The sequence below is a fragment of the Dermacentor albipictus genome, unplaced genomic scaffold (genome assembly GCF_038994185.2).
Source record: "Dermacentor albipictus isolate Rhodes 1998 colony unplaced genomic scaffold, USDA_Dalb.pri_finalv2 scaffold_34, whole genome shotgun sequence".
Classification (NCBI taxonomy): Eukaryota; Metazoa; Arthropoda; class Arachnida; order Ixodida; family Ixodidae; genus Dermacentor; species Dermacentor albipictus.
Genome location: NW_027225588.1, coordinates 120899 through 192987, shown reverse-complemented (window position 1 = coordinate 192987; position 72089 = coordinate 120899).

Genomic DNA, 72089 nt, shown 5'->3' with positions numbered 1-72089 from the left:
CCTAAAGTTAACCAGAAGAACACCAACGCTGAGGGGCAAGTGCCGCTAAGAGAAACCTAAAGGAAAGTTTAGCGTCACCTGCCATTCTTTTTTATTTTTTGCCCAGATTTTCTATACTTGTTCAACATACTTCTATGTCTCATAGCGCCCCCCCCCCCCTACCCGCCCAAAAAATAGGAGGGAGGTGCAGAAAGTTTAGTTGAAGTTTTCTTCGGTAGAATATATACGAGAGAAAGGACTGATCAAACGACACTTCTGACGTGTCGGGGGGGGGGGGGGATGGGGGTGCAGCAGGCGGGCTGAGCTGGCGCGTGCGCCTGGCCCGCCGTTGTTCCACCTGCGCGTCTCAAACACACTTGAAAGAGGGGGGAGGGGGCGAGCTAGCCGTGCACTTCGCTTTCCGCCCCCACCCCCGTTTCCTTTCGCAACCACGCCCCGCGTACCACACCTATCATTCCTTGGTTCATGGTTCATGGTTCTTGTTGGCGTAGAGGAAGGTTGAACTAAAACGAAAAGCTGAACCGCAGGGCCTCCGTTATAGGCCTGGTTACGCTCGAGCCACCCATCGCCGCAAGACGCACCGCAAGACGCACTCCAAGCCGCGCAGCATGCAAGCGGCCCGCCATTAAGGCCGATCCACACGACGGACCAAATTCTTCTTTTAGTACCGCGGTCCGCGCATCACATGATAGGACGTCACCAGTTCATGCCTACTGCCGTCGGCCCACGCAAGACCGCAGCCCTCGCAGTCCAACAAATCGCCGAGGCTTTTCCCGCTTCAGTTATGGCGGCGGACCGCATGCAAAGCGCAGCGATTTTTGGCGTAGCTAACGAATGTGGTCCGGCTACAGAGTGTCTTCAGCCAAATTCAATCTAGTTTACGGCTCAGCAAAAGCCAGTCAAGCTAGTCGTTTCATGTCCGCCGTTCCGCCTACACGTGCGTGCAGCAGATTTATTTTTTAAACGCCGTGTCCTCTTGGAGTGACGAGGAGGTTTATATTTTGTATCCCTCGTTGAGCAGTGTCCGGCTTTGTAGGACTGGAGCCGGAATGATAACAATGATAACACTGTGGCCGAGAGTGTAGCTGGTTGGTCCGCTCTGCCGTCTGCTATGGCGGTCCGCCGTGTGGATGTGCTCTGCGCCGGACCGTACCGCGGCGGGCGGTGACGTCGCATCGCATCACCGATCGGCCCGCCGACTTGGTCCGTCGTGTGGATCGGCCTTTAACGGCCGTGCTCACATCCTGGTGAACAGTCGTGAACTTTTGCCTGTGCGGTCACCTTCTGCAGCAAGCGCACAGACATGGACCTGGTTCGAAGCGAAGCTGAGCGCGCGGCTGAGGCCTCTAGGCTGCGGTAACAGTTTCTTGTGGTTTTTGTGATCATTTGAAGTGCTATCCAGCACCTGCAAATATATTTGCTGCACGCAGCAAGCCGTTGTACCTTTCCTGACCGCTTCAGTACGTGCCAAGGGAAACAGACGGCTGCGTGTTGTATTAACGCGAGGGTCTCAAGGAATGAAGCCGCCGATTTCGTGTGTTCTGGGCCGTTTTTCGCGTGTACATTGCAGACATACACATCATTCACACACATTCACATACAAATGCATTCTAAGCATGACGCATGTTCGGTACGCGCCAAAATGAAAAGATTGCGATCGCCCATCTCAGCGTATGGTGTTCGTAGTTGTGTCCGCGCGCTTCATCTCTGCGAAGATCGTACGTGCATGTATGTTCAGTGCTTTTAAGAAGTGATTATACGATCCGTAGCGATAAGCTTTATTGTCGTGTCATCGCAGTCATTCGTAATGTGTTGTTTGTGTCTTGAAAAAGGCAAGTCCACTTGTCGAAACGGGGGCACCTGCTCTCACGTTGTCCTCGTGTTGCTTATAGTCTTGAATTTCCATCTCCTGCCTTCCCCGTGTTTTCTCTTGCTTCATAAGAGTTCTTTTGAGGGCTGCGATGCTCCTTGGTGACCAAGAACGCTAACAGAACATTCGAGTCCTAGGGTTCAATGGAGAATTTTAGTTTAGGGTACGCAAGCGGCTTGCGTATGCAACAACTAGGAGTAGCGCCCTAGTTGTTGCGCTGTACCGTCGCCCCTAGTTGTTGCATACGCAAGCCGCTTGCGTACCCCAAACTAAACCTTTCTAATGATGTAGCCAGGGGAAGTAGGGCTACCGGGCTTCCTGCCCCCCCCCCCCCCCGCTCCCTCAAAAATCTTTCAGCCGGCGTCCCGCTCTCTTTTATGCCTGGCACGTCGCCTACGAACAAAGGCGCATATCCTTCAAACGCCCGCCCTAGACAAATACAGGATGGCGCACGCCTTCAGGCAGACCATGGACTTACTCAAGGTAATAGTTGTCTTGTTGTTCACCAAGTATGCGAAACTCTACAGGGAATAATGGAACCTTAGCCCCCTCCCCCAAAATTCAACCTTAGCGAAAAAAAAAAGAATATCCTGGCTACGCGCCTGCTATGGTTGCTACTTTCACGAAGTGTAAGTTTATCGTGATGTGTGCTTGCAATGCGTCGCAGTGGTGCAAGCCGTATAAATGGTTATTTTATACAATGTAACTATGCTCTGAATTGAACCGCGCGTATGCGCTGCCGGACAAGTTTTGGTTTCGACCCTTTCTTTCTCACTCAACTATCTTTTTCTTTTATAAGTTATTTTTGTACTGCGAAGATATTTCTAATCGACGAGGGGAATATAGGGAACAGCTCAAAAGTTACTGCGTACATAAGCACTGTCGTGAAATGGGGACACGCGTACAGCACTATTCTCGTGAACGCGAATGTCGGGCACTTCTCATTTTTGTCATGTGGAAATTGGTGCGAAGAGCAGAAATCCTCAGGTGTATTTCCGGATTAGGCGAAGAATACAGTTTCATATATGGGGATGTGAGCACCTTGCATACTCCAGGACTTAAAATGCTTGTTTCTTGCAGGTGTCCGCGAGTACACATTCTGTTCGTATGAACAGAGTGCCACATATTCTATTTTTTCCTGTCAGTTGCATGTGCTCTGAAGAGTGCAGAAACCTCGCTTGTCGCTTGTACTCTTGTGCATCTCAATATAGGAAATGTATCAAGCCAGCCTTCCTTGCTTTGTACACGTGTTGTTTGTTTCCAGAATTGTATCTGCACATTTTACACTTTACGAAGAGTGGAGCCTAGGCAACAGCTTAGAAGTTATGTGACTGCTCCACGTATGGCAGCTATTCATCTTGTGTTAGGTGTCATGCGCTTTAAGGTAAACTATGCAAATGCGCCGCATGCAATTTTTTTTTCCGCATGTGACGACACAGCAAAGCACTTTCTCTGCCACTGCCCAAGCTTTCATGCTTAACAATGTGCTCTGCGATTTATACTCCATATCAGAAATTCCTTCCAGCCCTGGAGAAGCTGCAGGGCTCCTTAGCCAATAGGAAGGCTGAATGCCTCTCAAGATGTGCTCCGCACCGCATGACCTGCTCAGCGTCTGCTTGCCATCATTTCGATAAATCCACCACCGTTGGTGCAGCGACACAACAAAGGTTTTTGTCTTGTAAGTATAGGTGGCATCTCCATGAATGCCACTGCGGGGCTACGCTCCATGGACACGCTTTCTGAGCATTTCAGTGCAGCCTCCTTAGCCAGCTTTAGTGACAGCGATGCATGCCCCGATAAACGGTCACACGCGCCGCACCGCCGCTCGGCGTCTATTTGGCGCTTACTCACCAGCGTCATCAAGTATATACCATATACTGGAGCGGGGTAGTAAATTAACGATGCAGTAAAAAATTAGGCCTTCATTGCTTACGCATCGTCAACACACCACCAGCGCTACTGCTGTGGCACCATCTGTTAAATGTAAATCAAACCGCTTTTGCTGCCTCAGTAGTCCTAGCAGCATCAAAACAAACAGCTGAGCCTAATAATATCGACAAAAAATATGTAATGCTTTGTCCTCAGCGTGAGATGAAACTAAGCGATGATGGAGTTTACCATTTATTTGTTGCTGTCAGGGCGGAGAGCCACTAACAAGCGCAAATTGGGATAGAAGCGGGTGGCCTGGGCTTCATGGGGCGTTGCCATTTTGCTGCAGAATCACGGTTAAGGCGGCTACTAAAGTTACCGGTGCTAGCCGCTACAGTAATTCGCAGTATAAGATGTGCATGCGCAAAGGACCTAACACCTTGCGTATCGTCGTAATGTATCGTGCGTCAAGCAAAAATAGAAGTCCCTAATCTCGCCACTAATCGGAGAGTTCAGACCGGAACTATTATCTACTGTACAAAGATATTGTATGTGTACACCTAGTATATTTGGCAGTGCTGCAAGTCACTTGTCAGATAGAGTATAGTCTCAGCAGCTTGTATGACAGACCGCTCTCGGAGGCCACAAGAGTCATATTGTGCTTCTGGAAGGTAGCTTCATTGTACAAACCCTTGTGGCTGTTGGCAAAGATTCGTCTTCAATTTCGTTCATCCTGACTATCCCCTCATTACTTTTCTAATCGTTCTTTTATCTCATCTATCCTTCCCCTTCCCAATGTGCAGGGTAGCCAACTGGCCACAGGTTTAACCCCCCTGCTTTTCCCTCTTCGTCTCTATCTCTTGATAATACTTGGTTGCATATACTTGCCTCGGTAGAGTATTTCTTCTCTGCATGCACTTCTATCATTTAAATATCAATCTTGTAAATGCAAAAGATGCGCTTCGCAGTGAAATCAACCTTAAGATGTTCCTGGCGGTTATGAAATGTTTACATGCCTTAAATGAATGTATGCAGTATCCAGTGCCGGAATAAGAAATCTTGAGGCCAGTAAAGTTTCCTTCCCCTGTTGTCCTCCCTACTCCGTTGGAACGTGAAGTTTATCGGGCGATGATCGGCACTTGTTGATCGAATGCCGACAGGAAGCGATAGAGATCGGATGTACAAAAACTATTTGTAGGTAAACATTTCTATGTACACGGCAGACAAAACAAATGTATTACAACTTGAACAATTGCGAAACAAAGTCTCACTCTTCTACTGTCTCAATGATTGTTAGAGCCCAGACTCGTTTTAACGAACATGGTATGGAGCCTCACTCATCTATCAGCAATTCTGATTTCAGCCTAGACTGAGGGACAGCATATCTTCCCGATTATTATAGCTCAAACAGACAAAGAAGAAGGGCGGTAGGGCCGTTGGCCCGTCCCACAGATTCAGTTGCCAATGAGAGACAAAAGTTTGTTAAGCCACAACCCAAAGGGATGCGCTTACTCTTAAAAGTAAACATATTGGAAAACGAAACTGTTTCCTCATTCGTAAAACTCCGTTCACCTCTCATTTCTGTGCAGTCAGTGACAACCTCTACAAAAACACCAGGCCCGCACAATTTATTGCTAAGCCATCTCAAACCCTGATGGCTTCTCTTGGCCGTTTCAAACCTCGGTGGCGCCTCTACAACGCAACTATCTCTGCAGTTCGGGCTTCAACATCGCGTACCGCAGCTGCACTCAAAGTTTGTCCTCGTGGGAGATTTATCACCGTCCATGGCATCCGAACGTACTGTCTGCAAGGCAAAGTTCTCCGAATGCGTGTTTACAAGACGACGTTCTCCGAATGTCCTCCTCACATGCGCACTGCATCTCTACAACGCACACCGTAAGTGGACATTCGACACCACGCGGTCCTTCTGACCCCTCATAAAACACAAATGGTTGCCCCTCGGGCTTGGAAGGAAGTGGACCCCCTCTCTATACACAAACCATGTGGGCGACTCGCGACACATAGGAATTGCACAAAACAATCAATGCGGCCTTACACGTCCCTCCTACAGAGTATAATGGGCTCACAATGCGCGCAGCTATACTACAATAGCTAAAGGCCGCTGTATCCTAGTGCCTAGGCTCTGCAAATTCGATCAAAGAAAATAAACATATGCTGCCCAACTTTGGCGCTTGCGGAGCCTGATATGAATATTGACGACTAAGAAAAACAATTTTCTCATAGCAATAAACAAAGGGGCAAGAACTCAATACATTCATGGTGGCAAGCATGCAAAAGAAAATCTCATGTATGTACAAGAAACACTTTCCAAGGCATCGCACGATACAACAGCAGAAAATTGAAGTATGCAGGTTATCTATATAGTATGTCCACAGTCTTACAATATTCACACACAGGAACGATAACAAGAACAAAAAGGTTCACCAAGGCCGAACTGTCCCGCGCACACGTCCTTCGGATGAACTGGAACTTTCACGCCTGTCCCAGCTAGCATGGCTGTTTCTGTCGATGCTTTCTTTTCTATTCTTTTACTGGGTTGGCACCCATGAATGATACGAAAGCCTTGACAATTTATGAGCATCGATATTACATGCTCCTTTCCGATGACGCATTCTTATGTTGTAGCGCTGCAGTGAAAGCGCCCATCTTGCTAACCTAGCATGCTGTGTGGTGCTGGTTGTCAAATATGACAATGTGTTATGGCCAGAGACAACATTCACCACCGCTCCGAAAAGCCAGTTGTCAAATTTCTTGAGTGCCAAAATGATAGCAAAGGCTTCCCTCTCATAGTCGACCAGCGAACCAGTTTGGGTTAAAGCAATGGCTAGGCTATGGGCTTTTCTTTTCCGTCCGCTGACATTTGAGCCAAACAGCACCGGCCACCGTCACCGACGCATCAGTGAATAGCCAGTATGGCTGATGAGGCTCAGGGGTGTTCATGGCGGCAGCTTGACAGAGAGCTAATTTTAGACTTTCGAAAGCGCCGACTGTGTAATTGAATTAGGAACCACTCACCTTCTCAAAGCTGTAAACAGGCTCGCCACGTCGGCGTAGTTGGAAGCATAGTCCCGATAATACCCGCAAAACCCCATAAGACTTCGAAACTCTCTCTTTCTTTGTGTGAGGTGGCACAAGACCTTCGATGGCATCTATCTTCTCAACGTCTGGTGCATGAGTTCCAGAGCCAATTACATGTCCCAAATAGCGGATATGTGTTTGCGCTACTTGGCATTTTTCTGAGCTGGCTTTCAGCCCAGCAACACCTAGCAGCATAAGCACGATGTTTACATGTTGCAGGTGCTCTTTCCAGGTGTTTGAAAAGATTGCACTGTGATCTAGGTATGCTGACACATAGGCTTCGTACGCAGCCAGCTATGAATTAACCATCCATTGAAAGATAGCCGAAGAGTTTTTCAGCCCAAATGGCATCACCTTCCTTGCGTAGTGCCCATCATGTGTCACGAATGCGGTGAGATGTTCGCTCTGGGTTTCCATCGGCATCTGGCAGTAGCCTCTCCTCAGATCGACGACTGTTATAAAATTCGGCCAACTCTGTAGATCAGCTCACGTGGATTGGTCATTGGAAAGGCATCTACCCTAGTGACGGCATTAAGCGTTCTATAATGTACGCACATGAGCATTGACCCGTCTTTCTTACCAACACACACAACCGGATGTGCAAATTCAATCTCCACCGGGTATATTAGGCCCAACTCAAGGATCTCTTTAACTTCCTACTAACTTTTTTTTCTTTATTAGTTCCGGAACTCTGTAAGGAAATGTCCTCTTTGGTTTACATCCTTCCTCCAGCTCGATGCGATGCCGCCATACTTGTGCCTTCCCAGGCTTTCTGTCAAAGACGCAGCGATGTTTCTCAGAAAATACCGCCTCGATTTCCGTGCGCGCATCAGGTCCCATATGAGCTAGCTTGTCTTTAGGAATTGCGTGTTCGTTCGCCGTGGAGGATACAGCTTGCGGTGCGTATTCCACCTCCCCGAATTATCCGTCCTCCTCGAACAAACCCCCCCCCGCCCCCCCATGACTCACTCTAGCGTAGTACGGCTTGAGTCGTTTAGCGTGTACTATCGGTGTTTCTGTCATTTATTTACAAGCGATACGAATGCTTTCTCTCTCTTTCTCAATGACTGTGAAAGGACCCAACCACCTGGCTGCCATCTTTATTGCCCAATCTGTGCCAAAGAGGTGTGCTTGGTCTTCGATCTTAAGTTATTTAGTCCGAGCACTCCCATTGTACACTTCAGCATATTTGCTCTGGCACGCGGTGCTTGTCAACTCAGCCACACTCACGCCTAGTTCTAGTTGCGCCCGCAGCTGTTGCAAATACTTGGCAGATTTCTCTCTCAGAGTCGAGGGCACCGTGATCTCACCCGGCCAAGTTTGCTGCAATTTTGATAGGGGCAAATTTGGGTTTTTACCGTACAATAGCTTAAACTGCGCCACCCAGATGTCATGCGGCACTTTGCGATACGTCCGCAGAACAAATGGGATGAGCTTGTCCCACTTCCTTCGGGCCCGTTTCATTACATGATACAACATATTTTTGAGGACTTTGTTCCATCGCTCAATCACACCATTGTTCTCAGGGTGTTCGGCAGTGGAGAACCTGGGTGAGCAACCCACCTTTTCCAACATTAACTGTGTCATTAGGGATATAAAGTTCGTACCTTGGTCAGAACAGATCATTTCCGGCGCTCCAGTACGACTGAAAATATCCACTAAAGCCTCTCATGTGGCCCTCGCTGTCAGAGATCGGAGTGGCACCACCCCAGGCCATCTCGTGCAAAAATCGGCTAAACACAAAGCATATTTCTGGCCCCTCGCAGATGGCACCTCATTAGGCCCAATGACATCCACATTGAGCAGCTGAAATGGATGCTCCGGTCGCGTAAGCAGCGTGATGGGGACTTTGTCGCTCTGACGACTACTTGGACGCTTTTGACACTGGTGGTACGTCTGACAATGTCCAGCAATTTCCTTCAGCATTCCTGGCCAGAAGAAACTCTACTTTATCCGGAGCTTTGTCTTCCTCGGCCCTAAATGTCCACCCCACAATGACTCATGCGCAAGCTGCAATACCACGTTGCGTTTTTCTTCTGGTAGGACCAGTTCTCTGGCCTTGACTCGCGCTAAGGAATCCCAATAGTACAAAAGTCCGTCTGACACGAACATGCCAGCTTCCCAGTTTCTGGCATCATTCCAGGCCTTTTTCGGGCTTTCATCGGCAAGCTGAGCAGCTCGAAATTTTTCCCGCTGACTGATCACCCCAGTGGCATCTTGTATCAAGCTTTTCTCTTCCAATATAGGGTTTGCATCTGACGTTTCTTCGCAATTTACACTGCAGTCTGGCTCAGTGTTATACACTATTTCGACATACCGGATCCCAGCTGCGCTGGCTACACGTGGATTATTTTCTCGTCCAAACTCCTCTTTCTTCTGCACTTGTAGTAGTTCTCAATCCTCCTTCGACAGCAGACAGTCCACTACCTTTGCAAGCTCGTCTGTATCCCGGCCACGGCGGCCGCATTTCGATGGGGCCGAAATGCGAAAACACCCGTGTACTTGGAGTTCGGTGCACGTTAAAGAACCCCAGGTGGTCAGAATTTCCGGAGTCCTCCACTACGGCGTGCCTCATAATCAGAAAGTGGTTTTGGCACGTAAAACCCCATATTTAATTTTTTTTAAGCTCGTCTCTGACCGCACACACCTGATCGACCTTCGTCGATTGCCTCACAGCCCTCGGGTGACGAACGCCTACGGGCAGCGTAGCTATAACTTAGCTCGAATGGTGTTTCTGAATGCCGACTCGAGTCTCAGGCCCAAACAATGAAACGTTCCTTTCCTTCGAGCGCTTCCTAACCTTACGTGAGGCCTCCTTACAGCGCAGGACCGATGGAGGAAGCAAGCGTACTCTGAAAGTTCCCTTCACCCGTCCTCACCTAAGGAGCGGTTGCCGCATGCCTGGGTTCGAGATTATCTTTTAAAAGCTTTACGCGAACACCATTATTCAATAAAAAAATGTTGTATTGACGCACAATCTTTAAATTGAAGACCTAATATAGAGAAGCGTGGACGTTTTCTTCTAGTTTTGTACACTAAACTTTAAAAAAGTTGCGCATTACAGTGCAAAACTTGATGTGCTCCAGCAACGCTGGCACGCCGGCGTCGTGCAACGCCAAACAACGCCTAGCAACGCTTTCATGCCGCACGCGTGACTGAAACGAACATGCCTGGCAAGACGTACCGTGCTCGCGCTTCTCCGCAAATGGGCCACAGCGCGCATGCGCAAGCAAACGTCACGTAGTTAAGCAGTGAGGTGAAGCGCTCGTTGAGGGCCAGGAGCGGCGTAAGGACGTATGAAGGTAGCTTTGGAGCTACCTTATGCTGAGGAAGCACCAAGGAAGCCTTCGCCGAGGGCCCCTCAGTAAGGAAGCTTTCAGAGTGGCATAGCCTCACCGCAATGAAGGCTTCCTTACTGCGGTAAGGAAGATTTCATTGTTTGACCTTTACTGTTGGTAATGGCTCCTGCAAAACAACTGGCAACATACATTTACTGACTATCGTTATCTCACTACCTGTGTCCAACACAGCTTCAGTTGCTATATCCCCGCACATGATCCGGATAAGGTCCAGCTCTGACCTCCCTGAGCTAGGATTTTGAGCTAAGACTTCTACTCTAGCGCTTAGCATCATTTCTTGCTCTAGCGGAGGTTCTTCACTTACAACAGCAACATTATGTGCCCTTTGTTTTGGCACAGTCAGCGCCTTCCCCTGCTTTTCTTTATTTAAAGTTTTTGGGCAATCTCTGGCTAGGTGACCTGTGTAACACATATGTGGCCGTTTAAGTTTGTATTCTGCGGGCTGGCTAGTTTTGCGTTCTGCGTCACTGAGGCAGTTGCGGCTGGCTTAGTTGCTCGTCTTCTCCCTTCAGCTTGCTTGAAAGTTTCAAGCCCTTTCGCCGCCTCCACCGGCTTAAGCCCATCTTCGCCCTCCTGCAAGAGAACATATTCAAGGGCTTCCGAGCTTAGACTGGCTTTCAATCGGTCAGCGACCATAAGCTCCGTCATAGCTTCTTTTGTGCTTGCATTTCTAGATTGAAGGTAATAGGCAAGATAAGATCTAGCGCAAGACACGAACTGAGCCCAAGTTTCATCTTTTCGTTTAGATGCCTTTTCATACCTCCCAAAGTATTCGGCTGGCATGAGCTTGAGATCATCTAATACCGCTTTCTGTACAGTCTCGTAATCTGAACATTCCTCGTCATTGAGGCTACGCAACAGATAACGGACCAGCTCGGTCAGCGCAAGCATAATCAAATGTACATGGTAGTGTTCTGGTACTTGGAAAGATGAAAACAACTTTTCAACCTCATCAAACCACACCGAAATGTCAGCGTCACAAGGCAACCGGTATGCCTTGAGCACTTTAGCACATTATGCTGTACCATCCGTACTGGCGCGGCGGCGATCGCTTCCTTCCGACACCGAAGGTGGCCTGTTCGACTGCTCGAACTCCACTCTCCGTAGAGCAGTGCGCTCGCACTCTAGCTGCAGGCGCACCTTTTCCAGCTCCAGCTCCAGGCGCCTCACCGCCGTGGCCTCTAGATCTGTCATGCTCGGAGCCTGCGAAGCGCCTTGCGTCTCATTATCCAATAGAATATCCGACGTCTCAGACTCGGTCTCTCCGGAGCATTGTAGTTCCTGCTGTCTCTAACCCTCTCTTTGCTGAGATACAATGTCTATGTCTACATTAGCCTCCCTCGCGTTTACCATTCTGCGCGTGAACATAATTAACCTCACTGAACATCAGCTATGCCAGCTTAGACAAAACGCAAGGAATCCCGCTGACCCGTTGCTGCTGGGAGCACCACCTGACGTCCTGGTCCAGATGGATTTCACCGCTTGCGGAATTGGCTGGTGGCCCTGTGAGGCCTTGCGCCTGGTTCAGTGGAGGCCTACTCTTTGCTCGTCGTGGGGCTTGCCGATCATGTCGTGTTGCGCCAATAAAGTTTCATTAGTCTGTTGTCCTCCCTTCTCCGTTGGGACGGGAAGTTTCTCGGACGATGATCGGCAGTTGTTGATCGAATGCCGACAGGAAGTGATGGAGATCAGATGTTCAAGAAATATTCATGGGTAAACTTTTCTAAATACGCGGCAGACAAAACAAATGTATTACAACTTGAACAATTGCGAAACAGTCTCACTCTTCTGCTGTATCAATAACTGTTAGAGCCCAGACTCGTTTTAACGAACATGGGTACGGAGCCTCACTGAACTATCAGCAATTCAGATTTGAGCCCAGTCAGAGGGACAGCACATTGTCCCGATTATTATAGCTCAAACAGACAAAGACGAAGGGCGGTAGGGCCGTTGGCCCATCCCACAGATTCAGTTGCCAATGAGAGACAAAAGTTTGTTAAGCCACAACTCAAAAAGATGCGCTTACTCTTAAAAGTAAACATATTGGAAAACGAAACTGTTTCCTCGTTCGTAAAGCTCCGTTCACCTCTCATTTCTACGCAGTCAGTGACATCCTCTACAAAAACACCACGCCCGCACAATTTATTGCTAAGCCATCTCAAACCCTGATGGCGTCTCTTGGCCGTCTCAAACCTCGCTGGCGCCTCTACAACGCAACTATCTCTGAAGCCTGGACTTCAACATCGCGTACCGCAGCTGCACTCAAAGTTTGTCCTCGTGGGAGATTTATCACCGTCCATGGCATCCAAACTTATTGTCTACAAGACGAAGCTCTCCGAATGCGTGTTTACAAGACGACGTTCTCCGAATGTGCTCCTCACATGCGCACTGCATCTCTACAGCGCACACTCTAAGTGGTCATTCGACACCACGCGGTCCTTCTGACCCCTCATAAAACACAAACGGTTGCCTCTTGGACGTTTAAGGAAGTTGGCAACTCGCGACACATAAAAAGTGCATAAAACAATCAATACGGCCTTACAAGGCCCACGGCTCAATTTTCTTCGGGCAGCAGTGATGCCATGATGCCGACAACGATCACAGAGATCAGTTAGGTGCCAAATATTTGAGCTGTTACAGGTGCTGCTGTAACAGCTTAAATATTTTACACCTAACTGATCACTGTGATCACTGTCGGCATCATAGCATCACTACTGCCCGAAGGAAATTTAGCCGCGGACCTTGTAAGGCCGCATCAACAAAGTCCCAATAAAGAAAGGCGTCAGACAGGGAGATACGATCTCTCCAATGCTATTCACAGCGTGTTTACATGAGGTATTCAGAGACCTGGAGTGGGAAGAATTGGGGATAAAAGTTGATGGAGAATACCTTAGCAACTTGCAATTCGCTAATGATTTTGCCTTGCTTAGTAACTCAGGAGACCAATTGCAATGCATGCTCACTTACCTGGAGAAGCAAAGCAGAAGGATGGGTCTGAAAACTAATCTGCAGAAAACTAAAGTAAAGTTTAACAGTCTCTGAAGAGAACAGCAGTTTACGATAGGTAGCGAGGCACTGGAAGTGGTAAGGGAATACATCTACTTAGGGGAGGTAGTGACCACGGATCCGGATCATGAGACTGAAATAACCAGAAGAATAAGAATGGGCTGGGGTGCGTTTGGCAGGCATTCTCAAATTACTAACAGCAGGTTGCCACTATCCCTCAAGCGAAAAGTGTATAACAGCTGTGTCTTACCAGTACTCCTGTATGGGGCAGAAACCTGGAGGCTTACGACAAGGGTTCCGCTTAAATTGAGGACGACGCAACGAGCTATGGAAAGAAGAATGATGGGTGTAACATTAAGGGATAAGAAAAGAGCAGATTGGGTGAGGGAACAAACGCGGGCTAATGACATCTTAGTTGAAATCAAGAAAAGGAAATGGGCATGGGTAGGACATGTAATGAGGAGGGAATATAACCGATGATCATTAAGGGTTACGGACTGGATTCCAAGGGAAGGGGAGCGTAGCAGGGGGCGGCAGAAAGTTAGGTGGGTGGATGACATTAAGAAGTTTGGAGGGAAAAGATGGCCACAGTTAGTACATGTCCGGGGTAGTTGGAGAAGTACGGGAGAGGCCTTTGCCCTGCAGTGGGCGTAATTAGGCTGATGATGATGAAGTGCTGCTAACGGTTTTCAAGTTTATTCTTTTATGAAAGGTTTCTTGCATATGAATATACGTATACCGGTCATTTTGCATCTCGGTTTAACATTTGCAATACACCTCCTTTGTGAAAACGTGCGTCTTCGGTTATATTGTTATGTAATTCTTAATGTCTGTTAGGCACATTGCTTTCATTTAGCCGTGATGTTAGTCACAAACCTATTAACCGCGCTATAGACCTCGTGCTCTCCCGAACAGAGGTTGAAGTCATAGTTACCGACTCCCAACAGGCGTGCCGCAACTTTGCTAGCGGCATAATTCATACCACTACGCTCCAGATCATCAATCCAAACCCGCCAACGAGATCAGGCATGATCATATGGACGCCAGATCACAACGGCATTCCTGGCAACGAGATCGCCAACCACGTGGGCCGAGATTTGACCCACCGAGCCAACGCCGAAGAATCTGAACCTGAGTGCATGTACCCTCTAGTCTCGTACCAAGACATCATACAACCCTAAAACCCGCAGAACATATGCACCCCCAGACAATTCACTACCTAGAGAGCAGGAGCGATTCCTCCGAGTTCTACAGGTTAATACATTCCCCCAACCAACCAGAAATCACCTCATAGCCCCTAAACAATCCTCTCCGCAATGCCGCTTCTGTTCAGAGCCCGGGTCCCTCAGGCACACAGTAGGGGGTTGCAGAGCAGCACCGTTAAATCCTCCGAACCCTTACCACACCAACGAGGTTTGGGAGAGAGCGTTGGCCAGCTCTGACCTCGACGATCGGCAACGGCTGATTGCGAGGGCCCAGGACACGGCTGGAGCTCAAGGAATTCTGGAATGAGGACGCCTCTCCAAAGCTGCATTCACCCAATAAAAATTATTATTCTCTCTCTCTTTCTCTCTCTCACTGCCATGAGTCGGGAAAAAGAGAACTGCTTGTTGTAGAGCAAAATTTTAGTTATACGTGGACATTTTAAATTGTTTGGCATATGTGGTTTAAAATCTAGATGCATACGAGGAAGAACATGTACGATGTGTGTCACACTCGTCTAGAGTGTTCAAATGGCCCCCATGTTCCGCAAACACAAAACTTCGCACGCTGGCACAGTGCACAGCTGGCAACTCGACCACGAGAAGCACGATTCAGATGGCACGACCCTACCTCGAACCATAAAACGGAATTTGAGTTATCGCAGACTTGCGAATATAAGGCGGATGTATTAGTCGTTGTCATGATTCAAATAAAAAAAAGCAAAGAAAGGCGTGGCAGGTGTTATGCAAAAGAGGAGGTGTTGAACCTTCGTCTGTTATGTGGGAGTAGGCAAGGTAGAAAGGTACTTTGCATGCTGGTCGAGCATGGGAAGAAAGCCTCTGTACACGAAGAGCAGGTCACCTTCTCGTACTACACATTCTTTGCTTCCATTACGGCTATTATTACATGGTTTTAAAGAATTCTTTTGCTAGAACACTACCTGGAAGGCACTTTACAGATTTTATAGCATAAATAAAGTTTTTAACAGGTCCCTGGCGAAGTGTTGAGGGCCCTGTGGACCCCATGAAGTGGTTGTATTAGATGAGTTGTTTCACTTTAAACCTAACATTGATAAGCTTTGCGAAAATCTGATCCAGGCTTGTTATTTTATTAAATCGTTTTCATACAGAAACCCTTTGAAAAATAGATTTCAGCTTGTTCCGCAGCCATATGTCGTACTGTGTCACATCATGGGGCCATTCATACATCTAGCCAGTTACATAACTTCAAAAGACGGCGGTCCGCTCTATGACTTCCTTACATAACAATACTAGTACAACGCCACCCTTTCGACAAGTAAACATTTTAACGTATCCCTCGTTACTAAATTTTAAAACTCTTGTAATGGTTAGTAATAGCTCCTCCTAGTACTAGCTCCTCACTCTCTGCGACCAACATTGCCGAATTAGGACGTTCTACACGCAGTGCACTGAAAATAAATTTTCTCGTTCCAAAGGACCGTAATGTGTGTGGTAAACAGAAAATTCCAAGTGTTGGAGTAGTAGAGCGGAATGTTCTGCACACAGAAGTTAAAGATGCAGCTAATTTTCAGAGATAATTAAAACTGGATTTTCCTGATCTTCTTTCCTATGTTTAATATTACATTCGCCACTTGTTTATTTTTTTTCGTTTCTTCTTGTGCATTTTCCTCGACTTCTAAATGTTCATTTATGCCGTTTGCATTTTGAAGATTCTTTGCATTGTGTTCTCTGCTTTATCTTATGTACAGTGCTTATTGTTGCTTAGTTCGTTAAGTACATGTGTCTATGCTATCTTAATTGCTTTGCATTCTCTACATAGTTTTCTTATAGATCCCAACCAGCCTCGATCCAGGAATCCATGTGCATTTGTTCACATATGCCCATATATGTTCTCTACTGTACGCAAGGAATAAACTTCAATTCAAGGAAACATTTCTCTCAAAGGGGCCCCTGGCAGTCTGGGGCTTAGGCCTGCAGCCCCCGTAGCCCATAGGTTGATCTGGCACCGGCAGTAACTAGTATCACGAATGCAAGTTTTGGCTCACCATCCCTTTTATCAGGTTGAGATTGGTGTAAACTCTACAAATCGTAATATTCACTGCATGCAGTAAATTGCTTCGTAGATCAAAGAATGGGAGTGACTTGTGCTATCAAGAACCAACACCTTGCTTGGGGATTGCGGAAATGAAAATCATTTAGTTACCTGTCGGTTACTGCAGCGACATGATATGTATATTTATCACGGACGCGAAGTGGGTGCCGTGTCAGAAAGTCGGTGCGCACGTACAGGGAAATTGCCGACCGAAAGCTTTACGTGTGTATAGTGGAAAACCACAAGCATGTACAGGAATGGCATGACGCTGGTCATAACTTCAACCAACGGTTCATTACAGATGAGGTACATATGTATGGGCACATAAACATGATGCTCAATGCAAGTGCGGCATGTGCAAGCTTGAGCACATATGTGATATAGTTACTTTTCAGATGCAAGTGGCATGATGACATGCAAGGAATCAATGCTTGTTATTTCTTTATTCCCACAATGGTCAATTGTATTGTGCTTGTGCCCAGACACCGTGACGCATCTCTGAATTATAGGTGCCACATCCCATCTGCCCTATGCAATACTACTTTACCACATGAAATAGGAATTTCATTGACATAGCCAGTCATGAATTGTACAAAAAGTGTTATGCTGTTTCTTGCAGTCCTTTCTTTCATGAGCACTTGCATACTGTGGAAATGAGTACTTTGATGTTCTGAATGTTATTTATATTAACGATGCGACTATTCATTTTTTCCTAATCAGAGGAGACGCAAGTTTGTCTCGTTATATGAACGGAAGTTCTTTAACAATGAATACACAACAGGTACAATCAGCCGCAAAAGTATGCGGAATCTGCAATTCGTGGCGGAGCGAAGCAAAACTGCATTGCTGCGCCGTCTACCGTCACAGAGCGTGTTGTCGAGGCTGAGCAAAGCGCGCCTGGCGCGGAAGTGCCGGGAGCCTCAACACCACGCTCCGTGACGTCAGACGACGTAGCACTGCAGTTTTGCTTCGTTCCGCCACGCATTGCAGATTCCGCATACTTTTGTGGCTGACTGTACTTGCAAGTGAACAAGCGTATGCAGCCTCCCAAAGACAAGCACGTTGACGGAACTATCTTTCAGTCATATTGGTAACAAAACTTTCCCATAGGTTTTTCTTGCGCAAAAGCCGACCACACATCTCTTAATCTAGCAGATTTACCTTTTATGCTACAAGTCTGTGCTGTTTTTCGTGCAACGAGTCCTTTTAGACGTGTCTGCAGTTTTTTTTTCTTTTTTTATCTTTTTTTTTTGAGCACATTGCCGTTTTTTGGCAATTATTTACTGCGCATTTTTGAAAGCTCTTCGTACAGCAGCCACTCTTTCTTGGACAGCTTCTTCGCAATCAGGCTCTAAAGCTGTTATTAGACTATTCATGTAGCTTTTTATATAATTACTAATTTAAAACTTATCCATTGTCTCCAATAGTTAGTTCTCTTTTTGCACTAATTGGTTAAGGTGTGGTACTTATATAATATTGCAACAAATATTGCTACTGCAATTGCGCACGTCGTCGTATGACTATTCAATATTTGATACTTACTATTTTTCTTCAATTCAGATTTTTTAAAATATACATTCGCCCACCTCAACTTATTTATTTATTTATTTATTTATTTATTTATTTATTTATTTATTTATTTATGTTACAATACCCTCAGGGTCAACAGGGGCGTTACAGAGGGGGTGGGGGAAAAACAATATGATTATACATAAAAAATGTAAGCAAAGAGCAAAAATCATGATGCAGATTCTTGTTCGATGATATGCTTCGTGATCGCTGTCTTGAACGATGGCGTGTCTTCAAATGCAGGTAATAAAGGGCGGAAGGAGGTTCTACTCAGGGCTAGTCTTAGGCAAGAAAGAATTAAAAAGCACGCTCGTTTTGCAGCTAGAGACGGCAACTTTATGCGGATGATCAAAACGTGATTAAATGTATGATAGGACTGAAGAAAAATATCATGTTTTAGTGTCTGGTTATGAAAGAAAATGCCGTGGAAAAGACTAAGGCGTGCAATTTTTCTACGAACTGCAAGATTCGGTAGACCAAGTTTCTATTTCATTAAAGAAACGCTAGCTGTAAGAGTATGATTCGAAAAGATGAAGCGAGCTGAGCGATTCTGAACAGATTCTGTAGCCTCGATTGAATTGAGTTGTACGGGATCCCATATAAATGATGCATATTTTAACTTAGGCCGCATTATTGTTTGATACAAAAGTAACTTCAGATGGGATGGAGCCTGAAAGAAGTTTCTGCGCATGTAGCCAAGGGCACAGTTCGCATTCTTAGTGACATATTCGATGTGCATGCGCCAGGATAGGTTGTTAGTAATGTGAACACCAATATATTTACTAGACAGGACACTCTCTATAGTGAAACGCCGTTAATCTGCAATCGAACGCGTCGGACGGAATAGATTGGTGTGAGATGGACATAACTTTACACGTAGATGAGTTAGGAATTATACACCCTCGCTCCCACGAATTAAATATGTTCTCAAGTTCACACTAGGGTGCAACTATCTTTAGGGGGATATAATGTACGAAAAAAAAAGACAGTCATCAGCAAAAAGCTTAAACGGCCCCTCAGCAGGCCCTGTAGCAAATTTTGTTTATACGCTGGAAGTTGTCACGTGTATTATAGAGAGCGCTCTGCCACAAAGTTTTTCGAATCGGCTCATTAATAGCCGAGATAGAAATATTTCAGTGCCGCGAACGCACGATTTCAGGAGGCGAGCTCCACTGTCAAGCGAGACACTCTTTCCACTTGCCCCGTCTAGACTCCGCAAGCGAAATTCCTTCCCTTCGTTCTCCCATACCGGACCTCGAGGATAGCGTGTCGCATAAGCCACGGGTGCCGCCTTCATTCTTTTTTTTTTCTCCTCGCTTGTTTGCGGTGCGGCACACTTCCGCTGACGGCGTCACGGGCGAGCTGTTGTGATTGTCTCGTTTCGCACAGCGCACGATTTTGCGCGCTGTGCACGAAGACACTTGACTAGCGGTATAAGTCAGTGCTACACGAATACTGAGGCAGGCACAAGCGGACCACAGAGCATGATCCCGCGCTGGAACACCGTAGAAAATGGCAGAGTCTCGGTGTCTGCGAGCGCGACTTCGCGACGTGGGAACAAGCAGACGAAACGGAAGTACATCTCTCTAGCTGTGGTGCGAAGTAAAACAAAAACGTGCAGACATTCGGTTTCGTTGTTTTATTGTTCCTCTAAAGCTTAATTCGTCTGTTTAAGCAATATATAACAGAAATAAGAGATTTCTGGAATATTTATCGAGGTCGCGTGTCACTACGAGCGACGTCACGGCACAAACACGTGTTCGTAGGCGCACTAGCACGTGCGCGTCATCCTCCGGCTTGGAGCGCGGCGGCCGCGAGGAGAAGAGAAAACGGCGTTCGGTTTGAAATACCAGATCTTTCTGGGGCGCGTAGCGATGTAATACTTAGAAGACGCGAACGTTATCGTGGATTGTATGCTCTGTGCGTGTCAGCTCAAAATGGACAGACTTAGGGGCCCTTTAAGGGAAGAGTTAGTTAGAATCGGAAGGTCATTAATATAAATTATAAAGAATATAGGACCCAGGCCAGAACCATGTGGAACACCAGATGTTACAGCATATGGTCTTATGCAATGCCCAAAGATGCACCCAAGCCATCTATGTTGCGCTTTCTGAAGTCTCACTTTGCTGCATATAATAGTGGCAAAAAGCAACCTTTCAGGAGGGAGCTTTATTATGTTGTCTTCTGCATCCTGTTCCTCTGCCCTATGTATTGTGAATTGATAATTATATCGCAAACAGATATACAGCCTCTCAAAGGAACAGAGATTTATTTCATGCGCATGAGCTCGTACCCTATTCAGCTGACTTTCAAAGTTACGCTGATTGTGGCCAGCCTATAATATCTAAAGAGGCACGTGTATGACGGGGTATGAGGGTACGCGTGCAGTGCTGATACGATCTCGACCGAATGAGGTGGGTCTTCACCGCAGGAAACAGGAAACGACCATGGAGCTGGGCATAGTGAGGATGAAAAAAAGTAGAAAAGATTGTATTCACTTCATTGGTGCCGTTGACAGATGGGAAGAGGACTTGGCACCCGGAGGTGCCGCGTCCCAGAACTTACATGAGCTTATCAACCCAACATCATTAGGTGCATTGACCCCGGCACTCCCCCTCTACCCGCGTTCACTGGGCGGGGGGCTTTGGTTCTGGCCAATAGTCCTTCCTGGACAAGGGGGCTGCTGTGGTGCAGCGCGACTTAGCTACTGCACTCAGCACACAAACAGCCATCTCGGTCTTACAGGACACAAGCCTGACTGACCCTCAGGCTGCCTTGACGCAAAAGCAACCGCCGTGGTTGCTCAGTGGCTATGGTGTTGGGCTGCTGAGCACGAGGTCGCGGGATCGAATCCCGGCCACGGCGGCCGCATTTCGATGGGGGCGAAATGCGAAAACACCCGTGTGCTTAGATTTAGGTGCACGTTAAGGAACCCCAGGTGGTCTAAATTTCCAGAGTCCTCCACTACGGCGTGCCTCATAATCAGAAAGTGGTTTTGGCACGTAAAACCCCAAATATTATTATTATTATTGACGCAAAAGAGGTCAAGGCATCCAACCATTGAGACCACCAAAGCCATCCGTGGTGCAGAGCGACCACACGAGGGTGTGCCACGACCGGTTCCGGTTCTGGGTTCCACTGAGCCAAACAAAACCCCGTGGATTGACTGGTACACACGGCCGAGTCGAGTGAGCTTAGGGGCATGCATCATAACTTAATGGAGAGCTCTCCACCTGACTCATCAGCACCCTTATTAGCCTTGGCGTTCCTTAGAAACCCGTATTTGGACATTTATTTATTTATTTTTTGCTCTATATAAATGACTTACCTTCGCAGCTTGTGTGTGCTACCCCTGTACTCGTTGCAGACGATACTAACCTTATAATAGCTGATCGTGAGGAATGCAACATAATTAATAAGCTTAACTCTGAATTACAACTTTTGCACCGTTGGTGTATACTAAATGCCCTTCACCTTAACCCAACGAAAACAGTTTTTATCTTATCTCACTCTGAAAAAAGGAAAACGACTACTCATTCAGATGTCGTTTACAATAACCAACCGATAAAACAATCTAGTGATACAATATTTATTGGTGTTACTACCGATAACAATGTAAAATTCCGCCTTCATGTGCGTTCTGTAGTTCATAAGGCTTCGTGTGGCTTGCATGTGCTGTAGAAATGTCGAAACTGCTTATGAATCCCCACGTGCTTATGAATCTTTACTGCGCATTCGTTCACTCTCACATTAATTAATGCTTAGCGATCTGGGGCTGCACATACACAACTTATCTGTCACCGGTGTTTACACTTCAGAAAAGAGCTCTTCGCTATATAGCACCCCACAATATCTATATTAAGAGTGCAGATTTATTTAAAACTCTGAGCATTCTCAACATTTACGATTTGAGAACATGCAACATAGCCTCCATCATGCATTACTAGTCAATGAAACACTAGCCTTGAGAACAGTTTCGCTCCATCCCTCACTTCGCAATATTGGGAACACATCTCGTTGTCGTTTTTTTATTGCCTAAGGTAAATACTAACTACGCTCGCCCTACACTACTGTATACAGGCACTTTAGTTTGGAATAGTCTTGATAGTGACCTAACCACTCTAAGAACATTCCATACATTTCTTAAACAGTTAAAGCACTCACCTATTAACAATGCATAACACTGCACATGCTAGCACACATCCTCATTTTTCTTTTTTTTTCTTTTTTTTCCCTTTGCCGATGCTTTCGATGATGTAAAAAAAAGAAAATTGTAAGAAAAATGTATCTCATTTGTGAAATTTTCCCTACTACTGTGTTTTCTTGTTTTACTTATTTCAGCTATTTCAGTTCTATGCGATTTTACAGTATAAAAAATAGCTACCACAGAAGTGTGTTTTCCTAATAACAATCGGTAGGAACCCTTTAACAAATTTGTTGGGTCCTAAAAGTGTGTACTTTGCAATTATATACGTTAAATATGTTGAATAAACTTTCAAACATTTCAAACTTTTTTTTCTCAATAATCACGGCAGGACGAGCCTACACTTCGAGAGACTTCTTGTCGCCAAGTGATGCCGCTCCCGGGTTAGATGGAACCAGACCTCCTTCTGTGCTTTATTTATTTATTTATTTATTTATTTATTTATTTATTTATTTATTTATTTATTTATTTATTTCAAGTACCTGCAGCGCCCGAAGGCATTATTGCAGGGGGGGAATATACAGTGTACATAAGCTCGACAAGATACAGAACTGGTCAAACAAAAAATAACACAACAATAGAAAAAAATCACGCCACTATATGCTGAGCAGAAATGCTCTGAATGATGCTTCAGTGTAACAATCAGCAATTTCCTGCGGTAGCTGATTCCACTGTGATATTGCGTGTGGAAAAAATGAATGCTTGAAGACGTTTGTTCTACAAATAAGTTCTCTTATTTTTAAATAGTGGTCACTTCTGTGAGACAAGAAATGAGGAGGTAAAAGGTAAGTTTCTCTATCTATTTTAACCAGGCCGAAATAAATTTTAAAAAGCATTTCCAACCTCATGTTTTGTCTGCGTGTGCTTAATAATTCCCATCCCAAGTTATCCTTAAGTGCTGAAATACTAGAAGTAAAGTCATAGTTACTACAGACAAAACGGGCTGCGCGGTTTTGTACATGCTCGAGCATATTAGACAGAGTTTTGGTTTGCGGGTCCCAGGCCATACAGGCATACGCTAATATGGGTCTTACGTTCGAAAAATAAAGTAGTTCTTTAATTTTGGGAGGAGCTAGCCGGAAGTTGCGTTTAACAAAATTTAGCATTTTACAGGCTTTCGCTGTAACATATTCAGCGTGCTTAGTCCAAGTTAAATTCGATGAGAAATAAACACCAAGATACTTATACTGAGTTACTCGCAATAGCTGGACATAGTCTAATGTATAATGAAATAGATGTGGATTTTGTTTGCGTGTAAAAGACACGTACTGACACTTATTGGGGTTTAAAGACATTTGCCACCTAACGCACCAGCGTGTTATACAGTCCAAATTGCGTTGCAGATACTCGTGGTCAGTGGCAGACCTAATGCAGTGATAAATCACACAATCATCCGCATACAGACGCACTTTGCACGACACAACCTGAGCAATGTCATTGATGTAGGCCAAAAACAGCAATGGCCCTAAAACAGATCCCTGGGGAACTGCCGATGTAACCTCAACATAATCAGATTGTGAGCCATTAATTACAACACGTTGCATGCGTTCTTGTAGATAACATTTAATCCAATCAAGCAATGAAGGAGAGATACCGAGGGATGATAGCTTATACAACAGTAAAACATGGGGAACAGAATCAAATGCCTTTCTAAAATCTAGAAATATACAGTCAGTCTGTACACCGAGATCGAATGAATGAAAAAGATCGTGGCTGAATTCTAGGAGCTGGGTCGAACAAGAACGACCAGACCTAAAACCATGCTAATATTTGCTAAAAAAATTATTGTTTTCTAGATGTTTTATTAGGGAACTGTATACAATGTGCTCCAGTGTTTTACTACACACACTAGTTAGAGAAATTGGCCTGTAGTTGGAGACAATATTTTTTGGACCACTTTTATGGATTGGTACCACGTTTGCAACTTTCCACTCCTTAGGTAAACAAGAAGTACTTAATGATTTCTCAAAAATAATAACCAGATAGTGGGCAATTGTGTCAGAACAAGCCTTTAACACATGAAAAGGTATACCATCAGGACCACTTGCAGAAGAAACATTTATATTGCCAAGCAACTTAAGTATACCACCATGTGTCACGACCAGTTCCGGCATAGGTTCAAACACATTGTCGGGAATAGGCGGTAATTCATTCTGGCAGGGAGTTGAGAAAGATGATTGGAAATAAAGATTGAAGCAGGAAGCTTTATCGACATCATTATTAAGAAGTACACTACCGTTTTTTAAGTTCGGGATGCCAATTGATTCTTTGCTAATCGTTTTTAAACACTTCCACATTTCTTTCGGGTTATTTTGTAACTTTGGGCCCAATGCTAAGAAGTATTTTTCCTTAGCAACCTTGTTTTTTTTACTTTTATATCTTTTCCAAGGGTTTTTAGCATTACAAATACAGAAGGGTTACGCTGCTTTCTATAAGCATTCAGAAGGCGATGTCTTTTATTAATCAATTGCTTGACTTCCCGAGTTACCCAAGACTTATCACTACGATTTTTTGCAGACAAATGTTTCCATGGAACATGTGTGTCAACCAGGTGCTTTAGTGTGGAGCAAAATGTATCCCATAGGGTATTGCAATCTGCGGACTGAGCTAAATGACTGAATTCCTGCAGGAATATAGCAAGATCATTAGACAATGAAACATAATTGCCTTTCTCAAAAAAGTATACCTTCCTTGGGTGATCATGTGCACATGAGAAGGGGACAATCTGCACATGCGCCACAATGCAGTCATGGTCACTAATACCGGGAATTACGGCGTTATCAGACACAAGCAATGGCTGGTTTGAAAAAAGCAGATCTAAGATAGAAGAGCTATTCGGACCATACCTAGTAGGTTCAGTAACAAACTAATAAATGTCATTGGTAACTATTGCCTCGCGGAATGCTATAGACAGAGTGGAAGAATTGGCAAGGACAGGCTTATAGAGAACCCACCTCACGTCAGGCGTGTTGAAATCACCGCCAATAATATAGTCATTATTTATTGTAGAAAGAAACTCGGATAGGGTTGTGAAGGTCTCAGGCGATGTGGAAGCGGGGGAACGGTAAAAGGAGCCAACTGTCAGTAATTGCCCAGTTTCAAATCGAATATTGCTCCAAACTGACTCGGGACAATCAGTTCGGATTAACACGGGAGATGATTACAAGCACGAGTCAACAAGTAGAAAGACACCACCGCCATGCGCATTGCGATCGGAACGGTAGACGTGAAAACCAGGCGGAAATACTTCGGAACCACCAACAGCTTCGTCGAGCCAAGACTCGGTACTTATAATCACGTGGGGTTTTACTGAAGAGGTCAGAGTAGCAAATTCATCAGTTTCGTTTTTTACACTTCTGCAGTTCACGACTAAAATGGTAAGCTCCGAAATTGGATGAGCGGAACGTCCCGTGCGCACACATTGCTTTGAGGACTTATTGTCCGGGTACCGCCCCTTCCGCTACTTTTTCAATTCAACAACAATATCCTGAGTTCCATCATAAACGTAGCACATCTTATCAATGAGTAGCTTATCGTATCGAAGTTTGAAGGAGCAATTCAATGTTTTTGCATAACTTACAAGTTTAGATCGCGCAAGTCTGACGTCAGGGCTGAGATCCTCACGGATCGCAAAGTTAGTACCCTTGAGCCTGATACCGCGAGATAGGATACGTTCCTTATCCTTGAAGTTAACAAACTTTATAATGATAGGTCTGTTTTTGCTTCCGTCGGATTTACCAATCCGGTGAGCACGCTCTACATTTTTTGGGGTAATCTGCTCATCCAGTTGCGTTTCGAAGAAAGACAGTACTTTTTCCTCCGATACAGACCATGTCTCATCGGTTGAATCATCCAGGTCAAAAATAATGAGGTTGTTTCTTCTGGATCTGTTGCTCTCGCTATCAAGCGATGCCCTAAGCTTAATCATATCATGACGAAGGGCGTCGAGAGCGCACGGAGCTGAGGCTGCATTGAGCGTATCAATCTGTTTGAGAGAACGCATATCAGTTTCCAGAAGATTCACCCTGCTAAGAAGCAGGGTGTATCCATCTCACCCGGGTCGCCAAGTGATGCCGCTCCCGGGTGAGATGGAACCAGACCTCCTTCTGTGCTTTCGCAAACACTTTGTTCAGGCCCGGCGCCTGCCCCCCAAAAACCGCATCACAGCGTGCCAACTAAACATGGTATGAGCCCTCGACAAGAAGAAGCACGAACTGGTTGATCGCCTGCTTAGGCAAAAGGTTCAAAATCGACGAGTCTGATATGGAACACCTGGAAGACTAAAAAGGCTAGCAATCCGTTGGAGAAAAGCTGCGGGAAGCTGACACTGCGTAAAGATATAAACCGAATGCTCACGGCCGCCACAAAAAAGGCACGCTCCAGCAGCCGGGATGGCTGTGAAGGGCCTGTAACTCAATGGCAGGCACCCTCTCGCGAGACGGTACATGAACGTAGATCGCCTGGTGTCGAAGAAACTGGCCGTAATGAGCTTCCAGTTTGGCCTGTGGATGGACAGATAGTACCTTTGACAATGCGGGTGGAGATCTGGAGTGAGGATATGTACTAGTTCTTCGATTGGAGTTGAAATGACATCGATGCCGGGGCGAACCTTGCGGAGGCACACCAGTAAGTTGGCAGCCACCGCATAAATGGTGGACGAGGAGTCTGAGCGGGGCACACAATGGGAAAATGTTCGTTGCGAAAACAAGCGGAGTCGGGTACTAAGAAAAAAGCAAGTAAAGCTTCAAGTCAGCAGCATATTCGAGTTAAGAGCGACCTGGCTCCACCTGCACTACACCTGACGTGTTTACTTTGCGCGACGGAAGACGGCGCGTTTGCTTGCTCTTCGCTTTCTTCCTTCTCGCGTGCCAGATTGAGCCGCGATCATCCGCTTCCCTCGCGTGCTTTCATTCGTACATACAGCATACGACGCGCGGTGATGGTGTTATCATCCTTCGACTTCCTGCCGAACATCACGGCAACGACGACAGTAGAAATGCGCCAGGAGTGTCCATATAGTTGCTATCGCAAAAGAAGGAGTTGCCCAGAGAAGAACTCGCTGAACTCCGCTGTGAGCAACAGGCCGCCCTTGTCGAGAAAGTTTCAGTTGAATAAGATGACAGCCAGCAGGCTAACTGCGATGCCATCAAATCTGTTCTTGAAAGCCTAATGACTGTCAGGACTTTTTTAGAAGCGCCACCCCAATGATAACTTCTATAAACGTAGTACTGAACTCAATAAACGACAGCGTGGTCCCTTACACCCGAAAGGTTGTATAGTGCAAGGAGAAAGAAAAAGAAAACTCCATACTGGACAATTTTTTTGCAGGAACTGAGCCTGCAGCCGAAAGACAAAAATATACAGAGGACGAAACGCCTGAAAAATATATCCACAATGCTTTTATATGCAGAAATGACTCTACCTTCAACCGATAACGGCATGTCATTCACCCAATGGCCTGTCCCTTCTATCATAAATGTGTCAGTGTTTTTTTTTTACTTCCTTACTATACTGCGCTATATGGTACTGGACAATGCACTTGTTCTGATATTTTCATGTATAAATTAATTTTATTTAGATCCCTAGCGTCTGAAAGGACTAACAACATTTACATTGTTTCCCACATATGGTATGGTATGAAGAACTTTATTTAGGTCCTGAGGGATCAGTCTGGGACTGATGCGGGCCACTCCCACGTCGGTACAGAGAGGCCAAGCCCCTCTGCTATCACACGGGCCCTCTGGACAGCCCTGAGCTGGTCCGCCAGCACTTCACTGTGCAGCATTCGCTGCCACCACTGTTCACCTCGAGAACCATCACCGGCCAACGCCAAGCAGCGCCACAGCATGTGTTGTAAATCGAGCAAACCCCCACACTTACTACAATAGACTGAAACCCCGCAGTCCGGATTAATTTTATTCATGATGACAGGGTTAGGGTACGTCCGTGTCTGCAGAAGCCTTAATGTAACCGCCTGCGGCCTATTTAATTTAGGATGTGGCAACGGGAATGCCCTGCGCCCTAAGTAATAGTGCTTGGTGATTTCGTTGTAGGTTAACAGTTGGTCCCTGTACTCAGGAGCGGGAGATCCAGCCCCTTCAGGGAGTACACGGCACACTAATCCTCGTGCCTCCCTGTGCGCCACCTCGTTGAGGTTACGCGGGGCTCCCTCCACTGTCCCCATGTGCGCCGGGAACCAAGTAACGGTATGCGAAGTGATATCCCTACCCTGCAGCAGTCTGTTAGCCGGTTCCGCAACAAGTCCTCTCGAGAAGGCTGTAATCGCAGATCGCGAGTCACTAAACACCAAAACTCTTCTAGAATCAATTAGTGCTAGAGCAATAGCCACCTGTTCAGCAACCCCCGGATCTTTGGTATAAATGGAAGCAGCATTTCTAACGCTCCCTTTGCCATCTACTACCACCACCGAATAAGCATTTTTACCATTAATCCATGCGGCGTCAACAAACGCAGACTCCTCCTCCTGATCCTTTGCCTCTCGTAACAAAGCCCTAGCTCTCGCGACCCGCCTCCCTACATTGTGCACGGGGTGCACATTCCGCGGAAATGGACGAACCATGATATTTGCCCTAAGGTTCACGTTCAACTCGTGTAGGGGCGCCCTATCATGCGACACAGCCACCGATTCTTCAATTGACTCTAATATATACCTACCCGGTGGTGTACCTAGCAACCGCTCCCTCTGTGCGGAACGTTGAGCCTCAGCAATTTCATCTAAAGTATTATGCAAACCCAGTCGTAACAACATATCGTTTGACGTAGTCATAGGCAGACCAAGCGCAGCCTTGATGGCTTTTCTGATTAATGCATCCAATTTATTTTTCTCCCCCCTATTCCAATTTAGCATAGCTGCCACATACGAGAAATGACACATAATAAATGCGTGAACTAAGCGCATTGCACCTTCTTCTCCTAAACCCCTATGCCTATTAGAGATCCTTCTTATAAGTCTTATGGCCTCCTCCGTTTTCTTGGTAATACGCTGAATGGTTCTAATGTTCGATCCGTTCGCTTCAAGTACAAAACCCAGGACCCTGATTGCTTCAACTTTGGGTATCACCGACCCTTCCCTAGTATGAATTCTAATGCAAGGCTCAACGTCCGGTACCCAACCCCTCGGCCTACGACCTAGCTTCTTAGATTTGAAGATCAACAACTCCGACTTTTTAGAGGAGCACTTGAGCCCCATGAGACCCAGATACTCCTCCGTAAGCGTTACCACCTGCTGCAGCCTAGCCTCAAGCTCTCCATCACTACCACCGACACTCCATATAGTAATGTCATCCGCGTAGATAGAATAGCCAATATCCTGGACAGTGTCCAGTCTATTAGCCAACTTCGACATCGCCAGATTGAATAACATAGGCGAGAGTACGGATCCCTGCGGAGTACCACAGCAACCCAATTTAACGACTTCCGATTTTATCTCCCCAAACCTGAGACATGTCTTTCTATCCGTAAGGAAAGCCTTGACAAAATTGAAAAGCCGCTGCCCCAAATTCAAGTCCGATAGCATCTGTATAATGAAAGAATGTCGGATTTTATCGAAAGCTTTTTCCACATCAAGTCCAATTAGTGCCTTAGTATCCCTTGTTCGCCGGTCAAGGATCTGATGCTTAATCCTGATCATAGCATCCTGAGTCGAGAGGCCGGGCCGAAATCCTATCATCGAGTGCGGAAAGACCCCATTGCCCTCAACATAACGCGTTAGCCTATTTAAAATGGCATGCTCAGCCACTTTTCCCAAACACGACGTCAGGGAAATGGGTCTGAGATTTTCAAGCCCTATGGCCTTCCCCGGTTTGGGTATCAGAACAGTAGTTGCCAGTTTCCACTCTTCCGGGAAAGAGCCTTCCTTCCATAGGCAATTAATCTGCCGCGTAAGGAACTCAATTGACCCATCGTCTAAATTCCGCAGAATTTTATTCGTAATGCCATCCGGCCCTGATGCCGATCGACCATTAAGATTCTGCAGCGCCATCCTTATATCACTTTCAGTAAATTCCGCGTCCATAGCTGCATTTTCGTCTCCACTATATTCCAAAACCACATCACGTGTATCGTGCCAGGTCTCCAACGGAAGGTATCTCTGAGCCAAATCCTTTAGCAACTCCTGCTCCGTGGAGTCCCGACACGCCTGATGGACCAGCTTACCTATCACAGTCCTCTGATTAGACTTAGTGTTTGTCTCATCTAGTAAATGTCTGAGCAAACTCCAGGCGCCTCCCCTCTTAATGCGACCATCAATAGAATTGCACACTTCATCCCATTGCTGCTTGCACAGTACCCGACAATGGTCTTCAATTTCCTGATTAACCACTGCTATACGCTTTCTAAGCCTTCTATTTAATCTCTGACCCTTCCATCTCGCTAACATATGACGGTAACTATTATAACTTGCTCTGGTAATCACTTATAGCGGCATCTGTTACGTTGTTGTTCACGAGTAATTCGATTCGTGACCAAAGTCATGGTATGAATGAAGTTTTTAAACCGAGACACTACAACATTGTGACATAAGCGTAATACCGATGCACAAAGAACAAACTAAGATGAAGGAACTAAATTCTCCTTCTCGCGGATGTGTTCAAGCTTCTCCCAAAAACCCAGTCAATGTATTCTACGATATAGGTTCTCTCTAAGATTATAAGAGTCCGCGAAAAAAGACATGTTTATGCCACAAGCACACGTGAGAATCTATGTGACGCGAAGCTTTCATGAAGCAGTTAATTAAACGCGATAGCAATAAATGCGATGCCTACGAATGTTTTTATCTTCGCCCTATGCAACGTTTAATTGCATGCGATGTTTATGTTTGTGCATTACGCGTATTTATGCGGATGCGTACTGGGCGACCTCGTCGCAACGGTGTCACACAGGCAATTATTAAATTTGATGACTCTCCAAGGAACGATGGCGATGTCAGCTGAATGCACCGAAAAGTATGTCACATACCTAAATCCACATATATGGCTTTTATACTCCTTTTGCCAATGTGACACTGTCCCGGTGCAGCATTATTCGATTCCGCGAAGCACCGATCAACGGGCGCCAAAAGGTCGTAGTAATAGGAACCGTTATCGCCGGCCAGTCGGGCACGCAACCGAAAGAAGTCGAAAACAGGTTTATAGATTATTGACTTTTTGTCGTTGGCGCGACCATGACGTCCCGACGGCTTTTTGTAGGAACCCCTGTGTATTCTCTGGCCCGCGCATGCATTGAAAAGCTGACTAAGAAAGCACGGATGCGATTACTCCGAAATATGTGGTGTCTCTGTGCAATCCTGTGTCCACGAATCGCTGACCCCGTGCCTTCTATAATTGCAGCACGTCGTCTGCTTTTAGCCTCATTTCAAGGGACAAAAGTAGAAAGAGCAGCTCGGCATGGGTTTGGCGCTGGTTTAGATGTACACGGCACATTTACTACTCTCGTTTCCCGAGCTTAAAATGAATCAATTGCTATTGAACAAGTACTTAAAAGAACAACACATTTATCGAAACCATTACAAACCCGGGGCGAAAAGACGATCGAGGTAGGAAAGATACAAAAAACTTTTCATTCATCCTTTTAAATAAGTACTCTTGGTTTTAAATAGCATAGTATTTATATTTTTTGGTTTTGTGTTTTCACACTTATTTTCAAGAATGGTTGTTGTTGTTGTTGTTGTTGTTGTTGTTGTTGCATGCCTGTAGCCACGCCAGTTCACGTACCGTAGCGTCAGCGATGTTCGCTGCAATCTTTCGTCGCCGGATCACGGCTCAGAATAAACGCACGCGGCACAAACGGTGCACCGCAAGCTCGCAATAATATTTCCGGCATGATAGACCACCACAAACAGTTGGGGAATTCACTCTGACGAGGGGCTGAAGCACACTACTGACACAATTCGGCCCAGTTCAAAACGCGGGCGGCCATCTTCTCCATTGTCAGAGTCACTGGCCATCCGGCTCGTGACGTCAGTCTAGAGTGCGCGCCCATTGGTGGAGGCTCGTGTGCATCCGCCTTGGAGTAGTAAACGCCCCTTTTTTCTAAAGTTGTACCCGACTATAGTTGGCGTAAGAGGCGACAAACCAACGTCTGCAACGAAGCTCATGGTAGTTCCCCTCGAATTAGCTCAACCTGCTAGAGGAAAAACGTCAGAGCTAAACTCCTGGGAAAGCCAGCCCAGCAATCGCATCCAGCGCAACGAGATCGGCTTGCCAGCGTTCATTGGGAAAGCTCTGCCGTTGATTCCACGCTTTATGGACTTGTTGCTGCTGCCCGGCCATGCGTATGCCGTCATTTGTTTTCTTTTGAACTTTGTCGACCACCGTTAAGTGCGCTTTGTGTAGTGTATATTTCTAGATTTACTGTTAACTGTTCGTTGTATTTCTTTTGTATTCATCTATAATCTAGATTAAGTGCATGTGTGTTAGTGTTCTTGTGTTTTTGTGTTTCGCTTAAATTGTGTGTCGCTGTCAGTCTATAAATATTTTTTTTTCTCTACCGACGCCGACTTCTTCGCTGTGTTCGCTTGAGTACAGAACGACCAACAGGCTTGTATACCCCGTCGACGACTTCGCGCCGATAGCGAACGGGTAACAAGCCGTGACGGACACATACCCATTCTAGGGTATTGGCCAAGAATGGATGCATGTACAGTCGCGATCTTTTTGACCCTGAACACGGGAGCGCGTGGTTCTCCGTACTGCAAGCTCAGTTTAGCGGCGTGGCCGAGAAGCAGCGCGCATGCGCAGTGCGTCTAGCGTGCGTGAATTCTGCCTTCGCGCACACTGCGTCACGCAAGCACGCGTGTCTCATCTGCTACACGCGTACCGCAACAAGGGAGCCGTAGGATTCATGAGCGGTAACAATGTTAAACTTTAAATTACGTTCTACACGATGTATAAGTAAAATTGAAACTATGATATTATTTGCCTACGTTCTGAAGATCATTGTTGGTCTGGGGCTAGTCTATTGCCAGGTATGCGGATTATACTTGTTGTATTTATATTTGTCCACGTTACCACATTGGTCAGAGTAGCTGTTGCACCTCAGCACGGCCCGTGTTCCTGAGAGGTGAGATATAGTCCAACTTTCTCTCAAGGGATATCCTCTGCACTCTATCGATGCCCAGGTACAGAGGTCGCTAAAGGCTGTCACTAGGATTATCCAAGGGTTGAGCGAGGAAAGCCGCATTTCTGACGCCCCACATAGGCATCGACCAAGGGCAACGACAGATGAAGAGGAGGCACTTGTGGTAGCGGCAGTCGTGGAGAAACCGTTTCAGTCGGCGACGGAAGTGCTGGAGCAGCTGGATGTGGATGCTTCTGTTGATAGCATGCGGCGACGCTTCAGGAGGGCAAGTCCGCGAAGTTGTGTGGTTGCCCAAAAGCCCGTCCTCACTGCTTCGAATAAGGCGTCACGACTGCAATTTGTCGAAGTGCACGCCTCGTCGACTTCCGATGACTGGGGTGGAGTATTCTTCTCGGACGAGTGAACGTTTTTAACGCGTCAAAAACAACGCGTGCGAGTGCGGCGAGCAAGAGGGACATGGTAGGAACTACTTCTAAACAGACATTATTTTGTGTGAAGGACTCAATTTAAAATTATTTCTATGCAGTTACGAGCCAGCCAATGTGCAGGAAGTCGTCGCGAGCGGACGCACTTGGGTGATTACACGAGAGATCAACACGAGTCAAAAATTTCATATTTTAGATTTCATTGAATATCACTAGGTAGCACTGAAGTAAACATGGCTTCTCTGCCAAATAATTATTTTAGGAGGAAAAAAATAACGAGAATCTTCAGTGTGGAGGTGCCTATTTAATGCACAAGGCATTTTCACCAATTCACAACGATGTGAAATACAACTTGTTACAGCTACAAAGAATACATTCTTGTGTGTAAAACCTAGACGTAAAGAAGGGTCAGCTAGCACTGTTTCAGGCTTCCGTGCAAAACGGAAGTGTTTTAGAAAAATTCCTTAATTTGCTACCATCTTCAAAAGTTTCTATATATATGATTTTTAACAACTAAACCAATACATGTAGCCTTCTGAAATTTGCTAGACTGCGAGACCTTAACCTATTCAACAATTGTGCTGAATATTCTTGCTGCGTTACAAATTATCATTTCTACAATTCACCTCAAATTTGAAGTTTTGACAAAAATGAACGCTATTAAAAAATCTAAATAAAAAAAACAATCGTAATTTTTTCTCAAAATCTCATAAACAACTGTTTACAGGCACGTGAATAAGAAAATTAAAACACATGTTGCATTATTTTGTTTGTAATCACAATACAGGTGGTAGAAATGAGAGCTTTGCCAGAATGCGGCAAGGTGCTAAGAAAAAGGGAAATCGGGGTAAAAAGAGCGTGCATAAGGCTCTGACTTACGTAAACTTGGCCGCGATTGTGACGTAAAGCCAGTCTTGACCTTATAATTAATACTTCTGCATAAAAGTTTGTTTAGTACACTACTTATTCGCTTGAATGGGAAAAGAGAAGCGTCAACACAACCATTACGTGGCTCATTTCATTAACAGCAAGTGCGTGCGCCTTGCAGCGTAGATAATTTGTGCTTTCTGTTAATGTAGGTTTGTATTTCTTTGTGTGCTACAGAATTAACGGTTAACTCTTTATGAATGTACACAGGTAACAGAATGTACGGCAGGTAAATGCCTCTAAAAATGTCGTACTGGTGATTACATGAACGTCATTATACAACATAAGAGGCGGTGGTGGGAGTGGCAATGGTGTTGGTTAAGGCAGGGTTACCTGGCAGATAGTTCCAGCGATCGCTTATTTTACCGCCTCTGAAGAAAAAGAAAAAAGGGACCTGTTAGAACACTATATAATCAAAAGTTCAGAGTCCCTAAGGATCACCACTTGTCGGAAAGTTCACAGTTTCTTAGAAAAGCTGGAAAGAAGCACGAGACTTCCTCTTTCGCATACTTGGCCGCGTCTTTTGCGAAACACCTGTTCCGCGCACTCTTGAGGAAATTGCCTTCTGTGCAAAGCCTCAAGTAGAGCATGTATTTCTTCATTGAAGTATTCGCAGGACCAGATGAACTCTCGGCCAAACTTGCTGGTTTACAATGTATGGGATAGTTGTTGAAGCACCACTGACGAATGCTAAACGATGATAACGTGCTGAGAACACGTCCTAAGTTAACGAAGCGCTGCTGTACTGACATCTCTTTCCGCATTTTTCTGTCGGACCAACTGATCCAGAGGGCCAGATCACACAGCTCTAATGGAGCGAATCCAATACGCAGTGACACAGTTGCTTGCCTGTTCACTTACTGACCCGTCAGTGTACACTTGTTGATGATCCGCATATGCCGCATGGAGGCCGGGAGAGGGCACAAGGAACTTCAAACATAGCCGATGTATACGCTCAGAAAAGCTTGATCCTTTTCCAATTACCTGCAGCAGTGCGAGACACTAATAGAACGCGATCGAAACTGGTGGCAACAGCCTCGCTTAACCAAATGTGCCAAGACCGTATACCTGGAACACGTGGCAAAGATGTCCACTGGTTCTTTTTGAGGCGGCGAAAGCTCTCTACTTCATCCACATCTGCATAGAGCAGTTTTACGTTTTTCAGCGCTGCGGTCATCATGGCCCGCCATTTCAGAGGCTGACCTAATGACTGTAGCGCTGTCTTCTCGGAGATTGTACAGCGAGGCTTGGTGCTTTACTAAGCCACTAACACCATCGCGAGCGTTTTTACCATGCCCTGCGGCCGAAAATGCCACTTTGTTGACGCGTGCTCCTTCTGTGACAGCTGGTAAAGCTGATACTTGATTCTGAAATGGCTACTGGCGCCGTCAGACACGTATGTAACATGTTTGGGAAGCTGAAGTTCTTCCTTCAGGCACTCATAAATTTTTTCCAGCGCAAAGCAAGCGTGTGCAGCATCATGACATACGTCCTCACTGATGACAGCACGACACACGACACACGCAAATAGCGAGACCTGTTTTTTTGTGCCAATGGAATGATTGTATGTCGTTCGGTATAACAGCTGTCCAATTCTCTGCAAAGTCAAAGACATGGGATCTATGCTGTTGATTCCGTTTGGCGTCGTGTATTGCTGATGCTTGAATGCCCCTTATATAATCATGGGTGATCCACTTGACAAGCCATACACCAAGCTCCTGGGGAAAGGTAGTAGCCTGTGCTGTCTTTTTGACGAGGTCGCCATTTTCCTACACCGCATTGTTTACCTCTTCAGGGATTCCCAAAGTTGTAGTAGTTAAAGCATCCTCATTTGCACAATAATCACAATCGCCCAGGAAACAATCGGTCGTGGGCGAGGTGCAAAGACATAGTTTTTTGAGGTGGGTAATTGTGTAGGCCCATTCTGTGAGCTCTTATAGCGCGGAAACACACTTTGTGGCGTCGGCGCAGTACATGCAAAGGTACACTTCTTGCTGTGGAGCAACAAGAACCCATTTCGGCCGGAGAGAATAAAACTTTGAGAGCCCAATAGATGTATCTGGATTGGCTCCGTGGCACCGTGGACGACAGGTGATATTATCCATATGACGCCCAAGATAAAAAGGTTAAAGAAAACACGTTTACAACCTGATCGAGTTAAAGAAATGAAAGAAAACCTTGCGCGTGCAGTATGCACCTCGAAGGAACACTATTTCAATATAGTACTACCAAACTTTATTGTTGAACAGCCCGAAAAGTTCTGGAAAAACTTGAGCGAAAAAAAGAAGCCAGTAGCAGAAATCTGCATCGATGGTTCAATCATTACCGATCACAGGGAAATTGCGAGTCACTTCAATTATTATTTTCATAGTGTATTTTCTAACTCTGGCATTAGTTCATCTACAGACAAAACGTTTCACCCATCCGAAGCTAATTTTATTTCTTACCCTGGCTTAGTTTCGATGCTAGTTAACTTAAATACTAAATCTTTTTGCGGTCCTGACAACCTTCCAAACATTTTTTTGAAACGTTATGCTGAAACTATTGCAAGGTTCCTTCTTATTATATTTCATGCTTCGTTGCTTGCTGGAAAATTACCGGATCACTGGAGGGTAGCCAGAGTTGTACCCGTATTCAAGAAGGGCGACTGTTCATTGTTAGAAAATTACCGGCCAATATCATTGAAATCCTCATGTTGCAAACTAATTGAACATATTGTTGCCAATCAGATTAACGAATTTCTAGATAAACATTCAATACTGTCTAATTTTCAACACGGATTTAGAAAAGGCTATTCAACAGTTACACAGCATGTCAACGTAATTCATTCACTCGTCTCATGCCTCGATAACAATGGTCAAATTGACGCCGTATTTTTTTATTTTAGCAAAGCCTTTGATACAGTTCCACATGACAAATTAATTCTAAAGCTTGGACGTTTTGAGCTCCCTGAAATGTTAATCGCATGGATAACAAACTACCTAACAAAATGCCGCCAGTTCGTGGAAATTAATAAGCAACAGTCTGGCTGTCTTCCGGTCACCTCGGGAGTTCCTCAAGGAAGTGTCCTAGGGCCACTGCTCTTTTTACTCTATATAAATGATATTACTACTTCAATCCATCCCAGCGTGCAAATTACGTTGTTTGCTGACGACTGTGTGCTTTTTAGGGAAATCACTTCAACCAATGATCAAACTGATTTAAATGCTTCTCTAGCTGGCATTACTGATTGGTGCAAGACATGGTGAATGCGGCTTAACGCTGAAAAGACGGTCTTTCTTCGCTTCCCTCGTCAGAAAGCTCCCCTAACCTTTAGTTACACGTTAGGTTCGTTGGCCTTGCAGGAAGTAACGAAATATAAGTATTTGGGCGTCACAATTACTAACAACTTATCATGGAATTTACGCATTGATAATATCTGTTCTTCAGCCTTGCCTAAATTATACTTTTTGCGACATAAACTTAGAAACTCCCCACCTAATGTAAAACTGCTTGCTTATTATTCATTAATTAGACCTAAACTTGAATATGCATGTGTTGTTTGGGACCCGTTTACTAAACAAAACATTAAATGTCTCGAAAGGCTACAGAAAAAAGCCGTACGATTCATATATTCCAAATTCTCTCGCTATGATTCCCCCTTACGAATAATGCGTGATAATGGCATCGAAGTCCTTCAGCAGAGAAGACAACACTTAAGAATTCGATTTCTTACCATGCTTATTAATGGAAACTTATCAATTATTCCTTCATCGTATCTGTTCAGTACAACGTCTAGGCTTACTCGACACCATCATCCGAATTCACTAACACCCAGCGTTGCCATCTGGTGAAATTGGCCACCAGATTTCGGAAATCTGGTGAAAATGTAGAGCTCCTGGTGGCCAGGCCAACAAACTACTACACCAGACAAAATCTGGGGATATCTGGGGAAAACCACACTACCGAAATTACCGTCTACCCGCGCTGCTCATCCAAACATTTAACACTAGGTAGCGCCTGCGGCCGCCACGATTTAGTGTTCCTGTATATCTTCCTCCGTGCTGTATATGCTCCCGCAGGTTGTATTTGTTTATTCCTCATGAAATCCCTGTGTTGCTGTGCTACTGCTAGGGTACAGTGAACTATATAAAGCGTACTGCAGCTAAGGTTTGTGCTAGCGTGTGATGCTAGCGCTAGGTTTCAACGCACGTATAGTTATAAGTCGTTTCAATAGACGGCATCGGCTGTTCTATTGGAGGAATGAATTTACCGTGGGAAGCATGGGAAGAGCAACGTCAGGCCACCGGCAATGCGTCAAGTGGCCAGCCAACACACGTGCTGACGCTCCGCTCGTTTCGCTGTCACAAAAACCTGTTGCGCGGGCCGTCTTTGACGGGAAACTTCCTGAGGATTCTGCAACATTCTGGGCTAGAATTTTCAAGTTTAAAAATGCCATGGGGGAAAAGCCCTACCAGGAACTTGCATTGTATGCACTGGCATGCATAGAGTTTCTCACTACATTACCTAGAGGGAAATCTGGCGCTGCTGCGCTGTGGTATGCATGGGAATGCCGGTATATTGTGGATTCGGATTGGCATCGTTCTCGTAGAGACAGGACACCTTGAAGACGCGCTTGGCAAGTGCCGTTCCGTCTGTCACAATGATTCATGTTCTACTAGAACAGCACGCGAAAAGCTGTTTTAACTTTATTATTACGCGAAAACATGTTTTGTTTAACTATGAGAACTTGTTATTGTGTGTACGACTACATGTCACGTAAAAAGTATCAGCGGGCCGCTAAAGTTGGAGGACAGACGACAAGGTTCGAGCTCGCTTTGAAACAATTGGTCGTCTGTTCTTGCTTTTCTTCGCTTGGCCATGCATCGTGGGTGAGTAAAGATGTAATATGCGTGAATGGAAACATTTTATGAAGATTTTACTTTGAGAACGGTTTGAGAACGCGTTATTTGCGTAGCCATATCCACGTTTCAGACGAAGCCTCTTACAACACCAGCCAACACGAGCCTCGCAGACACATATACCGTCATTCCCATGCCGGCACCGTGTCCCCTTAAGAAACTCCCATAGACGGTGGCGCCAGATTACCCTCTAGGTGTTATAGTGAGAAACTCTATGCTGGCATGTCTTTCTTGCCTAGTGTCGAATGCACTGGTGGAGCGTGTCTTCAGTCAGGTCACGCATGTTAAGACGAAGTACAGGAACAAAATGTCTCTGAAAACTTTGGATTCCATTGTACGAATTCGCACAACGTTGACCTTCAGAGAGGGGTGTTGCGCGAAGTTCACTATCACAGACGATATGCTACGGAGGTTTCGTTCAGGCATCTACGATGCTCCAAGGGATGATTAAAGGCTTCTCATCGTGATTTTATATAAATAATATGATGAGCGCTAGACGAATGTTAATTCTTGGTCATTTTTCTGCATTTTAAGGCAATTTTATTTTCTGGTGAAATCTGGGGAAATTTTAGCGAGTTTCTGGTGTCGTGCCGAATTTCCAATCTGGCAACGCTGCTAACACTTTATTTTGCACGGACGGATGTATTCAAGTATTCTTTTTTTCCCCGAACTATAACAGACTGGAATAACTCGTTGTTGCCTGTTTCAATTGATTGACTCATTGTATTACTGTTGTGTCTTATCACCTTACTTGATTGAATAATGCATTGTAATATTCTTGTGTTTAACCACCCTGCTTGGACCTGTTTTAGGTCTGCAGTATGGAATAAATAAATAAATAAATAAATAAAATATGTATAACATACCGAGTGGGTCATGAACTTCTTGGCAGCATACTGTTTATTTCCATCAATCGAAACAGATACTACATCCTTTTTGTTGGGACTCTGCCGAGAACATCCATGCTCGTCTTTGGTATAATACTCCACAGTGGTCTGGACGTCTGTTGGGTTCAACTGTGCTGCAGGCGCGTCGGGTGCTGACCATATTCTACGTTACTCGCGCCACTTCGGAATTTGTATATCATGTAGGCTTACAAATTTGGAATGAGAGCTTGAACTTTTCGGCACTCCAGTTGGTTTGGCAGCAGACTCAACAAGCACATCCACTCTTGGTACGAAGAGCACATGTGATAGGCTTCTGTAAGGTTGGTGAACCATTCCGTGCACATGCCACATTTGGTACCTGAGGGGTCCAAATGGCGCTTGCACTCTACGAAGTGAGATTTGGACCTTGCAGTGCCACCGAGTTGAATTTGCTTTAGCACCGCGCGAGAGTTTCTTAGTCGCGAATCTGACTTCTGCTGATGAACGTGAGGCAAAATTTCAAATTGATGTAGGCATTTCTTTCTACCTCCCAGGTCGTCTTCTTCTGGTAAGAATTCATCGCCACCCGTGGATTCACTTGCCATTCTTCTACACTCTACCAACTCGATCAAAAGAGACTATTTTTACAGCAGCCGCATATGAAAGGATGAACTAAATATGGGCACCAATGATGGCCGAGGAGAGGCATGACTGCACGAATTTATATCGGAAATTCAGACATTTCAGAAGGGTGTGCTTGAAATAATAGTTCTAGTTTACCAAAACTGCCTTTACTTCGCAATTACGGTCAAGTTTAGGCAAGTCAGAGCCTTATGCACGCTCTTTTTACCCTGATTTGACTTTTTCTTAGCACCTTGCTGCATTCTGGCAAAGCTCTTATTCCTCCCACCTGTATTGTGATTCCAAACAAAATAATGCAACATGTTCCTTAATAATCTTTTTCACGTGCCTGTAAACAGTTGTTTATGAGATTTTGAGAAAAAATTACGATTGTTTTTTTTATTTAGATTTTTTAATAGCGTTCATTTTTGTCAAAACTTCAAATTTGAGGTGAATTGTAGAAATGATAATTTGTAACGCAGCAAGAATATTCAGCACAATTGTTGAATAGGTTACGGTCTCGCAGTCTAGCATATTTCAAAAGGCTACATGTATTGGTTTAGTTGTTAAAAATCATATATATAGAAACTTTTGAAGATGGTAGCAAATTAAGGAATTTTTCTAAAACACTTCCGTTTTGCACGGAAGCCTGAAACAGTGCTAGCTGACCCTTCTTTACGTCTAGGTTTTACACACAAGAATGTATTCTTTGTAGCTGTAACATATGCTATTTCACATCGTTGTGAATTCGTGAAAATGCCTTGTACATTAAATAGGCACCTCCACACTGAATATACTCGTTATTTTTTTCCTCCTAAAATATTCATTTGGCAAAGGAGCCACGCTCACTTCAGTGCTACCTAATGATATGCGCATAAAATATAAAATATTCAATGAAATCTAAAATATGAAATGTTTGACCTGTGTTGATCTCTCGTGGAATCGCCCACCTGCGTGGACATGTGGGGCACGGTGTCAATGCATGGTCTCGGGCCTCTACACCGCATGAAGGGCGCTCTTAATTCGCACAGCTGCTGTACTGAAATCTTGGACAACGTGCTCTTATCTTACACCCACACCGCTTTCATAGATGCCGATTTTGTGTTTCCGCATGGCCTTGCGTGGGTGCACGCTGCTAAGGTTGAGAAACAGCACCTAAGAACTCGTAAGGTTCATCTGCTCCGCTGACCGGCCAAGGGCGCTGACATGAACACCTGGGAAAATGTAGGGGGGCGCTTAAAAGCAGCCATGTTTATATATATTCGGCGACTGTTCAGAGCCATGGGTAGTTGGTTGCGAAGAGTTGGAGCATCATAGAGCAAATAATAACTGAGTGCCTGCCATGTACACTTCACTACCGTCTAGAATGGCAGCATTGGTTGCTGCAAAGGGGGATATGACAAAATAATAACAAAATTCAAACAGGGAATAATCGCAGTTTACAGCTGTTACTTCTCCAAGTGTTCCAATATTTTGTGAAAAGTACAAAAAATGTGTGGGACGTTTGTTTTCCGTAGCCTGTTTCCTGCATTGTGTTACTAAAAGAGGCCGGACGAAAATAACAAACAAGAAACCTAGGTAACGAATTCCAAGTAAACTAAGGTAACGGTAAGAACGAGAAACACACCGTACGAATTAGAAGCATCTCAATTTACTCTAGAATAGCAGCTTGGGCTTGTTGGTTTTCCATCCTGCTAGTAACAGCGCAAAATGTAGACAAGAGACGAGACAAGAAGACACCACAAGCGCTGACTTTCAACAACGTTTATTCCGAAAGAAACACGGCTTCTTATAACCATTACCCACACGTGTCGCAGTCACGTGATCGCACATCATGTGAAACAAGGACTATTTTTTTCTCTTTTATGCACTCAAGATAGCGGTTGCACGTGCAAAAGCTCAAGTCCTTTTTTTTTTTGTCAGTAACAAGGACGGCGTGCCGACGCATTGGTCACGAAGTCTGGTAATCTCGGCTGCCTCAATTATCTCCCGGACCAGCTGGTCATTGTGTTTCTTCAGCACTTTACAGCATCTAAATTCTGCGGCGCAATCTTTTGAGGGGCAATCCCTGATATGCATGCCTAGATTCCTGTTAGCCTGCTCGACGCTAAGTTTGTGTTCCTTTAGTCTTTCATTTGCGCATCTAGAAGTTTGCCCTACCTACCTTTTTCCACATTTCAGAGGTATTGAATACACCACGGCTTCTGTGCACTCCACAAAACGATTCTGGTGATTAATCGTGCACCCTTCCTGGTTTATCGGCTCTTCAGCATTGACGCGTCGGCAGAGGCTTTTTAGTTTTTTCGGGGCAGTAAGCACTACATTAACACCAGCTTTGCGCCCAATCTTTTTCAAGCGGTGGGATAAGTTGTGCACGTATGGCAGGGCCACGGTCCGTCGTTTTTCTTTCATTTTTGGCTTCTCGCCACCTGGCTCGCCATGGGCACGCTCGAGTTTTAGGTTCTTGCTCATTTTTTCCGCAACGGACACAAGAAGGTGCGACGGGTAACCAGCCCTACTAAGCCGGTCAACCTGCCGACGAAAACTTTGTTCCATTGCGTGGATGCACGATTTTTTGAGCGCGTTTGTTAGCCAAAGGTGTGCAGTTGCTCTCTTCACTAGTTTTGAATGCGCTGATTCGAATGGCAGTGGCGCCTTGTCGCCTCTGGGTTCATAGGCCCAGCAGACCTTCCCTTTGGAGAGCTCGAGTCGGAGATCAAGGAATCTCAAAGACCCTTGCGTGGGGACCTCGTGGGTAACAGCAAGCGGCTGAAGTGCATGACTAAAGCATGTTAGTGTCTCCGAAACAGCGTCATCTGAATTCGTGCCAGAGCCCATTTATACGTTGCCAGCATGAAAATATATAATTGCATTCAGGGATACGATCACTTTCGTGAGATTTGGCGTGACTGGGCGCTGCACGCGCACTTGGCCAACCTTACCTTGCACAGCGCAACAGACGGCCCCCGACGCGTCCCATGACAAGACGCGAAATCGCGCGTAAGTGATTGTATCCCCGAAAGCGATCGCTCGAGGATCCCTGCTCGCAGCGGCCACGTCGCCCACCAGCGACATTGATGAGTGGGCGTTGTCTCATCACTTCACAAGACATGAGAAAGCAGGATATCGGGTATGTCTTATACGCATAAAATTTCGCGCTGACCTGCTTGGGCTTCGATTTCAGGAAGTTTGTTTCGCTTGATGGTGCTTCTCATTTTAACCCTAAGGAGCTGTGGATGCGGCTGGTGCATGAAAAATGCGCGCCGCCTGTGACCAGCGAAAAGTTTCACACGAAAAACAATATTTGTCGCGATTATGAGAGCAATAAGCTAATGTACAGTCTTGGTAAAAAAACATAGGGCTGCTGTGAACGGCCGTGGAGCCATGGCGCTCCGATATCGCGGCGCTTCCACCACCGGCGCGCGCTCCCGCTCACTTGCGCCGATGTAAAGAGGGCGAGGGAAGCATGTCTCATACGGCCGTTTCACATGGCTCGATTTTTACTCATCGACACAGTGAATTCCGACGCTCAGCGACAGCCGCGACGTCACGGGCTCTCCGCCACTGGATTCCAACTAGTTAATCGCGCCGTCGCAGAATCGCAGCGATCGGCGCGATGTGGGAGGGGCAATGTGCGTGACGAAACAGAGCGCCGTCAAAATAGGAGCTTTCGTGTTTTACCACGCCTTGGTAGCTGTGTGGAGCAATGTCGCGCGCCAGTTATGTTTTAATAGGACGTACCCACCAGCGCCAGTTTACCAGCTTAGGAGCTTCATAATTTTATTTCTTCGGCTCACACAATTCATTCAGAAGGACAAGCTGGACGCTATCTAGGCCAGGAGCAGACGCCGCCTCTACATAAGGCATGTACCCACTTGATCGCCACTCTCGTCAACCTTTCCATCGCTACAAATTGTGCCAGCAGCTTATAGATGCACATGCAATAGTAGCTTGTTCTTCTAATCCATCAACAAGTTCATGTACCTGCCCTCACAGCATATGCAGTATTTGGAATTCGGCTGCCACGAAGTCATCGTGTCAGCCCTACAAGATCCTCACGCTACCCGTGCTCAGCGTCAGCTTCTGGAGATGTGTGCATATTCCTCGTGATTGCGCATATGTGGTGCCTGCTCCTAGCCATATTCTTGTGCCGAACACAACAGCAAGCACCAACCCGAAATCCCGCGTGTGCCCATGAACGAAGCCCCAAATGATCTGTGTGATTACTGGACGTAGAATGAAAATTGTGTTATGAAATTCAACCTTGGAGCAAGCCTGGTTCGTCCATCGCGGTGTGTGTACTGTGAATATATATATGGGAATCCTCTCCGAATATTTCTAAAGGAGCAATAGCCGACGCATCAAATTTGTTGAGCAGTTACCGTCACTTTTGTGGAAACCTGTACGTGGTATCATAGCATTTTAAAATACAGGCTTCTCGTCCACTTTGTTGTCCTGTGTCTCTTGGCTAACCGCTCTCAGCAGGCCAACCGCTCACAGTTAACCTGTTTTGTGGGAATAGGTCACAACCTTAATGTCATGTAATGTTTATGCACTACACTGTTCACAAATTATACCAAAATGAAAATTGCAGTAAATGTAGATGCGCACTGCGAGACATCAACACAGTGACGTTTGTTGAGGAAGGGATGGTGGGAGGTTTATGTAGATGAATGAATGACATGTGCTTATGAACTTATTTATTTATATACCTCACAGGCTGCAACGTTGGAGTATTAGATGAGGGGGAATAAAAAAGTAGTTACAAAAGGAAGCAGGGCACAATATTAAGAAAACAACAACAAGAAATCAGCACCAATACAATGCACCAACAAGCCCAACAGCATAATTTACTGACACAACGTTACACAATACTTAAATAACATTAACAGAAAACATTGCCGCCCATGCACCCTGTACAGATGGTAAACCAGTGAAGTTGAAATATGCGGCCCCGGTGCTTATCACTGGGTTAATTCCGATAGTTTATTCAAGTATTTCTGAATTATTTGTTATGTCGGTGTTTCTTTATGAGGCTACGCACACGTTTGGCTTAGGTTTATCACATTGCTTATTTGATATACCACATATTGCGCTTCACACAATCACCATCACGGAGAGGGCAATGAGTGGTTAATTGTGTTTTATTCCAGCGGGTCCATCAAAGTCTTTCTGAATTATGTTACGCATTTGTGTTTTGTAATGCATTAATCATAGTATTTATGACTCGGTTATGCACTGCAGTTACCAAGTGACACACGGGGCTGCACATATCATTTAATTAAATACAGGGACACATTCGTGAACCTATTGGCAAGTCGGAGAGAGACTGTTGCACGTGCGCTCTGCTGCGAGAGAGAAACGACCTCCCTATCTGTGTACACATTTGCTGCGAGATAATTATGTCATCGTGCTCCTGTCTTAACCCTGTACCCCTCTGTGTCCTTTCCCTGTAATAATACGTCGATAAATGTATATGTTTTAAATGCATAAGCATTTCTATACCTACCAAACGAGAAGTTTGTCTGTCCGTCACGTCAGACGAATTCAATTGCCCATAACCCCCTAAACAATGGCTCATACCCCTGCAGTAGGGTATCTGTGGTCGGACTACATGCGTTTCGCCTAGGCATATGCAGCTTTGCTGTAAAAAGAATGAACACCTTCTGTTATAGACTAAGAGATCATAAGGTGCACCAACAAATGAAAGTTTATTGGACATGCTGAGTAAATGCTGGTTGACAAGCAATAAATCGAAGTTTACTAAAAGGAGAAAGAAAAACGGGTGTGTGTCCATACAGATCCCAACAGGAAACGCATCCATCTCTGAAAGTGTAACATAGGCCATGCTGACACAAGATTTTCCCAGTGTCTTTGCATCTGCAGCTTCCATAATTTCTCTGGTCAACCGATTTCTACAGAATTCTAGCTTCTTCCTCTACAATGCACTCTCGACATCTGAGCATGCATTGTAGTGGAAGAAGCTAGCACTCTGTGCAGATCTGCTGTCTAGAGAAATTATGGAAGCTGTAGATCTAAAAACGCTGGGAGAATCTTGTCAGCATAACCTCCGTTAGAGATGGATGCATTTCCTGTCAGGAAACACACATTAATTTTTGCTTCGCCTTTGTGTGTATGTTCGGTTTATTGCTTGTCGACTAGCATTTACTCGGCTTGTACATTAAACTTCCGGTTTTTAGATCATCTCGGTTTTCTTGTTTGTCATATGTGCTCTCTGGTGCCGTTAGCAGCCAAGCAATTTTTTTATTTTTTTAGACTGCAACAAGTCACTTTTATGGCCCTTATGATGCTTCTGCGTAGCTTATATAATCTTTATTTTTGCAATGTTGCAAGAGCGTACAGTGTGAAGCAGTAAGGACAGGGTACGCTAACTTCGAATTGAAAGGCTTATTGTGAAAATGCCGTCAATTATAAAGGTTACCAGAAAGTAGTACAGCAAGAAAGTGTGATAAAAACTAGTGCTTCATGAAACCAAACATAATCAAAAGCAGGAAAGCGAGAAAATGCAAGTAAACATACAAGTCCAGGAAATAAAAAACATGATCACCAAGTGCGCATGCGGCTAGCTACCAAGAAACTCGTTTTTTTTTCCAATGGCATGTAAATGGAAGTGCGTGCTTGCAAGAGCAAGCTGTCAGTCTGTCTATTGCAATAAGAACAGTGTTTCTTGAAAGGTGCTGGCATGCATGATTGGCGATTCGAATGATTTTTCTTCTGCACTTGGAATTTTTGTGTATTTTCTTTCTGTTGCATTTTTTTTATGTTTGGTTGCATCAAGCACCATTTCTATCTAGCTTTCAAAGCTGTCTTTATTTTTCTGGTAAACTGTATAAATCGCCACACTTTTACAAGTAATCTTAGTTGGAAGTTAACCCTCATCCGTCTCTAGTGTCTTCCTGTTGATACTGGTTGTGTGTGTGTGCATGTGTGCGTGTGTGCGTGTGTGTGTGTGTGTGTGTGTGTGTGTGCGCGTGTGCGTGTGTGCATGCGCACGCACGCACGCACGCTTGCTGGTGTACGCATGCATGCGCGCTCGCTCGCATGCGTACGCACGCACGTAAATTTGGAGGTGTAATCGGGACTTTGGGCGGCTGTATCGTTTGTCTCCTGTGTAGCCTCATGAATTCATCAACTATAGTGCAACAGAAATATAATGGACAAGAACGAAGTGAACACGCAGAGCGTTTCGTTCTTGTCCATTGTCTATCTGTTGCGCTTTAGTTAATAATGAATACACACCAACTCGTCCAGTTTTCAGTTCATATGTCGGATCGTAAGCCTGCTTGTGTCCTTGAATATCTGCATGGCTGTGTATCCTGTAATTTAATTTTTGGCCATGTGCTTGCAAGTCACGTGTTAATCTCCCCATTTTCCTGACAATCTTGTGTAATGTGCAGGCCCAGACAGTTTCTGGTGAATCCATGCAGGGGTGCGGGGTGTTGTAGTCTGTAAATTTGCACTGCAAGTGCTGCTTTGATTGCTTTCAGCTTTTCTAGGTGTAGGATTACCTGGAATGGTACTCACTTGAATGGGGTTTAATTTTATGTAGTATCGTACTACTCGTACACTGCTATTGCCACATCAGTGTACTATATGTGCCTGATGTTTGCTTGCATATTCATGATTTGCAACCTCCTCTGTGTGTTTGGCAGTAGCATAGTCTTCTGGCCTAATAGTTTATCCCCACATTGCACGATATGGGACTGTTGTGTTTCACGTTCAGATGCTCCTGAGGTTGTGTTTCTGAAGGGAGGGGTAGTCGTCTTTGCATATCATATGCTAGCTGTCATAGTATCTTGGGACCAAGTTGTGAGCTCTTGAGGCAAAAAATTTGTGCTGCAGGCTGCAACTCTACTCTGTCTAGGTGCTTGTTCATTTGCTCTTCCTCATAGAGGTCTTCAAGCATGGTAAAGTTGGAAAGACCTGTTGTTACCTGATGCCTGTATTCTATGAGTTGTCTTTTTTGTGCGGTGCTGGTAATTCATACCGTACAACACCTTGGACACAAGCACAGCATCTGCGGTTTTTCATATTATCCGTTTGTCCACCCCCCATCATATCGAGGTTATTTTTTTCACCAGGTGTAGAATTTGCGTTCAGGTATGACGTAATTGTTTCAATTACGTGTTGGCTCTGCCGTCATGGTCTTACACTAGCTGAGGATTTGTGGATGTCAACTTGCGGGTATATTTGTCCAGCTACGCGGAGCACAATGTGCAATCTGGGGTAGTTCTTGATATTAGTCTTTTTTCCGACGTCAGTGTAAGCTGACTTATCAGAACGCGAGAGGCCAGACTGGCCAAGAAAGTCTGAAGTGTTAAGAGCTTGTTGCATCATTCTTGGTTTGTGTATAAGATAGCTTTCCCATTGACTGTAGTACACCATACACTGTTGGTGTAGCTGAGCCAAATGTACCTCCAACTCTCACCTGGAATTTTCTGTCTTTAAAAATGTTACTGCTCAACATAAGTGCTCTACCAGAAATATTCTTACTCATCGTTCCTCTTATTAGAGTAGCATGAGGTACTGCTGTTAAAAGCCTCTTCACTCTCTTCATTATTTTATAAGCGGTATTACACAATGCCCTGTAATAAAGTTTCTGATGCCTATGGCCCACTCATATCTGCCAGAAGGCACAACTCTTGAAAAACGTTTTCTTTGTGCTATGTGTGCGACGTAGTATGAACATTCATGTCTTGACATTTATACATCTGTAGAAGCAGCTTCCTGACAGAGTACTTGCTATAACTGATTATGCTTATTTGTGCCGTGCTGTTGAGCACTACATATTGATGCAATAAATGTGTACACACTCGAATTATCACGAAAGATGGTTGTTTTACAATTGTGCCCCTTGCTTTCGATGGGTGTTAAATTTTGCATAAACATGCCCCTCTATGCAATAGTATTTGGAAGTTTATGGGTTCAATAAAAGGTGATGAACTAAATTTATGTGCAAGAGCATGTTTTACCTATGACTCCCATTGAAATGCGACTTCCATGGCTGGCAAATCAACCCCTAGCCTTGTGTTAGCAGCAGATTGCTATAGCCACAGTGGCAGGTGAATAAATTGAAGAACAATATTTTTGTCTATAGATATTTTTTCTTGCCTGTAAGTAAAATTTGTAATAAGTTTATAATTGCAAAAAAAAAAGCAGTTTGTGGTCCTTTATTGAATAAGCCACATGTTGTGTATAGTTGAAATGCAGAAATTTGTTCTAAAATACTGAGGTCATGTGTTCTTGCAAGTAGCATGGTACTTCATTACTTACAAAGAGTAATCACAGCGGATATCGTTTTATGGGTTTATACACTAATATATGTGATCACAAACCTATTACAAACATGTAAGGCTTGAATGTTTCTGCACACTTGATCAGCTGTGAACGTGCAAGAACTGCTTGTACTTAGATTCAAAGTTTCACAGGATGGGATGCAACTGGCTGATTTCACTGCAAAGTTTTGATTTACTTTTCTTTACCGTGTCGTTTTATACTGTTTTATTCCCACAAGAACAGGCTGTTTGCCTGCTTTTCGCATTGTTGCACGAGTTTTACATGACGCTGCAGGACGGTACGTTGTCACTGTGCCACTATAGCAAGCGAATAATTCACTTAATTTCCTAACTGTAGAGTTAATTACCGTTCAAAGCAAATGTTAGTGCAGGTTCAGCAAGGATACAAAGTCCGCAACATATTCAATGTTTATTGGCTTTTGTGCACGGAAAAATATTCTCCAGAGAAGAGCGCTTGTAACTTAACGTGTATAAAATATTCAAAACAAATTAACGACGCTGTTTATTCAAGCCACAGAGTTAGTGCTATCGTTGAAAATTCATTACGATAGCCTACACATTTGCTCTCTCAAATTTAATAAGTAAGTGAGGTAAGATAACCTTCGAAGACGCATCGGGAAATTCACGCTTGAAAAGCGACAAGAAAATCCAACTGAACGGTACCGCGTTCAGCACAATGCTAAAACTTCGGGTACTTTGCTGTCATGTCACTTGCTCTTGCCGAGGTTGAAATTATTTAAGCTGTTCTGTACGCGGCAATTTTTTAATGCTATTCAGCAAAGGAAAATTGTGAAGACCCCGAAAGGCCATGTCGTCTCGTGGCAACTACCAAAGGCGTACGAAGCAAACGTGAAAATGCACTTCATTTGCTGTGTAGCGTGTCAACCAACGCATAGAAATCGTAGAATGGAATCCGCGGTACAAGTTCTTTAGTCTCCCTTCGCGTACGTACCAAATTCTGCGATCCACGTTTCCGTGCATTGCACTTGTGTGAGACGCCATTTTCCAAAACAAACCGGCGAAATAGCTTCATGATAGTTCTTCGGGCAATTTCGACGGAAAATCCAGTGATCGCTGCGGCGGTGCGACTGTGCGACCAACCGGTTGGTCGCAGCCGAAAATCGGGGGGTCGGCACTGCGACTGCGATTTTTGTCGCAAACGACGGAAATCGCACTTCTGGTGCAACGAAAATCGCATCATGTGAAACAGGCTTTACCCTCAGGGCCCGTCCACGTTACCTGTACGGCAACTCGCCGCACGCCGTTTGCCGTTCGCAGGCCGCCGTGCGGCGTTCGTGTTGTCCACTTCTCTCCTCTCGTGTCCGTGTCTGCACGCCCTACCCCTTCTTTGCATTAAGAAATGATTTCTATATGCCTGTAGCTTGGTCATTGTGGAGGCTATGCTTGTTCGCTCACTTCAGCAGGCTCCCTAATCGGCATTTCATCGCTACTCATCACACGTCACGTTTTTGTGCTAGTGTGCTATAACGTCAATATTTTCGTTCCTCCGCTGTGACGTGATAACAGCCGCGCTAGCGATGAGTCTCGACCACGACAAGGAGCTTTTAATGACTTTTTGGAGCTGAATTAAAATTATTTTGAAATGTTTGCAGCGTCCAATACCTCGTTGTGGGTGTCCTCGCATTCAGAAGCAGCCTACAACAGACTTTTTATAGCCTCAAAACTTGGTGTCTCCATCCCTTTAAGGACCGTGCAAAGAGCGATGGAACAAAAATTGCTACGCTTATTTTTCATGAGCCTTTCCTTTATATATTTATGACTATGCTTCAAGATAGTCACGTGACGCTCTCTCCTAGTCGTTTTCCTTCCTCCGGTTTTGGTGCTCGCCTCATAGAGAAATACATTCAACAAGAGCGGACCCTCGCATAGAGCCCGGCGGCCGAATCGACTGCAGCGTACCCCAAGCCGCCGACAGTAACACCTGAACCACGATTTCGGTTTCGGGTGCCCGCGTTTTGAACGCTAGCTGGTACGCGTTATGCCCTAACCACTGGCACGCGTCGGCAAGCTTCGGCGCGCGCCGACAAGCGAACGCTTCGCTTCGCGTTGGTCGGAGGAAGAGGGCACGCAACCACTGGACACAAGCTCCGACGCGCGCCGAAGCTCGCTCCTCGGCTGCGGCGCACTGTTGCTGGACTATTTTATCTTCATCCGTCAAAGCCCGGCCTAAAACAGCCTGCTGTAAACTAAGCTTGAAACAATAAGTTAGTGATTTGTATGCGCTTTTAGATATAAAAAGCACGTTTGAATAATGAATATACGCCTGCCGTAACAGTTTGTTTTTATTTTTGAAGTAAAACTAGTGCACAAAACATCGACATCACCGCTCGCTACACTCTTAGAAAAATTTACACCCTTTGGGGCGTATCTTGTCCCACAACAATAATCGTCATCCGTGTTGCCCGCGTTTCCTATCTTTAACGCTGCGAGCCCGGCACTTTCCAGTCACGAATGGCATGCGCCTTATCAGTGTGACGCAGCATTCTCGACGGGAAAGTAGCGAGCGCCGAGTTTTCAGGAAAGGAAACGCAAGCAAGGCAGATGACGATTATTGTTGTGGGACAAATATACACCCCACAGGGTGCAACCGTTTTAAGAGTGTAGTCGTCTGCCTGCAAGATCGCTTCGCAAACATCTGCACCACGATTCCATATCATATCAAAAACTGTTGTACCATATCATTTTTTGGTAGCTCATTGCACAGCCAACTATGTAAGAATCAGGCGTGCAAAGTATCACTGAAAAAATATGTGTTGGAAATATTGTCATGTAGTAGTGACGGTAAATAAATAGTGCAGACTCAATCGCAACGATAGCGGCGACCAATGTCGGCAATCGTCGAAAATCTCGTCTGCGGGTCAAGCGCGTCGGTTTGCATACATCAGTCGTCGAAAATTACAGCCCATTCGCTGGTGCCCGCTCGCCTTCCAGAAACTACTATACAATTCGTTTCGCGTATGCAATCAGATTAACAGGGTTCGTCGACAACAGACAGAACCATCGATAATATTCGCGAAACTTCCGATACGTTCAGGCGCATCCTGCACCGAGCGATAACGTTTGACATTTTTTAGCCGGTGAGATACGGTAACCAGATACAGATAAAGCATCCGTGTCAATATAATTATGCTTGTTGGTGCATGAAAGGAACGTGAAAAAGTGGGTTCTGAGAAAATCAGCAAAAAAGAATTGAAACACCTATAGCACTCACAAAAAAAAATCTAGAATAGCTAAAATTTATGTAATTAGTAGCTTGTCTCCCCCCGATTCTTGATTCTGTTAAATCTAGCACATGGATCACCTATATTATTATGGGTTGTTTTGATGCATCAATATCACATCCGGAGGCATTCACATTGAGTGTATTGCTACAAAACATTTTCACAGTGTAAGGGCCATGTTCGATTGTAACTGGTTTCCACTTGTGAAGTTTGTCTTTCTTTACAATAATGAAGTGACATACCGTCAGATAATACAAGCCTGACAATTGGAGGGTTTTAATAGGGGTCTTTCGTTGCCCTTTGCCAAGTTATACTATCGAAGAGCTTATTCGAATGTATGGGAGCAGCTCATTTGCATAATATAACAAATATATAAACAGGTTATTTTCACAATTTATACACTTCGTCACCACAAAATAAATTGTTTTATTGTTTTCAGTCTGCTGTGATGTTTTCACTGAAAAAGATATATTCAATTTGTTCTGCGAGGCATGCAATAATTGATGTGGCGTATTTTATTGCGCAACACTGGATACAGTAGCTAATCATTATTATTACTCAGATGAAATTAATAACACAGTGCATATGATCAGGCACATAGCATATTATTATTGCACTGTTTTAATTCATGCCCTTTCTTTAATTGCACAAAAGATACTGCACTGAAATAGTATACTAGTACATACTTAAAAAGCACGATTTTATACTACGATAATAATAATCATTCAAATTTTTATTGTAGTGCCCAGGAACAGCTAGAGAGACTTTGTACTGGTGCACTTAACGAGCACTATGCGAGACAAAATGTACAGAAAACATGAATGTGGAAGACAAAAAAATGAAAGATTGAGAAACAAATAGGGAAAAAAGGAAAAGAGGAAAAGTAAACGGGAGTTAATCCTACATGATTATCTACAGATACACAAAACACAGGAAACGAACTCACACAGGAACACAGGAACGAGTATGTTTTGGAGTCGAGTCTTATACAGCACAATCTTGCAACAAGGCCAGGTAACGAATGTGGAACGCTACCTGGTATACTGTGGCGGCACGAACAAATGCATATGATCAAGAAGCTTTAGGGAATGTATAATGTCATGGACCACCTTATACAAGAACAAAAGGTGTGATTCATTAAGTCTTGAATCTAGAGGTGCGAGTTGAAGTATATTGAGAAGGCTCAACTGTGGTCGCCAGAATGGCAGAAGTGGTGCTTTAAGATAGATATCAATTTATTCTGGATGCGTTCACTGAGGTCAGAATTAGATTTGCTCATTGCACCCCGTCCTACAGAGGCATACTCTAGTAGTTGGCGGCACACAGCAGAATTTCAGAAGCACAATACGTGAGTGAAAGTCATGCAATATACGGCATGCAATTCCAAGAGCGTGAAAGGCATGTTGTCTAATTATCTATCTGAAGAGAAGCTTAGCATTTTGTCGAAGTACACACCAAGATCTTTCATTTCATGACCATAAGGAGTGGAGCATCACATAGGGTGTATCAAAATTTCACATAGTGCATTTTCTGCATATAACTTAATGCCATATTATTGGAAGCATTAGGAGTACTTATTGTTTCTGCACCAGTTTGAGAGTGAAAAAATGTCATTTTGGAAGTCGATGCAGTGGTGAACACTGTTCACAGTCTCAAATAGCTTTAAGTTGTCGGCACACACTGTTCATTTATTAAAATTCTCTTAGGACTAACAGAAAGCAAGGAATCCAATATCGATTCAAACACTTTTGACGCGCTGCAGAGGATAGATATAGGTCGGCAGTTAGTATCTGCATGTCTAGCATCTGATTTGTGCATGGGCAATGTCTAGGCTACCTTCCGAGTGCTAGAAAAGGTACTAAACTTCAGGGAACTATTGAACATGTTTTTGAGAACAGGGAACAAGTATGCTTACATACGTCTTAACCCTTTCAGATGCTACTTTATCCCGTTCATTGAAAAGTTGCTTTCACCCAATCTCCTGCATTTTCAGAATCGTAGAAAGTGTACAGCTGCAGAAAATACTAAGGATTTTAAATTGTTTAGCGAATTTTGTCAAGTTTAGGGGATTTTAACTCCATGCGAAAACTCACTACAGGAACACAAGATATGAGAACATGTACTATATCGTGTTTTGAAAAGCTTGAAAAGCACTTATCCAGCCACTTGAAAGCTGTGCCTGGTGCATATTGTAAAAAACAATGAAAGAAGTGAATCCGCTACATACAACCTACAGACACAGAGTAAGAACACCCAGCCGTCTACCTTCCCACTCATTTTGCTAAAACCTTCTGCACATTACTCAAAATTGCAGCACAGTTCCAATATTAAATGTTTCAAGATGTATGAAACACATATTAAATACCATTACTTTCATCAGAGCTTTTGCTATTGATGCACTCTCCTGCTATGCACAATTGTGCAGACAGTGTCTCAAAGGGTTGAGCTCTGTGGAAGAAATACCATCAACACCTCAAGAGAGGTAAGGTTTAAGGCACTTCATGCACTTGAAAACAAGGTTTTCATTGACTGATAGCGTACACACCGTGCCAGACTGAGAAGGAAGGTTACTTGAAGCATATTTCACACCATATATCAAACAGAAATGTTCTGCAAAGGCATCAGCAGTGTTCGAGATAACACCACCATATTCAATAAGAAGACGTACATCTTTGGCACTCTTTTTAGAAGAGTGAGAGCGCACAAAGCTCCAGAAATATTTTGAATTACGTGTCACGCTGGCTTCAACACAATCAATGCGGTCATAGTGATGATTCTAATAATAATAATAATAATAATAATAATAATAATGCTAGTCGTAACTTGGCACTCTAAAAAGAAAGGCTGATGCGTGTATGTTAGAGCGTCTGATAACCAGCCATCTAGAGCAGGAATTTGCAGGATGCAGACGACACCTCCTTCCCCTCCACGTGCACACACACGCACGCACGCACGCACACACACACTTGCTCAATAACACAGCACGGTACAAACGCACACATTCAACGGGTGCACAATACACAGGAGTGCCAATTCAGTCTGGTTCCAAGGAAGGAGAATCCAAATGGCCAAGGGGGGTGAAGAGAAAGCTCTGTATGCCAGATATAATCATGGGGTTGGGGTGTTGGGCCATAGAGGCACGATGAGAGCTCGGACTGTGCTGACCACTTGTTCAGACGAACTGAAAAGAGATTAGTGCTGTTCAGAGAGCCGTCAAGCACCCTGCAGTATAGAGTAGTGCAATGTTGCGCTGGTATTGCAGGGTGTGCTACTTTGGGGGTTTGAGGCAATCCTCGTAGGCTGGCATGAGCTTGTGACAACCGAAAAGACGGAAGTAAAGGGTGCGTATTGTCCGGCGCTGAACAAGCTTAAGTTTGTTAGCGTCGCGAGTTTGGTACGGGAACTATACTGATGAGCAGTACTCAAGTCGTGATAGAATGATAGAAGTGTAGAGTGCTCAGAAAACCTGAGGTCATCAGGGAAGGGAGACACGGGACACAAACCCAAGAATGGGCCGGCGCTTACATACAGTGCTGGCGACATATGCGGAAAAGTTGAGAGAAGAGCTAAATGTTACACCCAGAATGGGAAGGGCCCGAACAGTCTTTATAGAGGTGACTCCATGGAAGTAGGTTGGACGTGCAGCAGTTTTGTTGTGGCTGATACGCATGGCAGCACTTTTCGCAGTGCTACTACAAAGTTTGTTATTGTAGGCCCAGTCGTTCACCTTTACGGAATGTATTTATTGCAAGCACATGTGCTGTGCATCGGCATATTGTTGTTGTGGAAGTGTTAACTTGTTAAGCAAACACATTCTGCGCAGATGCATTAGTAACTTAATTTTGAGTAGATCTTTGTCCTGAATACAATTTATAGTATCGCAACAAGAAACATTTTAGTAGAGGCTGAAGGGATTCCAGCAGTTTAAGCATACCGACTGCACTCAAACCAGCTAAACTTTCCATAAACAAAAATTGAAATAAAAAAGCAATTACAGTTTCACTGACTCAGTATTGCTGTTTCGGAAGCAGGCATCGAAGCAATCATGGTATACGCTGTTACATGCATAGGTCTTGCATGACGCAGGTACTGCTATGCACTGCACATGGCGCACACGTTGCAAACAGATTTCTTTTTTCAGTGCTCAAGCGTAAGGACAAACTGCCTCAAACATGACTGCGTTGTCACGTATGCTTCAGTGCGTCAGTGTTCTTGATTGCTACACGAGCGATTTATCTCCAACTAGCCCAAAAGACGGATGCACTTGAAAGAAGTGAGTGAAGAAGCACAGTGAACTTGTACTGAACTGGATTCACATGCCGAATAGAGGAGCGCAGTGTCAGCTGAAAAGGGCGGCACGGCTGACAATGTAAGTACTTCCCATAGTTCGGCTACTAGTGTCTTTCGCTTTCGGAAGTTATTTTTGCCACTGGAAACAGCGCAGAACTTGCCCGTTAAACTTGAGTCACCCGACACCATACGAAACACGCCGCGGTTGACCACCACAAGTTCCACACGGTTCATTCACCACGCCACACACAACACGACGTCAGGAATGTCATATTTTAAATCACTGCAGCACCAAACGGACCTAAAAATTAATTTCCTTCGACAGAGTTTCTCAGCTGGGTTCCTTCACTCGCCAGTTACGAACTCGATGGACGCGCTAGGCCTACGCGTAACGTAAACAACACCGGCGATAGGCGAGTGCTGACTGTCCAGCCTTCGGAGCTCGTAAACATGTCTCCATTAGTTTTGAGCACATCAAAATACATATACAACAAACACAGACGTTGCGGCAATCGCGATTCGGCTGGCTGTTTCAGCAGACGATCGTACCGAGCCCGGCGGAACCCAGTGGGCAGGTTGGATTAGTCGGCGTCGTTCGAAGTCGCTTCGGATCCACGTCGCGCTGCCACAACCCACGGTCGTCAGTCGGTCAGCTGTGTCGTTGTCGGCCTACTATTACAACACTGTCTTTCAGGAACACAATCGCACGCGTCGTGCGTTCAAAGAACTCGGACAATCGTTGGTGCCGGCGCCTTCGCGCGGTCGGCCATCTTAGGCATAGCAGCCGGAGGATTCACAGCCTCCGATTGGTTGACGCTCGCGACGCGTCGCAGACTCTCATTGGTGTATGCCGGCGCAGCGTCGCCTCGCGCCAGCAAACTTCTAGCATCGGCAGTAGACATAATCGCTGCACGTCGTCACGCTTCGCCATGTTCCCGACCGACGCTTTTGACGCTTTCGAAGCTTCGGCGCGTGCCGAAGCTTTCCGACGCGTGCCAGTGGTTGGGGCATTACGCCGGCTGCGCTGATCGGTGCGGCATTTGTTTGCACTTCGAATGCTCAACCGCGCGCTCTCTTGGTGAGGATTGTTTTTACTTATTGTGTAAAATATGACAAAGAGTGATCTTTACAAGCTTCTTTCGAATCTGTCCTCTGTGCTACGTCCAATTTCATAACGTAGACGCAAGACGCCCTCTGAAATGAGTAAATCTTTATTTTGCTCTGTTATATATAAATGCTCGTTCCGGGCTTTTGGTGCATTCATCTTATGTTATATAGCACTAGGTAAGCAGCAGTAGTTCCCGTACGAAGCTCCAGTGGAGGGCATCAGTTGAAAAAAGTAAATTACAAGAATGTGTCATATTGGTACTTAGATCTTATAGGAAAACTGCGTGTAGAGGTGAAGCGTGCGAAATTGGTGGATGGGCGACATTACAAGGAAAAGCGATTTGCTTTTACACACAAGACGCAGAAAATACCCGACTCATCTGAAACAATATCGTACATAAAATATAACGCTAACATCCCATTTCCAAGCTTCCCCCCCACCTCCCATTCCCGCACCTTATTTCCTGTACTTTAGAGTATAAAACCCATGCAAGCGATCTTGCGCATGACGGCGACAAGCGACGCGATGGAGATGGCTGTCGGGTTCGCTCGTCGCTTACAAATCGTACCCCATGCGAGCGACGACCTTCATCGACGTCCCCCTGTGTTGCCGGTACGAGGGCATGAAATACGCGCCAAACTGGCGTGATGCGTGCTTTATTAATTTATGTTTATGTGTTTTTTCTGGAAAGTTGAGCATGAAGTATTTCTGAAGGTTTTGCAGAATTAGGTTCTTATCCTTGCATGCACGTACCAAAGTTTAGTCATTTGCTCGTCGACAATCGGTAATACTTAACTGATGTATACATCCAATTCCGGCTCCGCGTCTATTGGCTACAGTCGCTCATCGCACTTCCGGGTGACGAGCGACGAATTCTAGATTTCCCGAACCGAGCGATCGAGCGACAAGAAGCATCTGCTCGCGCGACGGCCCGTTTCGTTGCCCAAAGCCGTCGCTTGTCGCCGTCACGCACAAAATCGCTCTCATGGGATATGGGCTTTCAGAGCCCAAATCACGGGCGACTCCATGTTTACGACACAACTAGGCCATCGCCGACGCGATGGTACGCCACGTACACAGAGGTGGCCACAACGCAGGGTTCCAGCCACACCATGCTGGATGCTCGCAGAAAGCCTTCTACTCGCACTGAAAACAATGTGTGGAGCCTGTTTTCAGTCGTTCAGAAGACGGAATTTACGAGTCACAAGTTCCTTTTTTGTGAGCTCATCTGCGCTATGTTTTGCGCGTGCTGCCGGCGCTGGCAACACACTCCTGTGTTATCATTCTTAGCAATCGCTCCTCGGGTTTTCTACAGGCGTAAATGCCGAAATAAGGTATACGTTCTTGGAAGGGCCATAAAAAGCGTCACAAACTTGGCCCCGTCAGATTGAGTCAACGCGAAACTAACTGCGTCACAACGCCGGGTGCGGCCAACGTGCCCCAAAAGTACCGAAATGAGTTACAGTAATTGGGGGTCAGAGAAAGCGTCACAAACACGTCCCAGAAAGATTCAGTAGATGCCAAACTAACTGCGTTACAACGGCCGAGCTGTTTTTTCGCTAACTGCGTCTCAACGCTAGGTACCGCGCCGTAAGCCTAAATTTCTTGAAATGCAGCGCAGACTGCCAAACAATATTCCTCACCTTGCTATTGTAGTCCAATAGCGTAGTGGCGCCGTGTCGAAGGGCAGAAGGAACGCAAGACTACGCCGAGAGCCCAAGAAACTAGAGCCACATAAAAAAAAAAGCTGACAGTCCCTTTAGCATATGCAAAAGAGGATGAAAGCGAAAGCCTGCGCGCTCACGAGGCATTAATTAAATTACTTGACACTCGTCCGGAGATGAAGACGACGCCGGGGCCCAAGGGCTCCTGTCTGCCGCCTAAAGGGGGAAGAAGACAGGAGAGGACCTCCCACCACTTCCCCTTCCCTTGACCCCATCCCGGGCACACAATAAAATTGTTCTCTCTCTCTTGACATTATCAGTCGAATGCACTGCTACTTCCTATTACGTGTTTTCTCCCATCAAAGGTCGTGGGTCCGAGTACATTAACTCTATCTTAGATCATCATCCGCAGCAGCAGCCTGGCTATGCCACTGCAGGGTAAAGGCCTCTCTCATACTTCTCCAACTACCCCGGTCACGTGCTAATTGTGGCCATGTTGTCCCTGCAAACTTAATAATCTCATCCGCCCACCTAATGTTCTGCCGTCCCCTGCTACGCTTCCCTTCTCTTGGAATCTAGTCCGTAACCCTTAATGACCATCGGTTATCTTCCCTCCTCATTTCATGTCCTGCCCATGCCCATTTCTTTTTCTTGATTTCAACTATGAGGTCATTAACTCGCGTTTGTTCCCTCACCCAATCTGCTCTTTTCTTATCCCTTAACGTTACACCCATCACTCTTCTTTCCATAGCTCGTTGCGTCGTTCTCAATTTAACTAGAACCCTTTTCGTAAGCCTCCGGGTTTCTGCCCCATACGTGAGTACTGATAAGACAACTGTTAAACACTTTTCTTTTGAGGAATAATTTAATGGCAACCTGCTGTTCATTATCCCTCAAGAGAAAAGAAACTGCAGCGTGAATTGTGGTGCAATTGAATTTTGGTCCCACCAAAACCCGTGGGTTCGACTCCCACTAGATGTCGTGGGTTCGAGTGCTTTAATTAGCAGCAAAGGTCGTCGGCTCGACTCCCACCGAAGATCGCGCATTCGAGTGCCTTAATTAACTATATCTTCATTAACGGTGCCTTGATTACCTTCGTCTTAATTACCACAATGGTCGTACCATCGACATCAATGGTGGCACCATGAATTGTGGTGTAATTTAATTTTGGTCCCACCAAAGCTCGAGGGTTCTACTCCCACCAATGGTCGGGGGTGGCACCATCAATTTTGGCGCCATAACTCCGGACGGCGACTTTTTCGATAACGCCAGACAACGGATTTTTCGACCCATGGGCCACTTTAAGGGCCCCTCACCATGTCTGGCTATTTTGAGCTGACAAGCGCAGAGCGGCTAATCCGCCCGGAGAGGGGCGGTGACGTATCGGACTCCTGCGCCTACGTAATCGTGTCCGCAGTGCTACGTAGCTCGTTGTGACACGTGACTTCGAGAATTATTCAAGCCAACATCTGTTATTTGTGTGATCTGTTGCTTCAATTGACGAATTGAGGTTTAGCGAAATAATAAAACACACAAACGGAATTTCTGCGCGTTTTTCTTTTTGTTTTATTTGGCACCGAAGTAAGAGAGATGTACTTCCGCTTCGTCTGCTTGTTCCCACGGTCGTGCAGTCACGTGCGCAGGTATCGAAACTATGCCATTTTGTACCGTGTTCCAACGCGTCATCACGCTCCGCGATCCGCTTTTTCTGCCTCAGTATTCGTGTAGCACTGAATTATACCACTAGTCATGTTTCTTTGTGCACAGCGCGCAAAATCGTGCGCTGCGCGACCGAGACAACAGCTCGCGCGTGCTGCCGTCAGCAGAAATGCGTAGCGCAGGAAAAAAAAAAGCGAGGGGAAAAAAAGAAATGAAGGTGGCGCCTGTGACGTATGCGTCACGCGATCCTCGAAGTCTGGTATGGGAGAACGAAGGGAAGGAATTTCGCATGCGAAGGCTAGACGAGGCGAGTGGAAAGAGCGTATTGCTTGGCAGTGGAGCCCGCCTGCTGAAATTCTGGGTTTGCGGCACTGAAATATTTCTATCTCGCCTATTAATGAGCCGATTTGAAAAATTTTTCTGGCAGAACGCTCCCTAGAGGACACGTAACAACTTCCAGTGTATAACGAACATTTGCGTTAGGGCCTGGTGAGGGGCCCTTTAAAAAGCAACTCTGGTGATTTTTCCATTGATCATAAATTTTGGGTATACGTTTTCTTTTGCACTTTGATTCTTTGTGCCAAACAATATGGCTACAAGTTATTTAGTTTTCCTGAAACTGAATTTTAAAGATTGGTTGCGTTCCCGACACTTGAATTTTTACTGGCCACCCTTTGTCTGTGACGTATGAGACTACATCGCAACTGTCGGTGAAATCACCACTGTCTAGTTCGGAAAGTCTGTAAAAGCTCATTGTGTCGTCAGGACACATCAGCTTCACTTCTTGGGTGTTAGCGCCACGTGTTCTGCGTGTTCAGCACGAGTTCTGCGTGCGTACATTATGGTTGCGTGGGATCTGACGTCATCGACTCATCGTGACGTCAGACGAAGCAGCTACCCGTTTCGGTTTCGGTATCTCGCTTATTCATTATTTAAAATCATTCATGAATTCTAAGCGAACGCGCTATAATGAAAGGAATCCTTTCATTATAGCGGACCAGAAGGCGCAATGGCTGTATGAGTGTGTGAGTCAGAAATCCTAACGTCGTCCTGTAAGCATGCAACGAAAACGGCGCATCTTTACAAGAACAGACGCGCACCTGCGCCGACGCTCGCTTCAGCACTCCTTGGCTGCCGATTGCGCGCCAAGGAGTGCACCGTGGTCACCGCTTTCGTCTCGCGACCCGCGCTGAACCCGCGATGTGCGGCCGTGCTCCGTTATCTGTGCGGTCGCGCATTCTCGGCGACCAGTTATCGCGAACATATTTGCAAATTCGCACGCGTCGCCTACCTGCTCACGGCGCGGCGCACAGCTGTAGCGTTTAACGTTAACCGAGCGGGGCAGTATGTGTGCATTTGCGGTAAACACGGAGCGCAATTCGATACACAGAATGCAGGGCAAAGCCACCGCATGGGAAATCAGGTGGGGAAAAGGCGCCTATCAAGTCCAACAGGGCGCATCGAGTGCAAAACATGCTGTCGGCCCTTTAAGCGGCACGCGGTAGAGAAAAAAATGAACTATAGGAATGCTTCACGCCGAGTGTGCTTTTCGAAATCTGCTGCTTCCTTTCGGCTCAAAGCCATCGGGTCACTGACATGCATACGTGTGCTGGCACGCGTGTTTTCGTCCTTGGTGCGACTGTTTTATTTTATGTTTTGTTCACTCTCTCTCGTATAGGAGCGTCGGCGTCCTACGTATAGAACCAACGTGCTGATCGCGAGGTCGCCGTTTATATTCAAGGATCGCCGCCAACATTTCGAAGGACGCGCAGAAGCGTGGGGTGGCCGTCCGAGAGCTCCGGCCATATGCAAGCAACCAAAAGTTCATGCAATCACTCCTGGAGCTGTTATATATACAGCGTGTCCCAGCTAACTTGGACCAAGATTTTTAAAATACCCAAGCGCTTTAGAGAAATCGTACCGACTGCATGGTAGCCATAGTCGCATGTACTTACGGCCAAGGTTTTTTTCATCGCGAAGTATTACTTAATAAATTGCTTTAATTAGCGAACTGTTTAATTATTGCTTGAATCGCAAACATACCAAATACAAAATTGTTGGGCACCTCAAGTATCCTCCGAATCAAGCATTTGCTTAGGGCTCAGCTTTGCCTCACTGGTTCTCCCTAGAAAAAACATCCCCCCCCCTAGCGCACGAAACATCTAAAATACGAAATAGATACACGCTCGCGCGCCGCTACTCAAGCGCTCCCAAGCGAATAGCCACGGATACACGGATTCACTAGCGGCGGCAGCTCGATACAGGGCTTCACGCTGTGTGATGGCCGCGGCATCAAGAGAACACGCCGCTGACGCATTGATAAGCGTAGCGGAGAAATGTACGAAGATGCGATAAAAGAATGCAGCCGTATATTTTTCAATGGCTGCTTGTAGACGCTTGGGTAGCGGCGTGCGAGTGTGCATCTATTTCGTATTTCGCGGGCTTTTGTTTTTTCTTGGAAAAAACAAGCAGGACCACTTCAGCACGAAATAAATGCTTGATTCGAAAGTTATTTAAGATTTAGTAGTTGATATGTTTACGATTCAAGCAATAATTAATATGTTCAGTAATTAAAAGTAATTAATGAAGGAGTACTTCGTGATGGAAAAATTACTGGCCGCAAGTATGTACGACTATTGCTACTATGCAGTCAGTACGATTTCTCTAGAGCTCTTGGGTATTTTTTAAAATATTCCTGCAAGTAAGCTGGGACACCCGATATATATATATATATATATATATATTGCGCAACTTATAGGCTATGTTGTCGCAATTGCTTTTGTAAATTACCAAGTAGTTGTGTTTTAGAACGACCCAGGGTTTAGTTCAATGAGGAAGCTTCGGGCGTCCCGGAGTACGTCTGCTATTAAGGGCTTGACATTGTTAGGTGGCAGACTTTACTTCTGACCACTAAGGAAAGGTTTTTTTATGTGCACCGAAGTATTACTGAATGCGCTTTTCTTCTCTGTGTCGCAATTAGAATGTGGTCACTGCTGCCAGGAATAGAAGCAGCGACTTCTTGGCGCACTTATTAACACCAGCAGCCATATATCCTCAGTCACCGCGGCTGGTAGCAGAGAAATGGCGTAGAAAATTTCCGCATACAATTCGTGTCTCTATCACCGGATCTAATTTGACGTTAGCTTCCTGCACGATCTTGTATACGCTTGCGCTTGTCTGAAGCTGCACGAACTTTTCAACGTGGTTCTTTTTCCGACAAGAGCTCTCCGGTCAAATGACCAAAACATACTGACCATGATGTGTCTCATTTTTTGGGCACATTGCCTGTCTTCTTTTTCTTTCACTTCGTCCTGCAAAAGCCTTACAGTACACACACACAAAAATAAGATATTATATATACTGTATATATGACGTTTCTCATATAACAGTTGGCTGACCGCGGCTTCCAGCAGCGATAATTGCGCGTACAACGTTGTCTTGTGGCTGGGCAAGTTTCACGTTTCCGAGGACTACAAGGGCACTTCCTTCGCTTCCCAGGGAACTCCTAATAACACGTTCTGTACGCCATTCAAATTATTCTATATGTTTTCCTCATAATTCTTACGGAATATACACGGATTCTATGCGCCTGTATTCACATGGATTCGCTTGTGCGTAAGTGCCGTTCACAGCTGCTCACCATTAATAAGAGTCTCGTTATCAAGCAGATCACTATATAATACTGTTGGGCTCCCAATGCCGGCGTCTTGGCAGGGTACGCTTGATTCTCTTAAGACTGACTCAATCTGCACGTCATTTCATGATTCACAAGATTTATTTTCCTTTAATTTAATGTCGCAATAAAGCGTGAGAATGCATCAATCCGCATTTCTTTCTTTCTTTCTTTCTTCCTTTGTTTTCTGTGCCTATCAGCACAATTAAAAGTAGCAGTCCATCGTTAAAAGCATCTTAGGGGAATGGGAATGCTTCTATGAAAGTGAAATGAGTTAGCAGGAAACGCAGGTTTGAGTTCCTGCTACCCTCCCCAACTGATGCCCCTGCTAAACTGAATCTAGTAAATGATAAAAAAATAATAAGCAATAGATAATAAGAAAAGAAAATTAGAAAGCGAACGAAATCTTACACATTTGTCCGCTTCGAATGTGTTTAATAATACAGCTCGAGTACTCTGCTGCAGCGTTCTAGGAATAATAGAATAAACACAGTTGTTTATGAGCATGGAACAGGAACAGTGTGCCATTACGCATATATATAGTCGCCCCTCTAGCTATACATGCGAGTGAAACACTGATTTCACCCGAGGTTCTTATGTACATCGCATTGTCATACATGTGTTATAGCTGCTCATGGACAGACATCGCACGATACTGCCACTCAGAGTCGTAAGAGGAGCACCTCCGCAGTGTAAAATTGCTAGCGGCCGCATTTGAGACCCAATCTTCTCATTTTCCATATTGTTGCTTCTTCTTCTCATTTTTTCATTTATTTTTTGCATCTCTCTCTCTCTCGCTCTTTCCGTTTGGTATACTCCGTACTGCCGCGGCCAGTGGGCTCGACGAATTAGAATCTCGGGGAAAATGTCCTTACAAAATATGGCCTTATGACGCGCTTTTTTCCCTAAGCCTCTTCACAAATAGCTGCTTTCATCTGCGTCAGACTCGTGGCTTGCGAAGGCACGGCGCCGAGCCTCTTTATCGATGGCATATAGCCAACGCGTACTTGGTTATAGGCGGTAGCTGCAACGGTAACGAACCTACCGAGCTTACAAAACTTCACCGCGGTCGGACGATGTGCGTTTCATAAGCAGAAACACGCGCGCCGCGTTCGAATCCGCAGTCGTCGACCCCAGTGGCGCAAGCAGCCGCGCCGACCTCCCTCGCAATACACCTCAAACATGCGGCGCAATAAGTCCATGGCGCTTATTCCACAACGACGCCGATCGACCTCGAGAGGTTGCTCACCTGTACAAGTGTACCTGCGCCAGACACCGACCTGCGCCTATGCGCGGCGAGTTTAAAGAAATAAAAATGTAGCAAAATAAAAGCGCAAAGCATGCGCTCGCAATTTACGCGCAGAGATGCGCACTGTATATACGTCCACAAAAAACGTTCCTCTGAGGTGAACGATCGCTCCGCTCCTGGTGACTGTACACGTCCTCGTGAAATCAGCAGCTCGTGCGCGTTGCGTGCATTCAATGAAAACGCGCTCAGAGGAAACAAAGCAAGAAAGAAAGCCGCGACTAAAAGCGCGCAGCAGACGTCGCGGAAACCCGTGCTGGCACGCGCACGCTCGCTTACGCGGTGCGACGTATGCGCGCAAGGTTGTTGATTTGTGGCGCCGAGCGTTTCGAAGCGCACACCGGGGCTGGCCAAGCGCCGGATAAGCAATTCATTTCGCAGCGCTGGCCGCGGCGTGTCTCGATAGCGTGTAGAGTTAGCGGGGCGCGCGTATATGCTGGCCGACCGCTGTCGTTCGTGAAGTTGACGCCGGCAGTCGACGCTGGCGGGCGGGAGCGCCCGCGGGCACTGAAAAAAACACAAGAGCAGAAGAGATTACAAAAACAAATAACTACGCCGTAGGGATTTTTGTTCTTTTTTCTGGGTTCGTCGAACCGACTCCTAACCTCGACGCCAGGTTCGGCGACCCACCGACCACTCCGCTATTTGAACGTCAGTTCCTGCAAAGCAGTTGACTGACCACTGAGACAAAGATCTTTTTTGCATGTCCTCAGCGCGCCCACGTTCGTCCGTACGACGGGTAGGCACGCGTTACCGTTAGACCGCAGGTTTAAGTCATGCCTTGCTTATCTCGTTAATTGGCATGAATTGCTTCTTAGCGTTTCTTTTTGCAAGGTCAGCGACAACTGTGGTGCAGACATGTACTATAATGCTCGGCTAACGTTTACAAGCTTCGTATCTACCGCAGGAGCTTCCATTCCGAAGGTCTACGCGCTATTCTCAGAAAATTTCTGTCTTTTTGCACATCGGCTCACCTGGTAAGTTAAAGAAAACGTTGTCATCGAGGTTAATCCCAATCCCTCCACTCTCAAATCCTTCTTCATGTCACTCATCACTGCCTTAAACCTCTTCGCCACTACGGGACAATAAATCACAGAATTTGCTTTATTTATGCACGGAGCTTTCTATAGCTTCCAGGAGATGACTACAAGTTATTAAAAAAAAAACGTTACCTTACGTGCATTGAATCGAATTGGAGCCACTTAGGCAGTATCATTTAAATTGATTTACAAACTGGCGCGCATATTACAAGGCCAGTTATTGCTTCACGCTAACGTTCTCGTGCGCCACACCTCGCACTGCATTTCCCCGCCGTACTACTCATTTTATTAACTTTTTTTTTGGCGATGAATGCGAAACGTTCATAACAGGGGGAATGAACTGACAAGCATTTTCGTGTTGCAATAACGTTACGACAAAACGATGCATGACGCTATACCTCTGGAATGTGCTACCTGCACAGAAAACACCGAACCATGCGTTTTCTCTTCCGTTGTCTCCACCAAATGGAGGGTACCCCCTGAAGATGTGGATGTAGGTCCTTGATATCTCCTGGCACGCGTGCCCACTCTGGGGGATTGGCCAAGATTCGGGTAGGTTACAGTAAAGTGTAAAATAAGTCAAAATTATATAATAGGTAAGCTATAATCGAAAGGTGGAGACTGTAGAGCTTGCATGATTTCATAAAACTGAAAATTTTACCATGACCATAAAGTAAAAAAATTCAAGTTCAATTTTGGTGGAGAAAGTCAAGCTAAAGATATTGTATTCAGACTTTGAACCTCATTGACTCTAAAAGAAAACCTTGGATCAGGTGTTATGAAGAGTTTGCCATGATTTTCTTTTTCTTTAACTGACCATTGTTCTCAGCTGGGTGACGTATATACATACAAAGGAAGCACATAGACGTATGACTAGCCGAACATTTGTGATAAGTTAATTGTGTAAAATGGCGTTTTTATTAATAGCGTGAAACAACAATTAGTATACATATTACGGGCACATTGGTCGGCCGCACAGTTCCCATGACAAAGATAAGAAAAGTAATAATAGTAAAATATATAATCATAATAGTGATGGTAATAATAATGATGATGTGGTGTAGCAGTTAGCACTACCTTTATTACGCCCAGCAGACGCGGCGGGCCGATGACACTCAAGGCACGGGTCAATGTCAAGATGATTCCCCACAAGCGATGAAGACGAAGAAGCGACGAAGACGAAAATGTGATGATGATCATGTGCAGAGGATGAAGAAGTGCCTGAGAAATGCCCACACCAATTTCCCCCGCGTGCGAGCGGCTAGCCTGGCCGCAAGGGACGGAGAACGCCTATAGTGAAAGGCTTCATATACGAGAGACGTGGACCATTCGGCAGCGCGACATCTGCGATCAGTTGGAACAACAAATTGGACGCGATAATTAACGGTAGAAGTCTGCTCCAAGACTGTGTACGGGTCTATGAACCGAAACTAACTTTTTGCACAGGCCAAGAGTGCGAACTGGTGTCCGGAGCAGCACTTCATCTCCCGGGCGGAATAACCCTGCCCGATGAGATGCGTCGTAGTAGTCCTTGCGATCATGTTGCCTTGCTTAAATGTTGATGCGGACGAGCTGCCGACAGCGGAGGGAGCGGGAGATATATTGTTCACAAGAGGATGCAGCTGGAGTGACAGGGGCGTAGCCGAAAATGACGTCAGGAAAAGAAGAGTGCGAGTGACCATAGACAAGTTAGAGTGGCGAGAACCAGTTGGGCGTTGTACGGTGGTATTATACGTAAAGGTCGCGAACGGCAAAATTGCGTCCTAATTTGTGTGGTCGGGTTGAATGTGCATGGCTATCATGTCGGAGAGCGTGCGATGAAAGCGCTCAATCCGGCCGTTGGTTTGAGGGTGCACGGTTATAAGTGGAGGTTGTCTTGTGGGTGATGCCGGAGGCTATGAGCTATTCGTCTACGATTTATGAAAAGAATGCCTTTTCATGGTCGCTCAGGCTGACACGACGAGCACTGTGACGCAAGATTAATGCTTCAAGTATAAATGCAGTCACTTAAGAAGCCGACGCCGAAGTCACGCAAAGCTGTTTCGGCGTAACGAGTCAAGTGGTCGATGACTGTCACTATCCATCGATTACTGGTGAGAGTCGTGTGAAGGAGACCACACAGGTCAATGCCAACGACTTAGAATAGTGCTGACGGACACGGTAGTGGTTGAAGCTCTCCGCTTTGAGCGGATGTTGGGAGCTTTCGGCGCTGACAGAGGGCGCAGGAAGCAACGTACCTCTCTACACTAGCGGATGAGCCATGCCATTAGAAGCGACCTTTGATGTGGTCGTGCTTTTGTTTGGGAAACCAGGGTGACCAGCAGTCACGTCGTCGTGATAGGCCTGAAGAACATGAGCGCGAAGAGAACGAGGCGGAACAGGCACCCAGCTTTGACCATAAAGGTGATCGATATGTCTGTACAGGGCGCAGTTGTCGAGCTTGAATTGCGTCAGATGTCGTGGAAGGCGGGCGTTGGGAGGGCGCGAAGTTCCCCGAAGGTGGTCTATGATGCGTCGACAGTAAGGGTCAGCGAGTTGGTGAGATATGATCGATACATGGTCATCAGGAGGAATCTGGTCAATAGCGATTAAGGATAACGTATGTGTGGAAGGACCGTCCGAAAGCTTGGCGCGATGGCATTGTAGCGAAACCATTGCATGTCGCAGTAGGAAGCGGGCAGCAAGAAAGTGCAACTGCGTCCTGGCGCTTTTTACCACACTTGTAGATAATAGTGAAGTCGTATTCTTGCAGATGGATAATTCAGCGACCAAGACGTCCAGACAAAAATGGCCGCCGTGAAGATAAGGTGAAAACTTCTGTACCGACCAATTCGACAGCTAGACACACCTGCTCAGTGGTGGTATAATTATCGGCGTTCGTCAGTACGCGGCTTGCGTACGCGACGACCCTCTCACGTAAGGACATATCTCGCTGCAGGAGAATACCATCGATGCCGTGATCAGTAGCGTCCGTATGCAGGAGTGTGGGTGCGGATTCATCGAAATGGCGAAGTACTGGTTCAGATGTGAGGGCGTCTTTCAGATGGGTAAACGCTGATTCGCATTCGGGAGACTACACAAAGAGAACATGAGAACCGGCTAACTTGTGCAAAAATGCAGCTATTTAAGCGAAGTCCCGTATGAATCGGCAAAGATAGAAAGCGAGGCCAAAGAAACTACGCCAGTCTCTCGCTATTTCGGTGCGAAGGAAGCAGTGCAGAACCGTTGAAACCTTGTCGGAATTAGGGCGAAAGCCGTCCTTGCTCACAACGTGACCGAATACCTTAATTGTCTTGATGGCAAAATGGCACATTGTCGTGTTCATTTGTAGGCCAGCGTTGACAAGGCACGTGAGAACTTCGACTAGACGTTGCAGGAGTTGAGAGACAGTTGTTCGGAAAACAACAATATCGTTCAGATAGCACAAGCAAGTCTTCCACTTCAGGCCACGCAGAACGGTATCAATCATGTGTTCGTATGTTGCGGGAGCATTGCAGAGCCTTAGTGGCTTTATGTTGAACTCGTATAGCCTATCTGGTGTTAAAAACGGTTTTTTTTTTCTTTATCCTCCTCATGCATCATATCCACCTTTTCTTGACCCGTAGGAACTACCGCCCCGAGAGGCCCCGGCACGAAGCTAGTGCATTTTCAATGGAACGAGCGGGTTTTTCGCGAATAACTAAAGCTGCAGATTGATTATT